This window comes from Columba livia, chromosome 5, assembly GCF_036013475.1.
Source record: "Columba livia isolate bColLiv1 breed racing homer chromosome 5, bColLiv1.pat.W.v2, whole genome shotgun sequence".
NCBI classification, from domain to species: domain Eukaryota; kingdom Metazoa; phylum Chordata; class Aves; order Columbiformes; family Columbidae; genus Columba; species Columba livia.
The window spans coordinates 24295868-24354396 of NC_088606.1; the positions used below are offsets into that span (position 1 = coordinate 24295868).

At 52.9% G+C, this 58529-nt stretch overlaps 2 protein-coding genes across 7 annotated transcripts; one reads left to right on the plus strand and one right to left on the minus strand.

Moving 5' to 3' along the window:
• Positions 1-3411: 3411 nt before the first annotated feature.
• Positions 3412-10324, plus strand: NGB (neuroglobin). Its single transcript, XM_065063820.1, has 4 exons — positions 3412-3781; positions 5190-5301; positions 6836-6955; positions 8097-10324. Exons 1-4 carry the CDS (start codon positions 3675-3677, stop codon positions 8241-8243), a joined length of 486 nt encoding a protein of 161 aa, XP_064919892.1. The 5' UTR covers positions 3412-3674; the 3' UTR covers positions 8244-10324.
• Positions 10325-11477: 1153 nt separating this feature from the next.
• Positions 11478-45443, minus strand: TMEM63C (transmembrane protein 63C). 6 transcript variants are annotated; one of them, XM_065063794.1, is made up of 25 exons: positions 45235-45443; positions 25284-25398; positions 25106-25178; positions 24805-25010; positions 24353-24432; positions 23407-23494; positions 21396-21433; positions 20831-20973; positions 20479-20530; positions 19952-20060; positions 19447-19520; positions 19261-19341; positions 19009-19129; positions 18746-18879; positions 18394-18516; positions 17723-17876; positions 17054-17160; positions 15841-15927; positions 15272-15337; positions 14998-15160; positions 14681-14786; positions 14298-14465; positions 13906-14021; positions 13669-13740; positions 11478-13587 (listed from the first exon to the last, which is right to left on the minus strand). In XM_065063794.1, exons 4-25 carry the CDS (start codon positions 25000-25002, stop codon positions 13375-13377), a joined length of 2493 nt encoding a protein of 830 aa, XP_064919866.1. In that variant the 5' UTR covers positions 25003-25010; positions 25106-25178; positions 25284-25398; positions 45235-45443; the 3' UTR covers positions 11478-13374. The 6 variants fall into 6 exon arrangements, with proteins under 6 accessions (XP_064919866.1, XP_064919865.1, XP_064919864.1 ...); XM_065063793.1 differs by lacking the exon at positions 45235-45443 and adding an exon at positions 44917-45143; XM_065063792.1 differs by lacking the exon at positions 25106-25178.
• Positions 45444-58529: the final 13086 nt, after the last annotated feature.

Below are 58529 nucleotides of genomic sequence, written 5' to 3' on the forward strand. Positions count from 1 at the left end.
ATAAATTTGTGTTTTTCCAATACATGAAAGAGCTTTATTGGCCACTTTGCAGGTCAGTGAGTTTCTCCAGAAATCTGCCTCCCCTTTTTCCAGGTGGCCTATAGATGGTTTTGGAGCAGTCTGTGCTGATGACCTGGTGGTTCTTAGCTCACGAGAGCTCCAGGGACAGTCTTGTAGAAATCAAACATCTCAGAAAGGAGCTGAGCTGCCAGGCTAGGTACATGAAGCCAAGGCAGCTGGGGGCCATCGCAGAAAACCCTCAGACCATGGAAACATTTGCAGTGCTCAACTTCTTGATGCATCCTGAGAATTCCTTATGCTCGAAGGGTCACACTTGAATAAGAAGGGAGGTTTACTTGTTTCTTTTTCTTGTACTTTGGATCCTCTCTGGACTCCACTTGTGCTGTCAGCACCTCAGGAGGAACAACTCTGACAGCCACGTAGCTGTGAGGAAGAGGCTGCTTTGCACACAGGGAAGAGCACCATGTCCCCCGAGCCCTCACTCTTGAGTCATGTGAATGGTGGTTCAGATGTTTCTTACCCCTGAGCTCTCCCTGTCTCCACCTCAAGTCCCTCCTTACAGCTCAGTCCTACTGTTCTGGAAGATCAGGCACAGGGAAAAAAATGCTGATTTTATTAATGGAGAGGGCATATACCAGTGCCAGAAGGCAGCAAAGGGATGGTTTCACTGTTCAGAGGAGCAGGGAGGGTAGGGAAACTGCTCCTGAATGTGGCCATACCCTGGCCAGAAGGAGCTGATGCCTGGGAGGGCAGGTAAGGAATTAACTCTCTTTGGTTCTCAGACCCTGTTGAGTATCGCATCTGTGTGTGGTTTGGGTGTTAACAGGTAAGCAGAGGTATGGCCAGCCTATTGCCACTTTTGTCAGCTGGAGCACCCATATATCCCATGGAAGGAAAAGACACGTCATGCTCTGCACTCTTGTTGCTGCCATTATGTCTGGCTTGTTCTGGCACTTGTGCCTTGTCTCCAAGTGCTCAGCATGCAGGCACCATCTGCAGCACAGAGGGAAGGTGCTGGAGAGAGGACTTTGGACAAGAGCCACCATTTTCCCTTGCCATCATGGCTTCACTGCTATTGTCTGAGATACCCCTGCCATCGGGAACAACAGCTGAACCTGCATTTTGTTGTTGCCATGGGATATGATAGTTGGTATGATGCCTGCATGAACCCAAGGAAAGGTGTCCCACATCCTATTGAAGCTTTAGGAGCTGATCACTCTTAACTACAACTTGCTTTTGTGGTGGTTCTTTTCCTCCTCTACCAGCCAGCTCTGAATATATTCAAAATGTTGCTAGGCAAATATTCTGCTGCTCTGACTGCACATACGTGCTTCAACTCTGCTCCCCAGTATCCTGTAGATTACTCTCTGCTCTCCTTCCCAGCGGAGAACTCTGGGCCTGAGGAGGACTCTCCGCTCTCCTTCCCAGCACCCTGGCAGCACAGCGCTGTCTGCCTGTTCTGCTTCCCCCGCCTGTTCTGCTCCCCCTTCTTGTCACCAGGGTCAGCCTGAACTACCCAGCCAGGCTCTGGTGAAGCTCCGTGGCTGTGTGGTTGTGACAACAGGCTGAAATGTCAGAGTAGTTTATGCAGATGTAGGATGACACTTTGTACCTTTTGCTGGTGCACTTGATCAGCTGCAAGAATGCTAAAGGTTAATGTTTGCCTTGGCACTACTGGGTTTGTGTGAACCGCCCCACTCAGATTAACCTGGTATTTCCCCCTGCTCTCCTAGCTGCTCTTTGAGGCTTCTTGCAGCTTTAGCAGTTATCATCACACTGATTTATCATCAGTCCTCGGTGTGAATGTTTCCTTTGCAATCACATAGCCTAAGATCCTGGTTTTAGCAGGAGCTTGTTGTGGTGACCACCAGCAGGAAGCACCGTGGGCTGGCAGGTTGCATGTGCTGACCACCCAGCCAAGAGATGGCCCTGCAGCTTGTGACTTTTCTTTATCACTGAGTGCTTTCTATTTATCCCCTATTCTCTAAGAATATAGATGTGTAGAAATCATAAGTTTTTTGGGCTTTTCTTAGCTATGTTGTGATTTTAACAGAAGCCATGATTTAACAGAACGTATTTGCATCTTTCCAGGACCTGGGACCTTTGATATTAATTAAATATTTTTCTAGCAATGGCATTCAAAACACAGCAAACCTGGAACATCATTTGTTTTCTGGCTCAGTAGCCAGAGATCTGAAGCATTTGTAAGTCTCCCTAGTCCCATCTGACAGTTTAATTTCTTTGTGAGTTTGTTGAACTCTTCAAGAGGATAAGGTTCTCCAGCTTCCCCTAATGGATGTGGAGTTTTTCCTGGTCTGTGCTGAGAATATGCGGTCTCAAATGCCTGAGAAAACAGGTAATTTATTCTGACACTTGCAGAGATGTCTCGGGTGGCTTCCTGCTGTCACTGCAGTCAGTGCTGTCACTTGGGCTCTTTAGGAGAAAGGCCACTGGGAGAAAAGCTGGGGCTGGGACTGAGGATGTAGCATTGTGTCTTCGAACTTGTCTCCTTCCAGGGATTATTTTCAGTACTGCAACAAGAAGAGCCTCCTTTCTGCCTACACAGAGTCAATGTGCTCCTGGGTTGGGTCAGAGACTGCTGTCTTCTCTCCTGATTGCAACAAATATCTGATGTATAGAACCAGAACTTGTAATAATATCAGCACAATTGTTATTTCAGTGCAGACTGTGGTGGTTTCAGTCATATTTATGTTTTTGTGCTGCTTGCATCCTTCTGCAAAACCTTTTCTTGCATGACTGCTCTGGCTTTCCTGGCTTCTGTTGTGCTGCTTGAGACCTCGCATGCCCCTTCTCACTTTGTTTCCTCCATGCTACCGAAATCCTGGGGCCAAATTAAAAGCAATGTTTCCCTTTGTCTGAACAATTAAGAGAAGCTGGGTGTCCTGAACATGTTTGACAAAGATGACACATCTTCTGATCTGTTATTAAAAACTTTGCCTGGCTGAGCTAATGTAATTAGCCTTAAATGAAACATATATCTTGCAGGGTCTAGACTGCATCGGCCCATGGACATAGCAGGTGGCTATGGCGCATCCTGAGTCTCAGTGGAAGTGGCCGAGGCCAAGAGGATGCTGTAGTGCTGGAGCATCGCTGCGGACCTCCACAGCGAAGTTACGCTTGGAGGGAGCTGGGCCGCACGGCGAGTAAGAAGGCTGAGTCCGGACCCCTCGCTAGCACCGCTTTCCTGTGCTGCTTCCCTTGCAAAATGAGGCGGATTGGAAAATGTCAACCGTGAATGAGATAAACTTTCTACTGTGCCCTGCGGCTGCGAGCCCGAGGGGTGCTTGGAGATTTTTTTTTTTCTTCCTTTCCCTGTGTGGGAAATACAGCGTTGAGCTCTTCCTTACCAGTGCGGCCGTCGGGGAAGCCCCGGGTGGAGGAGGCGGGCAGCGGGGAGCTGCGGTGCGGGCTGCCCGCCGCGGGCAAAGCGAGGCCGGGGGGCGGAGCGCGGATGCCCAGCGCCGCGGCGGGGGCCGGGACCCCCAGGTGAGCGTGGCGCCGTCCGCCCGGGGCTGCGAGGAGGCGGCGGCGCCCCTGGGGGTGCGAGGGGCGGGCGGCTGCCGCTCGGCGGCCCCGCCGCCCGTTCGGAGCCAGCGCCTCGCCTCGGGCGGCGAGGGGCAGGTCCCCCCGCCATGGAGAGCGGGATGCCGCTGTCTGGCAGGGAGCGAGCGCTGATCCGGGAGAGCTGGCAGCGGGTGAGCGGCAGCCCCGTGCAGCACGGCCTCGTCCTCTTCACCAGGTGAGCGGGGCGGCGGGAACGGGATGCGGCCACCGGTACCCCAACCCCGGCCGCCCCCCCGGACAGACCCGCGGCGGGGGGGAGGGACAGGCTCCGCTTCTTCGGGTGAAACGCTTCCCTTGCCTTGGCGATGGTTCCCGGCCGGCTCCCTTATCCCGTCCTCTCTCTCCTCCCCGGGTCTGGCGGTCCGGAGGTTGCAGCCTGGGGCTGAAGCCCCTCGGCCGCGGCTGCCGTGGGGCAGCGCCGTGGGGCCGGCTGGCCGCTCTGTACTGTTTCCCGGCCTTGCCCACCCTCCGCCACTCACAACTTTGTTACGGGGAGATGAGATGGAGGGTGAGGGAGAGAGGCAGCGGGCAGGTTTTGTGCGTGTCTGCCCGCTGATCCCCTGCCTTTTCCCGTTATTTCTGTTGTTTGAAAAGCTGCGTGTCCGCCCAACTCTGCGGAGTGTGTGGAAGGGACCGTCTAATTGTCCCTGACACGACGCTCTGCAGCCCCGGGCACAGACCTGGCCGCGGGGGAGGGATTCAGTCTCAGGGCAAAGGAAATGGTGTGCCGGGGGGAACGCTGAAACCTGACTCCTTGCCTCTCCTAAGCAGATTATTGTCTCGAGTATGGGTAGAGAAAAAGGAAAAATCTATAAAAAGTATTTTTTAAAGGGACGGTCGGAGAGTTTCTGACCAGCTTTCAAAGCAGGGTGTAGCAGGCGGGAGCCAAACCTTGCACAGCAGAGCTGTGAGGAATGATAGGAACATTTGAGGTTTTAGCAGAGGGGCGAGGGATGGAGCAGTTTAATGCAGGACATGGAGAAGAGGGACCATCTTGCCTGAATTTCCTGTGGCTTCCATGGACAGCATCAGCCCATTATGTCTGCCTGTGTGGCTGCTACTAAAACCCATATACGCCTGGCAAACAGTGGCAAGGGAAAATTGGGAGTTGGTGATGGTGTGGGAGAGTGAGGCATTAGCTGAGTTAGTACATACCCTCCTTGCTCAACTAGGAAGCTGGAGCTTGCATGCCTTGGCCAGATTTGGGAGCTTTGGGTCTCAAGGGAATATGAAACAGGAATGGGAAGAGTCAAGACAACAACCAAAACTTTGGGGAGAAGCTCCAGGCTGGGAGTAACTGCAGCAGCCTGGGACTGGTTCTCAGGTACCTTAAACAGGTGTCTGAGAGCTGGGGCTGTGGGCTAGGGAAACAAACTTCTTTGACTATAGGTAACCTGGATTGCCCCAAACTAAGACTTTTCAGAACTTCTGGGTCCTTTACAGCCAGGGAGGGATCAGTATGTGGGAAGGAAGGCAGAAGGGGGCTGGTGGTGTGCTGCTAACGTGGTTGTTCCTGAGGTGAGCAGGACTCTAATAAAAGTTGAGGCAGTGAGAAGATGGGGCTTTCTCTCTTGCTGTTGCAGGTTATTTGACCTGGACCCTGACCTGTTGCCCCTCTTCCAGTACAACTGCAAGCAGTTTGCCAGCCCTCAGGAGTGCCTCTCCGCCCCCGAGTTCCTGGATCACATCAGGAAGGTGAGAGAGGGGCTATGGCACGGCTGGAGCACAGCCTCCCTGGAGGAGGAAGCCCTTGGACAATGGCTTGGGACTGTGGTGTGTCTGAGTGGGGAATGCATGGGAAGACTTCTCTCAGGTGGTAATTGCAGGGTGTTACTCAAGGTACCAGCAGATGCTATTGCCAGGACAAAGTGCCTACAACAGTGGGGAGGGGATGAGAATGTGGATTTAGGTGGGTAAGAAGCACCATTCTGATTCCCACGCCCTCACCTAATAGTGGATTGCCTCTTGTGAAAGGTGGAAGCCTCGTTCTTCTACTGCAGAAGTACCTCAGTGAGCTCGCTTCTGTCCAGACGAGGACTGAAGCCCTCTGCCTGGCCACATGCTGACCAGGCGGTGACAGAGAGCTGGGCAGTGGGCTGGGCTGGTGGAGAGACTGTTAGTGCAGCTGCAGAGCCAGAAGGCCCGTGGCATCGCTTGGCTAGCCTCTGGGGGAGTGCTGGCAATATGCATTTGCCTCCTTCCAAAACAAGGAGAGGAGCAATGTTGATGTCATCTGGAGGAACTCATGCATGGACAGAATTACACCCGATTCAGCACAGACCTTGTGCTGAGCCCCGAGGAGCAGCCGTGCTGGAGCAAAGCACAGCCTTGACTTGCAGATGCCTTCATAAATTGTCTGGCTCCTTCTTTAAATCACTTTTGTGCTTCGTTTGCCTGTCTTTAAACCTTGTAAAAGACTGTTTCAGGACTGTGCTCCTCTGATAGCTGCAGGCTTTTTGTTATTTTCCAGCCTCTGTTTATCGGCAAAGTTAAGTCCATTTTTACTTCTGCTATTATTGCCTTGAGCTGAAATAGCTCTTTGCTCTTGTTAGAAATAATTTCCCTGTTAAAATTATAGAGTACAATTCTATCACCTCTTGGCTTTGCCAAGCTAACCATGCCCTGGTTTTAATCTCTTCTTCTAATTTGATGTGTCTGTACCCTTCATCCCTCATTAACCCCTCTCAGACCTGTTTCTATTTGACTCTTCATGCTGCTGGGAGACCGCAGTAGTACATGCTTTACTAGACCAGATCTCTTGGCTGTACTGTTCACCCCACCGCCTCAAAATACCTTGGCTGATCTTAGAATTGGATTTGCCTTATTCACAACTGCACCATCTTGGCAACTTCTAGTTGGCAACTCTATTCCTGGCAACTTCCAAGGCTCCCTTGCAATTGTCCTGGGGTCCTAAGAGCTATGATGTCTTCATCAGCATTAGATCTTAGCCTGCTACAGGGCTGTTCCTCTGGGGCAAGGAGGTCAGCAGTGCTGCTTGCTGTGGCACCTCTGGCAGTGTCCCATGGAATGATGTGATGTGTGCAGCTGCTGGGATGCATCACTTGCTAGACGTGTTTTGCAGGAGAGCAAAGGAAAGCTCAGAGGGCATCTGCTAGCCTGGGAGTTGGTCAGGCTGAGAAGGACAAGGCAGAGGAGTCAGACTCTTTGCTCCTCCAGGAGGGCAGCAGAGCCTTGCTATTAATGCCATTCTGCCTCTGTGCTCCTGCAGGTGATGCTGGTGATCGATGCTGCTGTGAGCCACCTGGAGAACTTGTCCTGCCTGGAAGAGTATCTCTGCACCCTTGGCAAGAAACACCAGGCAGTTGGTGTGAAGGTCGAGTCTTTTTCGGTGAGGTGTCTTCTCTTGTCCTGCTGCAGCCCTGTCTGCAGCCCTCAGCTGTCCCCATCCCCCTGCACCCACCTGCTGGGTTCAGCTGCATAGAGAGAAAGCTGGTGGCACAGGGCAGCCCCCGAGCTGTGCAATACCTGTGTGGTGATGCTGGCTTGATCAGAAAAACCCTTGAGTTCCCCTCATTTCCTTCCCTCCTCCAGTAAGCCCAGGGAAAGAGGACAGAGGGGAGCAAAGCATTTGCCCTGTTTGAAGAAGTCAACAATCTGGGGCATCACAGTCCCCCCTGTGACATGGGGCTGCAGGCTCAGCCTTTGCCCTGGGCCCTGGATCTCTGCATCAAATGCTCTGGGCAAACCTCCCTGCATCAGGGAAAGGGAGCATCCACCTTTCTCTGTGTCTACACTGGGGTGGGGTTGCTGCACCTCAGCCCCTGTTTCCTCCATGGCAGTAAAACAGGACCATCCTCCATATGAAGCCCTTGCCTACTCCTCTCTTGTCATCAAGCATGGATAGAAATGCTGGACAACATAGTGGGGAAGGGCAGTTTGAAAGAAAGGATTCTAACCAATGCATGGCTCTCTCCTGATACTGCTAGTTTTGATCCTCTTCTGAGGGAGCAGAGTCTGCTTTGCTTGGGGTAGTGATCCCCACCAGCCCTGTGCTCAGCATGTGTGTGCTCCTGGATGGGGCTGCCTGCAGCTCGGTGAGGAGCAGTGCCCCGTGGAGGGGCCCAAGAGGAAGTGAGGCAGCCCCTGAGTACGCAGCCTGGGGTCTGACCCCCTCTCCTGGCATCAGAGCAGTGTTAAGCTCTGCTGATCCACTGCTATGCCAGCACCTGGGAGCCGTGGAGGATGGATGTGTACCTTTCCCCTGGTGTGCAGTGTCAGCCCATGCTCCCTGCTTGCTCTCCCCACACACCCAGGGCATGGGCTGCAGGGTGAGGGCCAGCATAGGGCAGGGAAGGGGTTGGCATGGGCTGGCTCTGGATCTCCTTTGAATATCCAGGGATGGGGGTGGCCTGGCTGCACTGGCAGAGGAGCAGCTGCCCTGAAAATATCCAAAAAGGCGGTGAAGCAAGAGAAACGGCTGCACGTCATCCCCCATTGCTGAGCTTGACGCCTCCCTGTTTGGTTTGCAGACTGTCGGTGAGTCCTTGCTGTACATGCTGGAGAAATGCCTTGGCACTGCCTTCAGCCCTGACGTGCAGGAGGCTTGGAGCAAACTCTATGGTGCTGTGGTAAAAGCCATGGAACGCGGCTGGGAGGCCCTCCCGGAAGGGGACTAGATCCTGCCAGCCTTCCCCATCCCTGACCACACAGCAGTCCTGGGCAGGAGAAATGCTCATGCCACGCTCTCTGCCTCTCTCCACCTCTGTCTTTCTCTGTGCACCAGCCTATTGCTGTCTCCTCCAGTCACACGTGCTTCAGGGCTTTTCCCAGTGATTCTGCCTTGCTTTGACATGACCATGTCTCTGCCTTTGCTGAGGGCTGGCAGGGTATGACTCTGCAGCAAAGCCTAGGAGTGCCGCGGCACAGGCGCGCCATCCTGCCCCACTTCCCTTTGGGCTAGCTGGAGCACCAACACCCATGTACCTACTCGGCTTTTTAGCTTGCTTTTCTTCCCACCTCTTGCTGCCCACCCCAATTAGAGGACAGCTAGTGTAGGCTGCTCAGATTTGTTTGGCAGAGATCCTATTTTCCGTGCTCGAGATCTGCCCAGTCTGACACTGCTGGCTCCTCACTATGCCTGGTTCAGCCTTGTAGGCAATGGCAGGGCAGGGGCAGCCATGCAGCTGTCCTTCCCAAACCTTGTGGGGAGCTTTTCCCTCTCTCCCTTCACGAACACATCACCACCAGATGGTTAATCCTGGTGCTTTCTTCTGCCTTGCCTCTCCCCTGGGTGGGATCCGAGGCTTTTCCTCCTATCAGGTTGGCCACAACTCCGTGTGTTTCCTAGGGATGCTTCAGACAGTGGGGTCACATTAATCCTGAGGTTAGGCTGCTTTTAGCAGATCTGGGCTGCCAGCTGAAAAGCTTTGTGTTGGTCTGGCTGGTTGGTTTAACCTCAGAGCCAGCTTAAATGCAGCAGCAGTGGTGGGTCTTTACTGCTTTGTGTTAAGGAGAATAAAGTAAATACAAGGAAAACATGCCTTAAAATAAAAAAGAAGGTTGCAATCAAGTCATGGCAACAGCTTCCAGAAATCATCCTGGCTCTTGGCCAGTGGAAGCATAGCTGGAATTACTCTGCTGATGCTGTCAAGACCTGGAATGCTTCCCAGCTGCACACAGTGCCCATCTGCAGAGTTTCTCCACCTTTTAGTAGTCTCTTCCAGCCTTACTGGAGACACAGGTGCTTCAGAGCAGAGCAAGGCACCCAGTTAGATGTGTGCAGCAGTGCTGTGCCAGGACAGGAGTGAGAAGACATCATCTGCCAGGAAAAATCCCAGCACTGCGAAGAAGAGTTCACCTTTTTGGGGAAGTTGCTGTGCAACAGTCAAAACCAGCAGAACAGCCATCACTAGCCCCAGGGCAAGGACATGCAGCAAGTGTTCAGTTACATGCAACACCTTTTTTTGCTGCTCCTTCAGGGCAGGAGGGGCCTGACATTGGAGGCTGAGATAGGACTGTTCTAGAGACAAGTTCCTCCTACACCCAGATGTCCTCCACTCTGGGCAGAAGAGGGCTGCCCACTCCTCGCAGCTGTAGCTGAGGACTCCCAGCCCCATGCCATGGAGGGGATGATGGGGTGTCCTGTGAGATGGGGCTCTGCTTCCCTGCCACCAGGCCTGGCGTTATCCCTGGGCTTCCAGCAAGCAAGGGGCCCTCCAGCTGTGTTTGCGAGGCGAGCTGAGAGATGTTTTGGAACAGGCACTGAACATCGCCATGTAAGGTGCTTGCTGTTCTCCCCGTGGTACCAGGCTCTACTCCTGCAGTCTTGCAGCATGGTGTTGTGCATCCTGGCCCATGGCTCACTCCATCAGCTGGGTCAGATGAAGTCCTCCGCATTCTAATGCCAGGCAGTGAAGGGTGAAGGAGCCAGGGCTGGGAGTAGGTGCTGGTTGTGATGGTGTAGTAAAGGGCAGGAGGGTTTGGGAATGGGGACATCCTCTTTGCAATCTTGTTCTGGGACATCAGCCTTCAGTGTCCCAGGGGAAACCTTCTGGCTCTGTGTGACAAGCAGGCACCTGTGCGATGGGTGGGGTGTGGGTGTTACTGCCCCAAACAATCCCCTCTCCCTCTAGCTTTCCCAGCTCCTTGACTTCTTCTCTTCTGTACCACGTTTTGTGTAACTCCTAAGAGAACGTAATAGTCTGTGTGCCTCTTATACCCAGCTCTACTGTTTAATAAAGAACAACAGTGAGTCTCAGCTGTTTCTGCTGTCTTATGTTTATCTTAATATAAAAGATGCAAGCAAGCCAAAAAACAAGGATGAGAGAAAGGGGTTTATTGGTTTCTTGCTGGCTCTAGCTTTGGAGATATTGGTCACAGAGAGTGCTAGTGTAGTCCAGCTTGACTGTCATGAGAACGCATCCAGCACCAAATGTCTGTTGGCAGCTTTTGTGCACTGTAATTGAATGGGTGAACAGCAGAGGGGCTAGCAAAGGCATCCTGCTGCTGATTGCTCATTACTTTCCAAGTTTAACAGTCTCTCATTGAACTGGAGTTTTAAACAATCAGCCTAAAACATCCTTTTATGATTATTCAGCTGCTGCTTCTGTTCTGTGAGATGGTATCAGCTCACCTGCTGCTGGTCACCCAATGTGCTGTAAACCAGGTTTGTCAGCCAAGGATCACCTCATGGGAACCATGGAAAGACCAAATGAAACCAGAGGGAAATAATGCAAGTAGAAATTTGGGTAGAAAGAGTGTTCTATGGGAAGGGAGCAAAAGAATGCTCTCTGCTCAAAACCTGGAGAAAGACTTCCAAAATGGTGTTCAATCCCTTCCCAGGGACTTGCTGGTGGGAAAGCTTTGGGAAGATGTGCTGCATCTCCAGATTGGGATGGGTTTCCTTCACCATCCCCAGTCCTTGCTGTGGTCCCAGAGGAGCTCCAGGCCAGTCTCCCACTACCACCCCCGGCAGTGTGTGCCCCTTTGGTGGTATCCTGAGCCAGTCCTGCCTGTGAGGTGAATGTTGGCAGATGATAGGCAGGGGAGAGACACTCCCATTCCAGGGCTGCACCCTGTCCCCATTGCCAGGGATGGTGCCAAGGGCTGTGCCAGTCTTTTCAGGGGGACAGAGCATGGTTGTCCCCTGCTCCTGCAGCTTTGCTGCTTCTGCCCACTTGTTTGGGTTTGCTTTCATGAGGACTATGTGGGCAGCAAGGTGGTTGGAGGTAGGGAGGTGTTCCAGTGGTCTCCTCACCTCTGGAGCCTCTGCAGGACATCCCCAGAAAGAGCTAAAAGCAGCCTGCAAGTGGGGAAAGAGGCTGGGGTACTTTTGCAGGTTCCAGCAGCAAGGGTCACCCCTCTCCTGGCACCAGGCAGGACATAAAGGAGTGATGACATCAGGCAGCAGCTGGGTGAAGTCATTTTATTCAAGGCACAGTCATAGCAATAAACCACAAGAAGGTACAGACCTCTGGCACATTCCTACAGCAGGTCAGCCGAGGGCAATGGGACCAGCAGCCTGTGCTTCCGAGGATGCGGTGCCACTCGCAGGCACTTGCTTCCACCCAAAGAGAGGCCATCAGCATCCCACCCGCTCCGGCCAGGGCTGCTCCTGGAGCAGGCAGCGAGGGCAGCGGCTTAGCTGTGGGCAGCCGTGGGACACCTGGGTGGGGAGCTATGAGCCCCCACCCAGGGTGCTTTTTGCGGTTGGGAGGGAGCAGCTGAGCTCAAGGTCCCCCCAAGGCAACTGCTCGCTAGCTAGCACACTGCAGCCATCGCCCCAGCAGGCAGGAGCGTGGGTGGGACAGCAGCTGCAGGGCTGCCAGTTGGCTCAGCTGAGACCCAGGAGCCCCCACGGGGAAGTCCCAGAGCCCACACAAGTCCAATGAAGACCTACAGCTCACTGCTGGGCTGCCTTTTAACACCACCCCCCAACTGGCACACCACACCCTCGCCTCCTAGTGGTACCAGTAACACTGAGTGGTGCCATGGCTGAGCATCTGTCTTCAGGCAGCAGCACTCCCTATGCCACCAACCCATGTGCCAGCAGGGCTGTGTCATCGTCCCTTCTCTCTCTGTACAGCCCTAGGGTGGCAGCTGGAATTGCTCTGAAGCCAGCAGGAAAATCAGGAGCAGGCAAATCAACCCCAAGGCCAAAGTGGGGCTGAGTGATGAGTCAGCAGGCCCAGGTGAGCTAGCCTGGTAAGAGAGAAGCTGGGCAGGGCAAGGATCTGCCCTTGACCCCAGGAGCCTCTGCAGCAGCTGCAGCTGAGCTGGAAAACCCTGGGGATGCTGCCCCAGCAGGAGCTGGTGGATTTACACTGCTCACAGCAGGTCTCACACTCCTGAGGAGAGGCAGCTGCTGGGGGAGCATCCCACAGCTGTGGCTTGGGGGCGAGGGCAGGGTATGGTGGACTAGGACCCAGAGGCCAGGGTCTCACCAGCACCTCCTGCCATTTCTTCTGCAATAGGATGGAGCCATGCAGGGTCCCACAGCCAGCCCTAGGGAGTGTGAGCATGAGGATGCTGCTGCTGGGGAGCATGGGACAATGGGAAACTGCTGCCACGGCCATTAAACACACTTGGCCCTTGACCTCCCGCTCCTCCCCGAGGATCCCCAAGCACAGGAATGGTGCAGCAGCAGTGGATGGACAGGGTGGGAGGGCAGGCAAGAGCCAGGCTTGCATTTTGATGCCTGGCTTGAGGAGGAGCCACTGGTGCTCAGGAAGATGTGAGAGCAGCCCTGGGCACTCACCTTCTCCACAAACACACACGAGTCTCAACAGTCCCTGCTTTAATGGGCAAAGCCTCGGGGGTGGCAGTGGGGGGGAGCGGGAGCCTGCACTGAGGCAGTGGGTGGGCAGGGAGGGAAGCAAGGGTTTGGGGTGGCCATCCTGCACTACTAAGGACCTGCAGGACAGCATGGTGGCGGGCACATTTGTCTAAGCTGTCTGGGCTGGTTCCCCCTCATGGAAGGACCAGGGCCCCCCTCCTGCCCCCAGAGCATGGCCTCTCAGAGAGACCCTCTCCCCACAAAGCTGCACCCTGTCTTCCCCACAATGGGCTGGAAGAGGCAGGTGGGGATGAGGGGGGCACAGGGGTACTGAGCCAGTCCAGGCAGCATGAGGGACCAGCAGAGCCTCCCACCACCTCCCATGCAACGGGCTCTCCTCCTCACATCAATCCTGTCATCCCCCTGCCCCCTCAGCAAGATGGCCCCTACCAGTTCTGGGAAGGGTCCTTCCTGTCCCCTGGCATGTCCTCTGCTCTTGGCATGGCCAGTCCTTGTCCTGGTGGCAGGGATGCTCACTGGTAGCGGGCCTGGCTCTCCATCACGGGGCCACTCCTGTACTCGCCCTCCACCGTCTCCAGCTCTGTCTCAAAGCTCTGCAGCCTCCCATCCTCTCCATCCTCTGCTGGCTCCAGGTGGTTGCCCATAGTGCCATAGGACTGGTGTGCCGGGGAGGCTGCCGGCGTCAGGCTCAGCTCAGGCTCCTGCAGGACAGTGGCCACAAAGAGCTGCCCCAGGGGGCAGTGCGGGGTCAGGGCCCACGGGAGAGAGGTGGGGAGGCTGCAGTGGGGCTGGGGAGGGATACTCACATTGGAGTTGGGAGTGGAGGAGACGCTGCTCCGCTCCACATCATTGAAGGTGCCCTCAGACTGGTCAGACATCTGTGGAGAGGGAGGTCAGGAAGAAATGACTGTTTAGGGGTCCCCAGCTGAAGCAGGGGGGCAGCCAGGCACTGCCTCAGACTTCCCATGGCAAACACCCCCCAGAAAGGTGAGGAGGGAATGCAGTGATGTGAGGGAACAGGACAGGCGTATGACCGTGCTCACCTGGTAGCTGGAGGGCTTCCGCGGCTGCAGCTTCTTCAGGCAGAGGCCAAAGAAGGAGAAGACAATGCAGGAGAGGAGGACCACGAAGGTGAAGAGGGTGACAGGACGGGTGGGACCTAGAGCACAGAGACACTGGGGCAGCACATGAGCCTCCAAGGACCTGCTGCACCTCCAGCTGAGACCCAAGCTGGTGCCTGCTTTGGGTCTAACAAGTACCCAACACCCTTCCCAAAACACTAGCTGACCATCTCCTCTGCCAGGTCTCCACCACACCTTCCCCCTTCCCACCCTCCACGCTATGCCTAACTCAGGGGTCACAGCAGCAGCTCATCCCCCCAGGCAGCAGATGTGACCCTCAGCAGCGGTGGGTGGCAGCCCAGAGCTCTCCCTACCAAGGCGCAGGATGGAGAAGAAGAGCAGCCAGAACATGCAGAGGATGGGGGCCACCACCACCTGGCTGATGGCGGCGACATGAAGGCGCTGGTTCAGCTTGGTGGGGATGTACACGTAGTAGATGTTGTACCGATCAACCATGTGCTTGAGCAGCATGTAGAGCAAACCTAGTGGGAGGACAGGGGCCATTTGGAGGGAGGACAATGGAGACAGAGACAGTCAGGTCACAGGGGCACCAGGGCAGGCCCAGGAGATGATGCCCAAGGGTGCTCTCCTGTACCATGCAGGAAGCTCATGCTCCCACGTCTTTGCTGGTGGCTGAGACAGGCTGCTCTTGGCACAGCCAAGGGCAGTGGAATCAGGGGCATAGGATCGTACTCACCGAAGGGGACAATGATGGGGCAGGTGATGCTGTAGGTCATGACGACGGAGAATATGCAGCAGGTCCAGGCGTACTCCAGTCCAAACTGAAACTGGTAGGCTTGGCTCTGGGGCACAACCAACAGCATCATTATTGCCTCTGCCACTGCAAAGGCTGCCCAGCACCGTTAGTCCCATGGGGCCAGGGCCAGCAGCATCCCTTGCATGGTGGCTTGTCCACACAAGCGTCCCCATAGGATGAGGAAAGCCTGAGTTTCCAGCAAGCACATCCCCGCTGTGAGGGGTCGCATAGGTTTAGAAGTGACCAGAGCCACATACCCGCTTGATGTGGAGCCGCTCTGGCTCAGACTTGGCAAAGCAGAGTCGGGCAGTATAGACGAGGAGGCCCGGGATGCGCAGCAGCTCCATGGCCGTCCCAATCAGGCTGGAGGTGACTACGTAGTTGACGAAGAAAGCGCCATTGTCTGGGAGGAAAACGCACCTGCCCCAGGGACAGGGAGGGTGAAAAGATGCTCGGGCAGGTGGCCAGGAGAGCCACTGGGAGGCTGGCATTGGGCACTCCCAGGAGGTTTGGGAGCTCCCTGATACTCACTGGAATTTGATATCAGCCTCATCCAGAAAGTGGGTGTCGAAGAGCCAACGGAAAAAAAGGTCCAGGCTGGAGGTAGGAGAGGAGGAGCAGCTCAGAAAGAGGAGCAATGTGTGGGGCACCCAGTGGGCATGTACTTTCCCCTACCCAGGGCAGACGAGATCCTCTGACCCTACAAGGCCAGAGCAGCCCCTTCTGCTGCATGGAACCACTGTGGCATAGGTGATTGACCCCGTGGCCAGTCAGGCTTGCTGGAGCCAGGACTATGAAGATATCTGACCTGGTCCTTCCAGGATCTGCTGAATGGCTGACCCCAAGCAAAGCAACTTTGCATCCTCTGTGGCAGCCTGGCAAGCTGCACTGCTTCCCTCCTCCATAGGGAAGGAGGGACCATAACCATCTGGGAGCAGCTCAGGAGGGCTAAATAGCAAGTGCTTCCCTCACCTGAGAGCCTGTTTTCAGTGGCAGTGGGGGCCTTAGCCCTTTGGGGCTGAATTGCAGGAGGTGAGGGGCCTGGGTGCGATCGTGGCTGCCAGGGAGCAAGAAGAGCAGCACCGCAGGGACATCCATACCTGCTCAGCCCCAATGAGGGCAGGATGATGACCATGAACACCAGGAAGAAGAAGCACTTGTGCATGGTGAGCTGATTTTCACTTGACCTAGGGAGAGGGGTGGCAAAAGAAGAACATTACACTGTTCCAAAGTAGAGCCGCTGCTGGGGTTGGAGAGGCTGGGCTGGGTCTCACTCTTCAACAGAGAGCTACTCCCAGCCCCAGGAAACCACATGCATTTGGTCTGTGCATCTACTGGGGCCTTGCAAAGCCTCTCCCAGGCTGTGAGTTATCACCATGAGGAAATCTGCTGTAGTCAAAGTTCTTGTCCTCCCAACCTCCCACCTCCTTCATCCCTGCCCTCTCCTACACCTGCTGGTATAGACACCCAACAAGAAGCAGCTGGCTGTCTATAATGGATTCAGGAGCCCCCGTTTCTCCCAGGAGAAGGAAGGGAGGTGGTGACAAAGCTCCTGCAAGGACTCAGTAGACCAGGCATAGGGGCTGGTCAAGGGTCAAGACAGAGTGAGCACATTGCAGGAGCTGGGCAAGCTTCCTCTGCTAGGAGACTGAGCATCCTGAACCTCTACCTCTGCCTTGGAGGGTCGGGAGCACAGCTGGGATGTGCTGTCTGAGTCAGGGCCCTGGCCCTGCTGCTGCCAGTCCACCATCACACCATCCCTGTGGGAGACTATGGGGGGTCCGTGGATTCCATGACAGAGGGTATGGGAACAAAAATTAGCCTTGAAGATATTAAGGCCTACCCGTGAGAAAGATGGGAGTAAAAGAATAACACTGACATTAGCAAAATTAGCCAATGATATGTTACTATTGCAGGCTGTAACCAATAGCAAAAAGACACATGAACTGGTAAAGACTATATAAAAAGGCATTTGTGGCAATAAATGGAGACTGCTGTTTGTACTTAAGAACTTGGTCTATGTCGTTTGCCCGTCTCAACTGCGACATATCCCCTTCACAAACTTCTTCAGATCCATCCTAAAACCAGCTCCAACTGCCTTTGTCAGCAGCCTGGAAGCATTCATGGCTATGGCAAAGAAATGGCTCCTTCAGGCATGGACATGGGGCTCTTCCCATGGAGAGCAACTCATGGGGCTCTGGGGGGACCTGTCACCCCACTGCCTGCCTCCCTGCAGGTCAAGTCCCACGAGTGCTACTGAGATTCCTCCCACCCACCTCAGCCCTGAGGGAGCACAAGGGCCAACCCCATTACCTCGTCCAGTGTGACTCGAAGAATGCTGAGTAGTAGACGAGGAAGGGCAGGAAGACGGAGAAGACCCAGAGCAGCAGTGTGGGGAAGAACTGGGTGATGATGGGGTTCTGCAGAAGAGATGCCAGACACCCCCTCAGGAGACAGCCTGAGCTCAGTCATGCTGTAGGCAGCTCTCTGGGCCTCCTGGCACATGATGGTGTGTGCAACTAGCAGGCTAGGGCATTACCTCACTGAGCAGGGGCATTTGTTTCAGGAGGTAAGAGCCTGAGACCAGCCAAAGGCACCACAGGCACTCTCTGAGCCCTGATGCCTGCCCAACAGCTCACAGGGCAATGAGCAGGAAGGAGGTGTACTCCTGGTGGCTCCTAACATCTCATGAAGCATTTCCCACCCCTCTCCTCTTGCATGGACAACAACCTGCCCTCCCCCATGGACAGCAGGACCAAAGCTCAGGTTTGCACAAGTGCCCCTGGGCTCTGCCACTGGAAGCACACCAAGAAGGGGATGGCTGGCAAGCAGGGCATGACCTCTCTTTGCCTCTCATCAACGCTCATCCCAGTGATGGCTCATCTTCTTGCGCCAGTGTAGAGCTGGTGCCCTCCCACTGTCATGGACAAGCCTGAAAACGGAGACCCTTTGGGAAAGGTGGCATGGAGCCCCAGGGACTACCTTGAGGTACTCCACAGGCTGTGTAACGTTGAACATGTCCATGGTGTTGACAATGATGGCTGGTGTGGTGAGGAAAAAGAGGAGGACGAAGAGGCAGATATTAAGGAGGATGAATCTCACCCACCAAGATGTGCCACGGACCGACAAATTCTCCCTGTGAGAGGAAAGCACAACTCAGACATGGTGTGGAGTAAAAACACACGTCCTGGGTCTCCTAGCCTTGCTCCCCGAAGCTCTGCCCCCCACTGCCCATACCGACCATCCTGGCAGTCCCTGCTTTGAGTTCAACCTCTCCCCCGTCCTGCGCTTCTGGGCTGATACCTGCAGAGCCCCAGGACCAGTGTGGCTGCAGTCCATGCCATCAGGAAGCTTTGGAGTCTGGCTGCAGAAATCAGAGCCTGGCAATCAGCCCAAACCTTGCCTGGCCAAGCCCTGCCACCCACAGGGTGATAACCCCAGTCACCCTGGTGACTTCTACTATGGCCACAGGAGGGATTGTCAGCCCCTGCCACCCTGAGAAGACAGCTTACAGGTATGGGCACATACCTGTAGGTTCCCTACAGCTATATGGGTTTCCTATAACTATGGGTATGGGCTCCCTATAGCTATGGGTATGGGTTCCCCCCAGCTGCTCGCCCGCCCTCCCTCCCTCTCCTGCCATGGGGGTTCACCAGATGATATCGCTGGGTGCAGGAGCATAGCGAACGCCCCAGTGGTGTGACTTGACCACGGTGGTGACAGAAGACTGCTGGGGGTGCTTGCGGCAGTGGATGTGGCTGTAGTCCTTCAAAATCCTGCAGGAGGAAGGAGCCAGGGGTTGGGTCCTGACCGAGGGCTCAGAACCCCGTACCCTTCTCATGAGACCCTTCCCGCAGCCTCAAGAGAGCGGCCATCTCTCCAGGTGGCAGAGGCACAGTGGAGACATTGCCTGACTTTGGCCAGAGGAGCCAGCAGGGTGCCCCAGTGGCGGTGGCCACAAGGCTGAGGGATGTGCATTTGCTGGCACATCCAAGGGGCACTCACACAGCTGTCATCCGCTCATCCTGGAAGGTAACGAAGGCCATGTCAAGCCGCTTAAGCGTGACGCGGTTGCGCTCTGCATTGAACTCATCCGTGAGCTTCTCCTCCAGCTCCCCATAGTACTGCTCGGCGTCCACCTGCGGGAGCAGCCAGGGCTCTGCTGCACTCGCGGGCTGTGGCACGGGCAAGCTGCTGTGCTCTGCCATGCTCACAGCGCAGATGTGCTGCCTGCAGCCCTGCCCACAGCTCTGCTCACACCCATCTACCTGCTCAAAGCCACAGAAGCGGCAGCAGAAGATGCGGGCGCAGGGGTGGGTTTTGATCATGATCTTCCCCTCTTTCTGTGCCTTGGTGGTGAAGTAAAGCCGTCCCTTCATTGCCTTGCGCCTGTCAGGAAGCCAAGAGAGACAAAGGTCATTTGTGCAGCGGCAGACAAACAGTCAGACTGGGTCCCTTGACATGCTGGGCAGGAACAGAACACCCACCCGCAGAGGGAAGGGGGACCTGTATGCACTCACCTCTCCGCATCCAGCTTCATCAGCTTGCGCACATCGAAGCAAAACTGGACATTGGTCACGGTGCAGCTGGGATAAGCCTCACTGCAGGCACAGGGATATGGTGGCACCAGGAGCCAGGGGACGCGGACAGCCCCTGCCACCTGCCTGCCAGCCACCCTGGCAAGGTTGCGGTACACCACTACTCACTGAAAATGCTTTATGATAAGGGAAGGGTCTGTGATCTCCTTGGGGATGTGGGTAACCATCAGTGTCCGGGCAACCTAGGGGAGGAAAAGGGGCAGAAGGGGTGGGTGAGTGGGGGCCTGAGGGCCATTTCACTGCCATCCTGCTCATCCAACCACCGGGAAGGCAGAGGAATGCCAAGGCACCGACTGCCACCTGGAAGGCTGGTCAGCACAGGTGTCCTCAACACCCACTCCCACACCCGAGGGCACAGCCAGACACTGCCACCACTCAGACAGACACAGCAGAGCTTCAATCTCAAAAGACAGGGCAGCAGGAGAGACAGGTTTGCCTCTGGGCTGCCAAGATTTCTCCAGAAGATGGAGAAAATCAGCCGTATCCTTCCCTGCTTGCCCAGTCCCAGGCTGTTACTAAAGCTCTCCCTGCATACAGAGACCACCCTTTCTGCAAAATACAGTTATCCATTAGTGTTGAACAAGGCAGGGCTGGAAGAAGGATGGTTGCTCACCTTCTCGTTCTCTCTGTATTCAAGGTGGACGGAGTGGTGAGCCATGCAGAGGACAGTGAGGATGAAATAGATGAGGGCGAAGATGCTGTGCAGCCACAGGAGATGGTCTCTGGAGGGGAAGAGGGCATCGGCAAGTCTGTGGTGAGCATGTGGCATGTGGACCAGCCTGGTGCTTAGCACCTCACCACAGCCACCTCCACTGCCCAGTGGGACCTCCCCAAACCAGCTGTTGGACCCCTACCCCAGGGATGAGAGGGGCAGCATATAGAGTGTTGGCAGAAATGAGGCTGCCCGGAGTCCCCCAGAGCACCCCTTTCAGCAGCGGGGTGCAGTGAGCAGTGCCAGCAGGCTGCTCACTGCAGCTGTGCTTGTGCACGGTGCAGATACAGGGCTACCACAAGGAGGATGCTGCTCATGTGGACCCATCCCTGTTCTGGGACTGCAATGAGCACCATGTCTGAGCACTCCCAGCAGCATCCGCCACAGCAGCAGCACCCACATCACCCCCAGACATGGGAACCACGTACTGCGTTGGGATGTTGGCAATGGTTGTCCGGCCGAAGTGGGTGGGATTGTGTCCTGCAGGAGAAGAGAAGCAGGAGGTTATTGGAACCCAGTGCAGTGTGTGTGTCCCTGCTGGCAGGGTGAGTAGCTCTGGTCTTTGCTCCCTCCTTTTCCATCTCCCAGGTCCCTGCCAAGCCCCCACGACCCTGACGCTCCCTGCCTCTTGCATTCTTCTGTCCCACAGCTGATGATGGGTTCCTGCTCACATGGGGGCTCCTGATAGAGGGGTCCTTCTGCCCTCTGTTCCCAGGGCAGGGTGCTTGGCACAAGGATGTGCCATGCTCCTGAGACATCCACAACTGGGGAAACACCTACCCAGGAGGTCTCCTGAGAAGTTGACAGGCAGGATGACAGCCACAGAGAGCACACAGACCAGCATCAGCAGGACCAAGAGGTGCCGCTGGAAGGAGAGGTAGGTGGTGGCGTCGATCCCACACTTGCTCTGAATCTCCTCGTCCCTGGGGGAGAGACAGGTGGTGAGTGCTGGTGGTACCTCCCCACCACCTCCTGCCCTGGGGACACTGGCTGCTCTGGCCTCACACAGCCCATGGTAACTCATGGTATCCTGCCTGTAGCACGTGGGATTTGGGTGAGGAGGGAATTGTGGACACAAGCAACTCCCAGGCTGCTACTCAATTACAGGACCAGCTCCTCCCAGAAGAGGTTAAAGCCTGGTTAAAGCCTTTTCCTTTGGACAGGAGTCAGGGGCCAGGAGGAAATGCAAAGGTGAACCTTCTGCTCTTTCTCCCAGGGGGATTCTTCTCATCCATCAGTCCCAGCAGCTCTGAGTGATGCATGGGCACTGGTGACCTATGGGCACTGGCTCCCCAGGGGTGGGCAGCAATGGGGCACAGCTGCAACGCTGAGGCCACACACTTACTTCATCTGGTAGATAGAAATGAGCCAGGAGCAGAATCCCTGGAAGGAAAGAGTCAGGATAAGCCAGGGGCAACCACTCCCACCTCCCCAGAGAGAAGCAGGGGCATGGCCCGTGCTGGGAATGTGTGTGGAGGTGGTGCAGTGCCCAAAGCCGACAGGCTGAGCAAACAAGGCAGCACCAGGAGTCGTGTGCCCAGGATGCCCAGCCCAGTGGCTTGTCTGCAGCGGTGGCCAAAGGCAGCTGCCACGGGAGAGGCGGGAAACACGGAGCGTTTCTATAACACAGGCTCCCACCTACCAGCAGCTCCCTCCTCTGCGCCTTCCCTGACAGTCCCTAACATGCAATGTGCTTTTTTGACCACTAAAGAGCGCTGAGCCGGCACTGCAGTAGAGAGATACAGGACAATGCCAAGATCTTGTGGAATAGCTCATTCCCTGTCACTGCACATGCAATATTAGAGTTTTTCTCCCCTATGTGTTAGGTTATGTTTTACCAGCGCTGGAGTTCATTCAAGTTCAAAGTCTCTCTGCAGTTTTCCCTGTCATGACTGTACTGAATAACACTCAGCCAGTGGAGCCCTCGTCTTTGCCCCCTTTCTGGAGGGTTTGTACTGACCTTGGATGGGAGGGATCCTGGTCAGACCCCTGAGGGGTTCCCTTACTTTGCCCTGGGAGAGCTGGCAGCTTCTTCCTCCTCTCCATTCCCCCACTTTACCCAAGCCAGGCACTTCCCTCCTACCCCACAGCCCAGCTTTGTCTGATCGATCACAGTGGGAGGCTTCGGAGGTGCAGGTGTCTCCACACACCCGACAGCTCCACAGGGGCCAGACATCCCCTTAGCACAGCTGAGCTGACTCCCCTCCTATGCCCCATTCCAAGGTTCTGCTCTGGAGAATCATGTCTGGGAGGTTGTCAGTGCAGACCACAAGCTTCCCGGGCTGTAATTTCTTGGGTTTTCCATAAATCCTACTGAAAAAACAGCATTTATTAGCTGATTCCCATCTCTCTAGGATGCTCACATGCAGGAAAGAGGTTGCATGCTGCAGACAATGGCTTCGCTATTTGTTTTGGGATGAGAAGTCCCATGCCTGCTCCTGGGAATTTGTGACGGCAACAGAAATTAGTCAGGTTGCTTTTATTGCAACCTCCTCCTCCCACCGCACCACTGAAGGAGTGCTTCGATGCTTCCCTGCAGAGAGGGACTGCCAGGCAGGAATTTGGTCAAGTTCTTCCTCACTGAATACAGGCACTAAAATCTTATTTAGCTCTCCCACCACATTCTCGCTTTCTCCAGCAAGTGTTTTCTATCTTCAACATCTATCAGCACTGTTCCTCATGTGTGAAGAAAAACTTCGTACTTGTTTCTGCGCTTTCTACAAATTTCTTCTCAAACCCCTCTTCCCTCCCTCTCTAGCATATTTTACATCTAACTTGGCAGAGTTTAGATTTTCCTCATTTGGGAACAGCTTGACTTTTAAAAGAATGTCTTACTTCTAATAATCTCCCTTAATCTGGTCTTTAGACGTGCTCGCATTCCCTGTGGTCTTCCTCACTTATTTTTTAATAAGCAATATACATTTGCCAGAGCATCCAATACCAAGCCTTTAAACAAGCCCTTTGCCACCTGCAAGAATTTTGCTTCTTTACCTTTCCTGCCTAGTGTTTTCTTCAATAAGTTCTGTCATTTTTTCATAGTCAGACCAGTGACTGATATCTGAACTTTTGTTGCCAAAAAAGAGAAAGAAACAGACAGCAAAATGCTTGTTTCCAGTGAAACCTGGTTTGTACCTGATGCCATAGAGGGAAAGAAAAGAAAGCTCCTGCAGCCCACCACATGAGCAGAGCTGCAGGTGTGACCCAGAGGACTTTGTCCTGCTGGGGTCTGAAAGGCTCTGGGTATGCACCTGACTAGGTCCCTGCAGCCAGCAGGGACAACCACATAGCTGGGAGATGTTTGCCCTGCCAGAAGCATCCCCTCCAAGCTGCCACTCAGGATAGATGCCAGCACTCACCATGTCCTTGTTATCAGCATCCAGGGGGCTGCTCTCCGATGGGGACTTCTCCTTCTCACTCTGCTCTCCGTAGAAAAGTGATGTCAAACTTTGCAGGAAGGAGAGGAGGGGAGAGGTGAGGCAGGAGAGAAGCAACAGATGGGAGAGGATGAGAACACTCGGAGAATTTTCTCCTAGGATAGCAGCCTGGGAAATGTCCCCGCCCCCCCATATACTGCACTGGGGCTGGACCAGAAGCTACTCCCAGACCTGGGGCAGGGGCTGCGCTCATTGCACTGGTGAGTCCCTGTGGCTTTTCTGTGGCCCTGGCCCAAGAGAAGCTGGAAAGGGAAGAAGGTATGAGAGGGGCTTTTACAGCATTTGCTCCTGCAGGCTGCCCAGCTTTGCAGATAAAAAAAAAGATGCTATGCTGCCTGGGGCAAGCCATGTCCTGGCTGGCAGGCAGCTGTGGGTAGCACAGCCCACCTGTAAATCTGGTCTGGGCTCTCCTTTCACTGTGACACCAGTATTTTTCAAGGGATTCTGCACCTAGCCTGAAGCATGGGCTAGGGAAGGTTCCCTACTGAGAGGGAACAGCGTTATTGCTCCCTCTGCCTCCTCCTCTAGCAAGCCCTGCTCATCCTGAGGGAGCAGCAGGGGGAGAGGCAGCGGCTCAGTCCCCACTCCAAAGTAGCTCTTGGGCCTCTCTTCTTCCCAGGACAGTGCCCTCCCTGGCACTGAGACCAGTGTCACCAGATGGTGCCTGCAAGAAGGAACCAAAGCTGGCCTGGGCTTCCCTCTCCTTGCAAAAGACAGTGTCTGTGTCACGATAGGCAAGGACAGCCAGGCCACTCCCAGTGGGAAGGAGCGATGGGGCATCTGCTGAGCTTCTCCATGAGCCACCCCACAGCGCTGGCCCTCTTGGAGAAGCTGGAGCCATCACCCATGGGGTTCCCATCCTGCTTACCTATCATTGTCCATCAGTAGCGCCAGGCGCCCATAGTCCCAAGCTGCTTTCCGAAGGCAGGAGAAGACCAGGAGGAGAAGCTGGAAGAAGAGAGAAGAGGAAAGGTAAAGGGGTTTACTGCAGAGTCTCACCTTGTGGAGTCTCTCCACATGCCTCCTTTACATTTTCCCACTCATGAGCCCAAGCTCATCCAAAATTCTTGCCTCAAGCAAAACTACTCCTGCTCTGTGATCTCACCACCACCTGCTGCCCACCATGATGTGGGCAAAGCTCTTGGTCCCTGGCACTCAAGTCCCTTCACTCAAATAGCTGGGCACACTGATGCACATACTGCATACACATGTGGCTGTCAGCACACCCGTAATGCAGACACTCATGCTTGCAGTCAGTCTTTGACACCACAGCCAGAGGCTGCGGTGCCCATGGACGTGACACCCTCCTGGCCTGCTCACCAGCCAGAGGATGAAGTTGATGGCGAGCACAGTGGGCACGCCGCCGAATGGCAGCCCTTCCAGGACGGTGCTGCGGGAACGGGCACTGAAGCATTGCTCCTCCGTGCTGTTCACAAGGGTGTCCAGGAAGCTGAGCACATCCAGCGACGTGGGGCCAGCACCGTCTGGCGCCGGCTCCACTGAGTACACGCTCTCCATTGTTGTGCCTGCAACACAGGGGCAAGGGGGTGGATGGAGAAGCCTTTGCTTGAAAAGAGACCATGGCTCTTCTAGGTCCTCTAGTGAGGTCTGAGGAACTCACTAAGGGCAGGGAGGGGAGCAGGCTGGCTGGTGACCTTGGAGCTTCCCCAGTCTCAGTTTCTCCCAGGGAGGGCCTGTGGGATGCAGGGCAGGGGATGTTGCTGAAGAAATCTCACAGCTACTTTGTTCCCTTTCCCCACCCCATTAAACTCCATGCTACGTGGTTGTCTCCATCATACCTGAGATAGGTCTCTCACCACCTCCGCCCTTCAGTCCTGGAAGTTGAGTTGAGTCATGACCACCCTGGTGTGGTCAGCAGGTAGGAACAAGGAGCCAAAGCATTTGCTTGAGTTTCTGAGAATAAGAACAATGATGATGCCAACAACTGGGCTGCTGGGTTTGTGCTTGCTTCACTCCCCACACCCAGATATCTACTGCGTGTGGAACCTTCCCCCAGCCCTCTCTTCTCCAGCATCACAGTCTGAGTGACTCAGGAGTTGTGGGATCTCCCTTCCATCGTTTTACCAGAGCAGGATTGCTCTTTCTGTGATATCTTGAAGTCTTCAGAAGAAGCAGCTTCTCAAAACCCTAAAGTCCAAGGTTCCCCCCACTTTCCCAGAAGCTGATATTGCAGGCTACGGCCCTTACTGGCAGGAAACACTTAAAGCCATTAATGGTGAAGACTGTGGCTTGTTTCCAAAACTGTTCCTACCACCATGCTTTAATCAGGAGAGGATCCTCTCTAAACCTGCAGTGTCTGGGACCCATGGGACCCTATAGCAGCCAGCATGAACCAGTGCAGCTGCTGCTCACAGGGATGCACAGACCTGCATGCCAGGACGGTGCTGATCAGCCCCTGCACTCACCAGGAGGGCAGGAGGAGAGGGAACCAGCACAGCAAATACTAACAAACACAGAGTGGGGACAACAGTGTCAGAGTCCTGCTTCCTCGCATCCTTGCCATGTCTCCATCCCTTGGAGCCCTGCCAGCACCATCACCTGGTTGCTCCTGGGCCTGGAGAGCTCTGTGGCCTTCAGAGGAGGACAGCTCTGGCTGCGGTGAGACCAACTGCATCACTGGGGTGAGAGACACCCTGAGACAGTGCGGGGGTCTTCAGGGTGTTCTTGGGATGGTCCAGTAACAGGTCATTGGGGGTGTTTCAAAATGGCAAAAAGGTTGGGTTCCTACTGTCTCTTCTGAAAAGTCTCTGGGTTAGGATGTCTAGTACTTTTTAAGTAGAGAAAAGCAGAGGGCTGAAGATCTTGCTGAGGGGAAGGTTACTGGGGTGTGAAGGGAACAGATAGACAAGAAAACTTTGTCTTTGGAGGCCACGAGCAACCAAATATAGTTTTGAAGCTGTCCCAGTCCTGAACAGGGGCTTTTATCAGGTGCTCTCCAAGGAGTCCCTTCCAGCCTCAGTTATTCTACAACCCTAGTCTCAGGGACCTGTGCTCCTGATCAGATCATTTTCTGGCCTGCCTGAAGTTTACAAGGAGTTACATGCATGCCTCACCCTGCAGACATGCTGAGCACAGTATATTGTGACCAGTGTATCATGGGCAGTGCAAAGGTCACATGAAACCTCATCATGCCCATTGGCATACACTTCCATAAGCTTTGTATTCAAGCCCACTGGGCATTCATTCCTCTCCCTCCTTTTTATCTATGTTCCAGGCACAACTGGGATGCTGCTGCAGCCCCTGCAGTCACCCAACCACAGGTGATCCCTGCTGCAGGATGCTCATAGCCCACATGGACAGGACTGAGGAAGAGAAGCAGGAGCCATGGTGTGATTAAGCAGCGGAGGAGGACGCAAACAAAGACAGCCAGCACCTACGGGGACCTGGAGGTGCAAAGTGTTTATGCTTGTGGGTTTTTTTTTCCCAACAAGACCAAACAGAATCAGCTCTGCTTCAACATCCAAAGAAAACCTGATTGAGAGGCCCTTGGGGAGTACACAAGAAGCATAAACAAAATGCCTCAGCTTAGAAAGGGGATCTTCCTGAGCTCTATATGCATTTGCTTTTGTTGGGAAACATTTACTTCTACTGTGTCGGTGTGACAGATGGGAGACTACAGCAACACGTGGTTTTACGTGCACTGCTGTAGACTCAGCCTCTCTCTCTCAGACCATGCAGCTTCCTGCTTGAGATTAGCCCTGTCCTAAAGTTCCTGAGGAGCCCAGACACCCCCACTCTGCAGGTGAACACAGCGGGAAGGAAAGGGGTGCTGAGACAGGAGCTGACACAGACTACATGCCTGACATACTGACTCTCTACGACCTTCTCATCTGAGAAAGACTGAGAAAGAGCAAGGCTTTCAAACACCGAGTTGACCAAAAAAATCCAAAAGTTAAAAAAAAGAAAAAGACTGGCAGCCTGACAAATGCACTCAGATGGACACCAGGGATTCCCAAGGGATTCTCAACCCAAACTCTCGAGAGAGTTGAAGATCTTAAGAACTAGTTTTGATGCCTGCAGGTTCCAAATTGAACACAGAGAGACGGTGACTTTTTATTTTCTTAACTTCTGAAGCCTACATTCCATCCCAAAGACAAATCTCTACCGGAAACCAAAGAGTGACTGGGATGCTTAGACCAAGGCTATGAGACTAGCAGAGCCTCAGGCTCACCCTGTTCCAGGGTTAGGCTGGCATCTGGCTACCTGCATAGATGCCTTGAAGGGATGTCAGAAGCCACTGAACTACAGGCATCAAGATCCCTAGGACACGCAGTCCCATGACACTTGCCACTACTGTGCATGTGATGCAGTGTCACCTGCAGCATGGGCTTCAGTGTCTGCTGCCAATCTGCCCATGCTGCCTACAGCATCTTCAGTTCTCCTGGGAGATCCCTAGCCACATGCATTTTGGTCTGGCCAATCCATGGTGTCTGGAGACATCACAGCCCAGGCTGGGACAGCTGACCATTAGTGTGGCTCCGCAGAGAACTTCCAGGTCACCTGAGATATGCTGATACTGCTCCAAAGGGCATCCCAGAAGACTTGGGACTAAAGCACCATCCCTGCAGTCAGGTATGAGCTGAGGAATGGGCTGGCAAAGCCTCCCTGTTGTGCCCCCAGTCATGGCCTTCCTCCCAGAATGGGTTAGGAGTCCCATACTTCAAGGCCAAGCACGGCCCCATTGGGATAACAACCCCTGAAGAGGGAACTCCAACAAAAGGAGACCCATGGGAAATGAGTGGGCAACTCTGACAAGTGGCTGCTGTTGGTGCTGGCCCTCCTGCCTCCTGCTTGCTGTCAGGCAGCTGTGAAACCACCGGGGCCACCGGGGCTTCCAGCCAGGGTCAGCCCTTTCCTACAGAGATGCTCTCAATCTGTTCTCCCCATGTGTGCCTCTCCCTCCCTCCTCTCCTCCTGTAAGCAGCAGAGCCATCACCATCTGGCATTTTCAGCTGCTAAATAATTCATCACCTTTTTGTTAACAAGTAGTGTCTCTGACTGAGGGAGCTGTTGGACCCTCAGTAAATAAACAAGGAGATTCTTAGCAACCCCTGAGTCCCTTCTCTGCCACCATGACTGCACAACCCAGTGTTAAGATCCTGCAGCTTGTTTCTAGGCACCATCTTCACACTCATAGAAATGACATCCTCCCAGAAGATGGTGGGGTGAGGGGGATTTTCACAGAGACTGGTAAGGATAATCTTTCCCTGTCAAGCCCTTGTTGCTGTCCCTTTCGCCCAGTAGCAGATATTTCACTCCTGGTGGTCAAAAGCAATGGGTTCCTCCTGGAGATGGTGCTGGTATCTCCTCTTTCAAGCTCTCCTGCCCACAAGCCTCCCAAATGCAAGCCTTCACCCACCCAGCCCAACTGGTCCATGTCTCTCGACCCAGCATTGCTGTTTCAATGCCAGAGTCTTACTGCACAGAGAAATTTCAGGAGCAGAAGACACCTGAAGCTACCAGTCTAGCTCTGTCCCCTCTCTCTTAGGCACCACCAACTCTGCTGCTGAAAGGAGCTGGTACATCATGCTCAGGTCTCTAATGCAGCCCTTGTGGCGTACCACAGCTCCTCTAAAGCTGATCCTTCTGCCTTTTCCCTGGTCTCTTCATCCCCAGATACCCATGGAAACCCACCTCCAAATACCCAAACCAGTACTTTTCTAGACCATTTGTTCCAGTTAATCTCACCTTTTATGGTGCTGCTCTTAGAAAAGCTTATGCAAATTATATAGCTGCAGTGTTACTGTTAAAATAACCATTGGGAACAACCAGCTAAAAGTAAATCATGTAAATGTTCTAGGAACAGCACATGCGGCAGAAGCAGAGTAGAGCTTTCTGTTCACATGTACCAGGAACAGCTTGAACTCAGACCTTCAGGACACATTCGACCCCCCTCCAACTGGAGGAGACACCTTACTTGGTATACAGAGCAAGAGACCACATGAAACTTTAGGTCAGACTTATAGTCACTGTTAAAAGACCCAAGCTAAATTTTCACACCAGATGTGTAAGTCAGCATTTTGCAATACTCCAGTGACAGCACTCTGTAATCATATCTTAAAGGACCAAACAAACCCCACAGCATCACCAGACCAGTTCCTGTTTCCAGCTACACACTGCCATCATGCTTTTCCCAGTCTTTAAGGGTCAGAAGAGGAAATATTATTGTGCATAACTGAGCTGAGTGGATGCCTTTGCCTCCAGAAGGTGTTAGCTGTGTATGAGGCAGTGCCTCCAGATGTTAAACCACAGACAGGTGACCCTCAGAGCAGCTGCTGTCCTAAAGAAGCGACAGTGATGGGCAAATCAAGAAACACAGGAGTGGACAGGGTTGCAGCTGGGAAAATGAAGCAACAACATAGAAGCAGAAATCATGATTTATGGGCTACCCAATCTAGATCTTACTTAGAGAACAGATGGTAAAATAGGTTCAGAAAACATGCAGAGTACTAGAGAAAGGCAGACCTCCTTTCTCCTCTTTGCAGTGGATGTGAATGGACAGTGAATGCACGAGATTTGCCATTGAAAGTGATTTGTTGAATAATTTCTATGAAACATTCCCAGTGTGTAAGGTTTGCCTTGAATATTCAGTGCCCTATTTGTTTTGTTGATACACCAGCATATGCTTCTCCTCTCTGGTTGGGTGGGCACTAATCCAGAGAATCAGATTTCCAATTACAAATAAGGCATTTCTTTTATGTGAATGCAATATTTCAGAATTTGTCTTTCCCTTGAAGCACCCTGCCAGCAAACTCATTTGCTAGGAGATTCACAGACAGCTGGAGCAGCAAAACACCAAAACAAAGTCTTGGGAGCACTCAGATGACTAAGCCAGGCTTCTCAGCATGCCAGCGCTCACTCAGGCTTGGCCTCCCTCTCTGGCAGGGAGGGCATTACTCATTTTGGCTGGTGGATGGGCAGCTGGGGTACAGGGCTGCTGATGGGGCTGACCATGGCCATGCAAAGCTGGCAGAAAAGCCAGGCTGAGGAGCTAGACCATGCCTCCTAGAAAGCAAGTATCACCACTACTTGACTGCCTCTGCATCCTTCTTCCTTCTCAAGGAGACATGGCCAAGCTGCGGGAGGTGAAAACAAGGACCGTCATCACAGGAAGCTCAAGTTCATGCCCTGGTGTGCCCAGGACTAGGTGGAGAGGCAAACCCTTGGTGTCCCACCTTGCAGGACTGCAGTGACCGACCTTGCAGGACTGCAGTGATGGGAAAGCCAGGAAACCCGAGCCACTGCCACTGACTCAGCACAGCTAATGAATGACCTCGGGCTGGTAAAAGGCTCATCAACACCCTGTGCTGAGCTCAGCACACGGCCTGGCAGAGGCAATTCTGGCACCAAAGAGCATGGTGACCTCTCTGTACCTGTAGCTTGCTGCACGGGAGATCAGGCACCCCATGGGCCACATACATCCCTGAGACAGACAAGCACAGAGGGGATGGGACCACAGACACAGCCCTTCAAAACCCCTTGGGGGTCCAAGGCATTTCTCCCCATGTCTCCTTTTGCTCTTCCTTCTTAGAGTCATGTCCTCCGGATCCAAAAAGTAAAGAGAGAGTCAGGCTGCTGGTAGCCTGCACAGCAAGCAGACACGTGGCAGCAGCATCTCTGGGCAGGGCTTTTTGCACCAGTTTCAATATCTTCATGACAGCTACCTGCACAGGAGACCAACCCCACTGTGACAGTGCCTGCCTCCCCAGGGCTGTGACCCACAGACTCACGGAGAGTGGAGCCAGATCCTGCCGGAAGCCAAGGCACTGGATGTGCAGAGACTGGGAGCACAAACACTGGCACTGCTGCGAATGCTCTAATCTCACCCTGCTAAGGCCCTGTGCTCAGGCACAGACAACCCACCAGCAGAAGACCCCCATCCCATCACCAGCAGAACAGCAGCTGCCTTACACAGGACATACACCAGCCCGTCCTGTTAGCCTGCCAGAAACCAGACACATCTTCCAAACCAGAAGAACCACCATGAGTGGCAACCTGGCTGGTAGGATATGGAGGCTGGGGTCAGTAAAGCTTGGGGACAAAGTACCACTCTGCAGCAACTGATGACTCCTAAAAGGTACAAAACACCTGCTCAAAGACTAGTTTTGTCATTGCCAATGAAGATGTGATTACCTAGAGAAGTGAGGAGGACTCAGCAGCTGGTATCCCTTGTCCCCATATCACCCACAAGTGACTCTGCACACATGCACCAGTGTGCTCATGAGGATGGGGGTATGAGTGTGGGAGTGAGTGTGATCCATGAGAAAATGAGCATGAGAACATGGCTAAGTAAAATAAACCTGCTTAAATATGGTGTAAATAAACATCACCTTCCCCGCCCACAAGCTCCGATGCTGCTTTCCCCTCAAGGGGCACAAATGCCCACCAGGCTCACTGCCAGCCAAGGTAGAATAGCAGGAGGAGCAGCTGGCCCATGAGCCCACCCAGGCCTGGGAGATGCAAACCCCATGGTAAGCCCCTTTCCCTCGGTGTTAAGCCCCACTCAGGCACAGCTGCTCCTGTCTCTGATGTTTCATGTCCCCACTGGCCCTTTGGGAGCTTCCTGCAGACAGAGATAGTGAGGAGCTGCAAGGACTCTCAGTGAGGGACCACATGGGCAGCAGGATGTGGGAAGAGTTATCTGTACCTGGGACAGAAAAAGGGTGTCCTCCCTGCTCCCCTCTCCTTACCTGCACTGCCAACACTGACCATCCAAACCATGTAAGCCACCAGGAGGGAGAGACCGACCCCGTTTTTGGGAGCCAAGCAAGTTTTTCTGGTCTCAGGAGTGGTGGGTTGTCACCACCTTCAGGAAACCCTGTGCAGGGTCACACTGCCCCATGGGGGAAAAAAAAAAACCACGAGACTCACCTTAAAGTAACACAGCACTTGAGAGCAAAACCCTCCCCTGCCACGTCCCCCTGCAGCGGCTGCCGCGTCGCATCTGGCTCTCTGCTTCCCCATCTTCTCCAGCACCACTGTGCAGATCCAGGGGTGGCTGTGTTTTGGTGCTGTGACTGACAAAGTCCTGTGTATGAGTTTTTTGGATGAGAAGGCATCACAGCCCCCAGCCTCTAGCAGGGCTCTCCACAGAACGACATTTGTGGCCTTTCTCTGCAGTACAACAGCCACCTGTCCTGGTCCCTTCTCCCTGAGGGATGCTGAGGACCAAGCAGGGCAGCACTGACTGGCTGCAGCGCTCCTCGGCATGAGAAAAAAGCCAAACCTCAGGAAACTGAGAGTGAACAGTGCTCACAGTGAGCTCTGCAGCCAGGGAGGTGTGTTTGGGCTGGTGCGTGGGAGATGCTGTGCACAGAGCAGCTCTTCTCTGCACCTCCTCCACGCATGTGCGAGCCAGCGGCGGCTGGAGCCAGTGCACGGCAACTGGGAAGGAAGAACCACAGTGGACTTTATTAATTCCACCCCTAGTCCTTTTCACCACATTTGACGAAACTGCTGCTGCAGGCTGGCTCTAACCTGTGTTTGTTTTGTATTTCAATATCCTGCTGTGCACACAGCATGTTTATCCCCTCACACCGCCCTTTGTGTGTGCAAAGCACCAAACAAACATGAGCTAATTAGGCCGCAGGCTCTCCAGGGCAGGGGCCCGTCATCCATTCTGTGTTGTGCACCCCTGTCCTTTGATAAGGCTTAAATCAATGCTTTTCAGCACAAAGGATTATCCAGGCCAAGCCCAGCCCAAGAGAGGGAGCAGGAAGCCCCTGGGCTGCTGGTGGGCAATAGCTGGGACCAGAGAGCCACGAAAGAGGGCTTATGAGAAAGATGGGGACAGACTTTTTAATAGGGCATGTAGCAATACGACCAGGGGTAGCAGTTTTAAACTAAAAGAGAGCAGATTCAGACTAGATACGAGGAAGAAATTTTTTACTACAAGGGTGGTGAACCACTGGCACATGTTGCCCAGAGAGGTGATAGATGCCCATCCCTGGAGACATTCAAGGCCAGGCTGGACATGGCTCTGAGTAACATGAACTTGTTGAAGATGACCCTGCTCATTGCATGGGGGTTGGACTAGATGACCTCTAAAGGTCCTATCCAACCCAAACTATTCTATGACTCTATGAAAAAACTGGGGCTGATTGAAGGGAACAGAGGTTGCTCAGAGGTGGGAAAGGGGCAGGGAGTCATCTGAAGGCTCTCAGTTAATATACACACCCATGCACACGCGTATGCACTCACGAAGAGTATTTTGGGAAAACAGCAAAGAGAGCTCCCATCACCACCAGCTCCTCACTTGGAGCTGGAATGCTGAAGGCTGCTTGCAGTCCTCAGAGCAACCCCCATGCTTGCAATTAATTAACGATGATATATGCAGATGAGGACAACTCCCAGCCCTTACTGCCTGCATGACTGAGGGCCATGGCAGCAGCTGGCCCTAGGGAAGGGCTTGAGCAAAGTGTGCCCCTGGGTTGTTTATCACCCACCAGCTCCAGGACCACAGCATGCTGTGCCCACACACAGCCGGCTCGCCAGGAGTAGCTTCCATTTGGCACCAAAGGCCAAGGAAGACACCTCTCAGCAAGGCTGTGATAGTGACAGGATGTTGAACATTTAGAGGCAGATTGCTTCTTCCTCCACCCAAGTAACCATGCTCAGAGGAGGATTTTAAGGTCACCTCCACTGAGAAAAACACTCCCTCATGGAAAGCTATATGGAACTAGCCATGGCACAGTCAGGAGTCAGGCTGAGGCTGTCACTGCAGGTCACAAGCATCTTTCATAGTGCCACAATGTGCCAGAAGCACTGTGGTACCTCGTGATGCAGAAAAAGGCAGGAGTTCCTCCTTGAGTCCCCTCTGCTGTTCGGGCAGTGGGGAGCTGTGGGAGGTGGAGAAGAAAGTGGGAGGTTTATCTGCTGCCATTTATAAAACCACCTCCTGCAGAGACACTGCCAGCCACAGAAGCACCCAGCAAAGCCCTTTCCAGAACAGCTACAGCTGTCCCTGGCGAGCGGAAGGAACCTCACCCCAGGGCAGGGGCAAGGAGAGGACTGTGCTTTGCACACACGTGCATGCAAACACACTTGGGATGTGCAATGAGGGTGATGCAGACTGGGGAGCAGCCCAACACCACACTGCTCTGACTAGGCAACTCTGGTGGCTTTGCACCTGGTGTCCCACCCATACTGGGATGGCGCAGCATGCTTGCGGATGGCAGGGACCTCGCTGCTGAGCTGGTGGAGAAAGTGAGTGCATTTCGAGCCCCTGGAACTGCTGAGCTCCAGCCAGCCCCTCTCGTGGCTGCTGACTGACAGGGACCTGGGGGCACCCTGCCGGTGAGCAACCTCATCACACAGCCTTCCATGGGCCAGTATAAGGTGGGCAGCATCATGCTTGTCCTGTTGAACCCCTTCTCCTCGGGCCATCGGCACACCTCCCTTCACACTGTTCTGGGGGAGACACTGGCGCCCGGCTGCTGCCAGCCTCCCCCACTTCACATCTCCCCAGCTTCCAGCAGACAGAACATCCCCCACAGCTCATTCTGCTGCAGGAGCAAAGAAACACTCCTGCCCCGGCCAGCTCCTCTCTCTGCAAAAACAAAAGCTTCTTCCTGAGAGCAGTGGGTTACAACACTATATATACATACACACACACAAAATATGATTTTAGAGCATCTGCAGAGCTAGAACATTTCTATCGCCTGTGCTCGATGCCAGGAGCAGAGGGAGGTTTGGGCTGCAGCAGGAGCCCATGAGCATACTGTTCACTGATTCTGGCTCCAACAAGGCTTTCCTCCCACCTCTGCCCAGGTTCCAAGCAGATCTGGGTAACACCAGATGACCAGGATGAATCGCACCACCCTGGGAGCGTGAGAGCTGGCAGCTCAGCAAAGGCTCCAGCACCAGCAAGCTGGATGGCCCCAGCAGTGGCTGTGCTAGCCACATCCAACCGTGATGGTGAGATTAGCTCCCAGCACCCTGCTTGGAACCAATAGCGCATCAAAAGGAAGGGAAAGCCTTTGATGGTGGATACAGGGGCCTGCAACAGGAAGACAAGGAGAGAAAGTGCTCCCCAGGGCCTGGCTCCGCCATCTCTGTCCCCTGAAGTTGCATCCCCCCTGGAGTTGCATCCATAGAGGACCCATCTATCCCTCCATGTGCAAGCAAATTTTGTCCTTGAAAAGGAGGAGAAAAGAGGCTGAACCCGTCTCACAGTCTCAACACCAGATTGTGCTGCCTTTGCCCAGGCCATGGGCCAGCCCACTGCCCTCCCACCAAATTCTGTTCCCATGCAGGACAGCCCGGTGCTGGGTTTTGCTGGGGCAGTGGCCGGAGCACGCACTCAGTCTCCGCAGCCCACGCAGCCTTCGGGGGAGACTGGAGGAAAACTGCTGCTGCTGCTGCGGCTGGGAAGGGGGGCGGCTCTCCCAGGCACACATGGAGCTGCAGACATGCGGCTCTGCAAAGCATCGAGTCTTCCAGCTTTCTCCCAGTGCCACGGGTGCTTGTGCACTGACAAGACAGTTCATTCCCACCACTCCCATCATCCTCAGGGAATTCCCCTTGCCCAGGACACTCAAGCGCAGCTTCAGCCATGTACTTACCTCAGAGCAGAGCAGACAGCCATCACGCCCACCAGCCTGCTCTCATCTTCTCTACAGAGAGGACCTGGGGTGTCAAATGGCCCTGAAGCATCAGAGATCACAGGGAAATCACAGGACTGTTAGGATGGGCATGTCGATGCAGGCCAAGCCAGCAGGAGCAGGGACAAATACGTGGCAAGAACTGGGGTTCAGGTCTCCCCCTGATACACACTCACCGCAGGTGATTGGCCAAGCACGCAGTGAAGAACAAGGCACAGACGATCAGCACGCAGCCTCTGCTGTGCCCATGCTGCAGGCTGGCACTGCCTGCACCAACCGTGCTGCCCTTCTGACCCACTCTGGCTGTGCTCACAGGCCAGCAGCTGCCCATGGCCAGTGCAAGGGGCATAGGGAGGGACGGAGGAAAACACAAGAAATGGTTTCCTTCCCTTCAGACAGTGAAGGAAGTATCACATCTGGACATGTACAGCAGACAGGCTGAGAAAGGGACAAGTCATCAGGAGGAGAGAAGCTGTGGGCTCGGAGATGCAGCATCGCCCAGAGGACATGGTGAGACAGATGGGAGATTTGGCAGCAGGGTAGCCACAGATCGACCTGCAAGCTCTTCCCACTGCAAGAGCAGGCGGCACAACACTGCGTAGGGGCTGTCAGCCCAGCCTGGCAGGTTTGTGGGGGGAGACTGCATCCTTTTAAACACGCCATATACAACAGCCAGCATCAGGGGTGCTCTGTGGGCAAGTCACCCCCTGGGATCAGGGGCAAAATGGGAAAAAAATCAGGATGGCAAGTTTTAGGGGCAGGGAGGCAGAGAGATTGTCTCTGGTTTCTCTGCACAAGCCTGCCTTCCCTGCATGCAGGGCCACGCAGCCAGGCTGGTGCTCATGGCAAGGCTGGCAGCCCCTGCGCTGCTCTGACCGCCTTGCCAGCAGTGCGGGGTGTCACCAGGCAGCCGCCTCTCTGCCCTCCACAGCATCACCGCTCATGTGCAAGAGAAAAGGAAAGGAAATTAAACATAAGGCAGTGCAGGAGGGGGTTGCAAAAGGAGCCTCCCCAAGCCCGTGTCCCCTTGTCCTTCCAGCGTGCTTTGGGTTGGCAGCCCCATGCCCCACTCTGCAGCGCCAGCACCAGGAATTCAGCCAGTCAAAGAGATCGGGGAGATCAGGAAGGGAGCAATGCCCCAGTAACAGCCACTGCAAACTTCTCCGCAGCCCAGCAGCTATCTGAGGCCACGCCACATATAGCAGGGATCAGACAGGCTCTGTGTCCACTTGGGAGTGATGCTCAGGAATCCAGCATCGATACTGAGGGGTTTTCACAGTGGCTGGGGATACTGTCCCAGCCCCAGCCAAGGCTCCTGCTTCTGGCTGGCTTCAGCTATGCCATTGTCCCTGCCTGCATTCCTGAGCAGCACACACCAAACCTGCCACCAAGAACTCTGTTCTTCCTTGGCTCAGTTGGCCCTGGTAAGTGCCCTGAGGTCCTGTAGTTGGGCTTTGCAGCACCAGCAAGGCATTTACTAAACAAGTAAGGGTCATCACCTCCTTGTCCACTACGTGGCTAATGTAAGGGGTAGTCTGGCACATGCTGTGCTGCACAGTTGACATCCCTGCTCCAGGAAGCATCTCCCACCTGGAAACAAGAATAGCCTCCAGCCAGTCTGAGAAAACCCAAGGTGAGAGTGCACAAGACTTCTGCCCCCCAACAAAGCCTCCAGTCCCCAGCCTGGCTCCCTGGGGCAAGCAGCACTTCCATTAAAGCATGGGCACGTCCTCTCCTGAAACACCTCTCTGCTTCACCAGTGCCAGCGCCACATCTACTAGAGACAAAAAGCTGGGCAGCCGCAGCTGCTGCAGAAGATACAGCTCATCCCAACACCCCTGTGTGACCGCAGCCCTGGTAGGGTGAGCAGAGCTCTGCATAGGCAGCCAAATCCTCCTCCAGAGCAGCAGGGATCAATATTTAAGTGATGCCAAATCCTGTGCTGTTGCGTATTCCCCGGGGCTAAGACAGCCTGCAGGACACACCGGCCTCCAAATCCTGTCCAGCTGCTTTCCACACTTCCTCCTGGAGGCACAGCTCCATCACAGGGCACACAGATCTCATGCTAGAGAGAGAGGACCAAAAAAATACCAAAAGCCAGGTGTGGAGAGCCACAGGAGAGCACTGGGAAGGTTCTTGCTAATGCTCACCATGGCACACAAAGTTCCTGTGCTACATGAGCTGCAGAACCAGCTGAACATAAGAGTGGGTTCCAGTAGTGGCCCGGTGCTGTGCAGGGCACAGGCTGGCCATACACACGGGCATGGCCACAAAACCCAGCTACCTGGATTAGCTCTGTTCAATGAGGGAGCAAGACACCATCCTGCTGGCACAACCACTCTCCCCGGCCTCCCACCTCTTGACCAAGGTGAGCTCTGGGGACCAGAGAGCTTTCCCCATCATATTCAGGGAGCAGACAGTCACCCACAGCACCAACAGCAGGATCCAACCCAAAGCTCAGCAGGTCCCACCACATGCCTACCCTGCACTCCTCTTCTCCTGCCCTGGCGGGAGGACACAGTGCTGGCAGGGATGGCTCCCACGGGGAGGCAGAGAGACACCCGAGGCACTGCTTCCAGCTGGGACTTTAAAGACTATGGACGTACAGAAAACTGTTCTGCCCACAGGGTATTTTGCGGCACATTCAAATTGCCACAAAAAATCCCAAGCCCAAACAAATGTTGAGTGAAATCCAGTCTCTGCTGAAGCCAACTGCAACACGTCTTCCACGAGGGCCAGAAATTCACCTCCTCATCTAGAAAGAAACCCACAAAGTTTGACTCCTGTCCAAATAAACAGCTGGCCTCTCAGATGTAGCTGCCGGGATGAAGGAATCCTGATACCTAATGATTACCCTGGAACACACGTAAAGCTGTAGTTGTGATAGTTTAAGACAAAGCTTTGGACATGGCCATAGTTTCTGTAAGTCCAACTATCAGAGTTTTGCATAGCTTGGTTTATCCATCTCAGTGTGAAATGTATCAGAGGACTGTATTTGCAGAAAGATCCATCCTCTGACTTTCCTGCAATGACTGAACTAACCTGGAAGTCTCTAAAATGTGTCATTCACAGAAGGTGGCCCAGCCACTGCAGCTTTTTATTAGCAGTATTTGCTTTGTGGTTGTTTTTGTTGTTTTTCCCAAACAAGGAAGCATTTGATGAAATTTCATGAAAGGAAAGACAAGAAATTAAAAACTTGGATGAAAGAAAATTAAATTTGATTAAAACCTACCAACAGAAAAATCCAGTCAAACTGCCTGATGAGAAGATTAGCAGCACTGTAATATGAAAGGAAAAAGCAATAAAGAGGACTTGGAAGCAGAACAAATAAAAGAATTATGACTTTTGGAAACATATACCTGACTTAAAAGTAATCAGACTTTGTCTGAACCAAAAATTTTGAAAATTAAAAGACAGCCGATTTAAAACTGGAAGTTATAACATCCTGCATGATAAGACCTCACATCACTCTCAGCAGTGAAAAATAAGTCAGTAGAAATTCTTGCAGTATGCCCTTGCTGCCAAATCTGCTCACTGGCTGAGCACTTGGAGCTAAAGTCTGATGAACTGCAGAAACAGCTCTTACAGCAACAACCTTTTCGAAAGTACAGGAAAAATATGTTTTAATTAATTTAGTACACTGACTAGTTTAGTCAAAGTTCAGAAAATTACTGCAGGTTAACACAGAAGAGCCTGGTTCCCGTTCCAAGCCCAATGAAGATGAAGTGTGTGAGGATAACCTCTATTAGTTCTGGATTCTTAAAAGACAGAAATAATCAGATTATATCACTGGTTATATTTTATATCTCCTATAATAAAATTCTGTTCATATAACATAGTCTTATAGTAATACAACATAGTATAGTAATATAGTATTGTTAAATTCATTACATATACAATGTTTTCATAAACTTATTTTTTTTTCTGTCATGCATCAATACATTTTAAGTAGTTTTATTTAACCAACTAGAAACTATTTTTAAATGCTTGCTTTCTGCATTTTTAACTGGATTTAATTATCCACTGAAATACAACTGGACCAAATTTAAGATAAAGAAGTGATATCTAATAAAGAAATGTGTCACTCACCATTTTCTAATGCAAGAAATGTAGACATTAAGAATCTAAATAACTGTGTTTTACACTGTAAACCCACTCAAGCACGGTGCAGCCTCCTGCTTGGCCCTAACATACTCATCACTGAGAATCAACTCAGCCTTAGGAAAATAATAGAAGAGTACAAACACAGCAGGACTAAAACTAGGGACTTAGGTTGCGGCTTTCTGATCTTTAATTTAAATCCATCCATCCTACTTAGCAGCAAATCAAGAGCCAAACAAGGCACAGATCAAACTTATTCTGAAGTCTACGAAGTTTGGTTCATTTTTCTGCCATTTTTGCCATCATACTTCCCTTCCATGTAGTTTTGCTGCCTGTGACCGCTCCCTGAGAAAAGAAGCCCAGAAACACAAGGAATGGTGCACGTCCCCCGCCTGGAGTCTGCCAGCCCTGGGAGTCTCTTACTGGTATAAAGACATCCACTGCATTGCTTGCAGGCTCAGACGAGCTAGGCAAACTTCCTAAATTCTGGTTGGTTCACTAATGCTAACTTGGGGATTACTCCATAGTGACCAAATTTGTCAGAAGACAGGACAAATAATCACAGAAGCACTGAGGCTGAAGGGAGATCATCTAGTCCAGCTTCCCTTCTCAAAAGCATTGTCAGCTAGAGGAGGTTGTGCAGGGCCATGTCCAGGCAGGCTTCGAACATCTCCAAGGATGGAGACTTTGCTCGAAGCCAGAGCCATGCTGAGAAGACCATCCCAATGTGCTGTTGCAACCAAGTCCTCCACCCAGGTGGGTCCCAAGCCCCAGGCTACTGGGGGCTGGGATTCCAGCTGCGCTGATGCCCTTTGGCCCATGGTCAGCAACTGCCATGCTTCATGAGTCACCCTCAGCTTGCCAGTCCTCACGTGACATGTCAGCACCGCAGCCTGTGCCACTTCCCTGGCATGTCATCCTAGCATGGGTCATCTTGCTGCATGGGTAACGCAGCAAGGGGACTCCTCCAGCATGGCCACCTGGGCTTTGCCAACACAGGGTCCTCAGGCCTTGTCTCAGAGTACCACCAGCTCACTTTGGGCCACACCTGGTAGACGCTCCCCAGCTATCCATCCAAACCTGAAGTTTGCCTTAAGTCCCCTACCTCTACCTTCTTTGAATTTCAGTCTTCCCTACTCCATCCAATGCAGCAAATCAAGAGGCTCATTGCCTTGATCTCCAACATCTCCTGCCCCAGCCGCCTCCTGCCTCCAACTCCCAGCTAACAATAAAGTGCTCACCAGCAGAGCAAGGCCAGAGTCCCTTCCTCCCTATGTTAGAAGGAACTCAAAATTACATGATGACATACTTTTCCACCTCTCACAACCTGCCTTTTAGCACTTGGGGGTGCAGTGGAGCTTATCTCGTTCATACCCTGCCTTCCTCTTGGCTCACCCACAACATGCAGATGACTAGATGTTGGCACCGAGGGTAGGGGAACCAAGTCACCCAAAGCTTTCCTATACTCCGATTGAACAGGAGCACTGAGCCTCTCTGTTCTGGTACTCCATTTTAAACACATCTTTATTTGAGATCTAACTATGACAGCACAGAAGCCTCTCCTTGGTCAAAATGGTACCCACAGCTTCTCATGGGGACTCTGCTGGGGACTGCACAACTGATCCCAGTGTTGAAATGCTTCCATACTGTGGTATTCGTGCTCCCCAGAGGCTGGGCAACATTACAGTTATTTCAATTAGGAAGGCGATTTCTCAGCTGAAGAGCTTTTCTCTGCAGCCCTTAGCAAGGCTGCAGCTCTTACACCAACACAGCCATCCACTAAGAGACAGCTGTACTGGGACAAGCAAGGCAGGACAGCACCAGGGCTTAGATAACCACCAAGATGAGTCATGAAAAGTGAACCCAGTGAGGAGGTGAGAGATCAAGCAGCGGCTGAACCTCCAGCAAGGTGAGGGTGACACTGGGACCAGGGCAGCGGTCTGGGAGAGGTGAGTCCAAGCCACCGCACCCACCTCCCCCTGCCTTTGCAGAGAGGTCCTGCAGGACCAGCCCTGCCCAGTCTCATCAGCAACAATAGTGGCCTGGGCGAGGGGAAGGGCTGTGCACAGCTACCTGGCCAGGGCCGTCTCATTGTTGTTGTAATGGTGTGAGCAAACTGCTGCCATTGTCCCCACCTAATAACAAGGTGTGATCACAGCCTAATTACCAGTCCCAGCTACAATCAAAGCAATAACTTCAAGCCAGCTTTTAAAAGACGTTCAGGCATCTTAGAGTGCAGGTAGATGCCAAGTGGGATCCTGAAAAGCTCTAAGACCTCATCGTTGAGGGATCTGACACCTGGTTAGGGACTGAAGGTAATCAAGACATAGCTGAAGGAAATTGGGACTGGAGCTTCTCCTGAAATGATCTCAAAACAAACCCACTTTTGTGCTAAGAGCAATGCAATGTTTTCTTCAAACTTAGGGCTAAGTACATGAATTATATTTACAGCAATTAAAGTAGGTAAGAAGAGCTGTTTCACCAAACACATAAGTGACGACCACAGAAGGCTTTGGTGTTTATAGGAGTAATGGAGGAGCCAGCATTTGCACAGCAAACTGATGTTTGCCTCAGAGTTTAGGTGACTGATTAGTTTAATATCAATTGAATTCACTTGTGGGTGTTAGCAACATTTCTCCCTCTCCTTGCTGCTTTGGGAAAGCTCTCACAGTCTGTTAGGATGAAAGTATTTCCTGTGAAGAATATTTTAAAGCAGTGACACTCCTGCTTTTGCAACTCTGCAGATGTAGGCTCTTAAGCTGTGATGAAATCTGCCTTACTTTCCCTTGAGCTAAAAGTCTCTGCATAGATGGAGAACAGTATTTACCTGTGAGGGCCTGTGCACACCGCTGACCAGCATCCCCAGTAACCACCACTATTTCTGTTCCCATTTGCAGGGTTTGCTTACCACGATCGACAGCCACCAAACCGGGGATGAACTAGTTAACCTCAGGGAAAGTTTTGAAGAAGAAGGCAGCTACAGAGGGATGCAGGTGTTACCCTGCAAAAGATTAAAAGAACTGAAAGGCATTCAGACAGGAGGCAGGATTCTGCCATGGCAAGAAGGCAGAGGTTTAAGCTTACAGGGAAGCCGGAAAAGCCCATATGTGCTATGGAGTCAGAGGCTGCAGGGGTGCCGGCAGCCTCCCTGCTTTTATTTATTACTTGTTTGTTTGCCAATGGCTGTTTGCCAGGCTACGAATCCTTCCTGAAAGAGCTGCCTCTGCCTCCCTCTCCATCTGCTGCCCAGCCGTGACCACCACTATCCATGGCAGCAGGGAAGGCAGCAAGGCCAGGGTGCAGGTCTGGTCTCAGGGCAGCCTTCTCCCTTCTGCTTTTTCCACACTTTCTCCACTCTTTCCTCTGAACAAATACTGCAAACCACTTCAACAGCACCTTTTATTCCAAATGGTACACTTTGCCTTCTCTCTACTGCTCAGACATGCAGCCTGACCTGTCACACTGCATCATAAAACGCCAACATGGGGCAAGGTGCTTTCTTGTACTTCTTTTGCCCGCACAGCTTTCCCCTCATACCCTCGCTCTCTGTCCACTCCTCCCTGAACTCTCTGCAAGGAGAGAGGGCAGGAGTGTAGATCAGTGCTGGAGATGGTGGCTAAACAGTTAAAAGGAAAAAGATGTTCATGCAGAAATAACATCTGCCAGCCAGACAAAGGTTTCTCTGTCTTTCTCCTGGATAACACCCATTCTGTTCAGGAGGTTTCTGAATTGCAAACTCACTGTGCAGCATCACCCTGGCACTAGAGAGGACGGGGAAGCAAGTGAGGGAGAAGACAAGTGATCCTTGGATAAATCTGGATGAGGTAATAAACTGGGGGGAAAGTAGCTTGGTCAGAGCATTAGATTACCCTGACCTGACAGCCCTTTCAGAGTCATCAATCTCTCAAAATCTGGAGGGAGAAATAGGGAGAGATTCCCCCTTTTCTCCCCTGCCAGCATGAAGCATTTCTAACACCATCAGGTGTGGCTCCCAGGAGGATTCTGTGGCCAGGATGACGTGGGGACTGAGCACAAGCCATGGCATGACACAGCGGTGGGATGACATTTTATCTCGCATCAGAGGGCAGCAGCACAGGCCAGTGCACGGCCACTGGAAAAGGACACTGAGGGGCTGGGGCTCTACTCTCTGCTTCTGCTGCTGACTTACTCCAGCAGCCCAGGGAAGCCCTTGCACCTCTCCTGGGCCTTAGTCACCCATCACGCAAGTGGAAACAAGCATTACTTAAAACCACTTTGGTAGGTGGTCCAGAATGAGGGCAGGAAACCAGAGCCTAAACAGAGCTAAGTCCCCCAAAATCTCCCACAAGGGTAAAGCAAACCCATCGCTGTATCCTGGACCCACAGAGTCACAAGCTATACCCGGTGTGGCACACCCACCCGAGGTCACACAAGTTGCCGTGAGCATCCTCCAGCGCAGTCCCAAAGCCAGGCCCACCCCGGAGGCGCAGCTAAACACGGGGGGTGGGGCGGGATTAGCCCCACACACGGCGCGGCTTCCTCCCCACCCCAGTCACCCCACCGGCAGGACGCCCCCACCAGTTCTGCACCCCAGGAGCCCCCCCAGCCACCCCTCACTTGAGCCCCGCTGCCCGCTGGGCCTCCCGCCCGCTGCCGCTGCAGTCGCCGGCTGAGCCCCGCACCCGGACCGCGGCTCCCGCCCCGCGGCCGCCCCCCGTCCCGGACTGACCTGCTGGGAGGCTCCCGGCCCCGCTCCGGGCCCTTCGCCCGCCGCCTCCCTCCTCCCCGCGGCGCCTCCGCGCCGCCCGGCCACGGGCTGCCCGGCACCGGCAGGGGAAGGGGCCGCCGCCGCTCCGCCTCCCCGCCCGCCCCGCTGCGGCGGAGAGGACGCGGTCCCCGGGCTTCAATCCCCGCCTCGCTGATGTCCGTGTGCCGGAGCCTGTGCTGCCGGCCACCGGGCCGAAAAACGGCCGGAGCTCCGGGGCCTGCAGGGGAACCGCCTCCTCGCCCAGAGCGGGGGCGGGCAGCCCCCCGCCGCGCTGCCTACCGTGTGCCCGGCGGCATCCGTGCGGGGAGGAGGGGGCAAGGCAGCGGCCGGCGGCTCCGCGGCGGCCCCGGCTGCTCCGGCTCTCGGTATGGGGAGCGGGCGGGGAGCTGCCGGCGGAGCGCCTGGGTGCGGGGTCTGTGCGTCTCAAGCTATTTCTGGGTCTGAAGCTGTGTCCGCCGCACCAGCCTCCCCGAGCAGCTTCTGCGGCGGTCGGGCTCCGCGGGATGGCTGCCCGGGCGTGTGCCACGGGGCGAGCCGGAAACGGGCCTCCAGGGCCGCCAGCCAGCGCAGTGGGGGCACACGGGGGGTCGGCCCCCCAATGCAGCAGCAAGGACAGGTGGATGGGTGCGTTTGAGACCTCAACAGCATTTGCAAAACCTCTTCCATTGATGCAGCATCACTCAGTTGTGTGGCAGGGTTGGTACCTAAGAAATTTACTAGGGGTCTTATTTCTGTAAAGTGGGTTGAGCGGGGCCTGGAGCCACCAAGGTGCAAAGGGGCTTTTTGAGCCTGGTTCTCCTTAAGCATCCCACCCTTATTCTCATCCGTCCAAGCCTTGAGGATGTAGGCACCACACCCTGTGCTGGAGAAACAGCCGACAGCACACCCAATGTTGTGGTACTGGGTGTCTCACATGGCCACAGATATTCCCAACCAATGATCAGGGACACACCTGCTACTGGGCTAGCAGGGAACAGCCTGCTAGCTGTGACCATAGGACTACAACTGGCACCCCAAGTGCCTCATTGCTACTGCCTCATATGAGGGGCCCTGGGGTCCCACATTTGTGGCTTCTCCAGATGCTAAGTAGAGGGTGTTGCTCTGCAACATCATGTGAAGGCTCATTTGATCTCTTTTGGGCTGAAGAAGCACAAGCCAGCGGCTAAGCCCCTGCCATTTAAATGACCTTCCAGTCTGACAAGTGCAGCTATGAAAGTGGCCAGGAGATGCATCAGGGAACCAAAACACGTAATGAACTGTCAGGCAAGAACATCCCTTCATACTGCAAGTGAAAATAGGCTGGCATAGCTCACAGACCATGAGGAACCAAGGGCCAAGGGGTGAAAATAAACCAAGTGTCTTTCCTTTTTTTTGGGGGGGAGGGGGTTCCCCAAGGCTGATTTCTGCTCTGCTGGAGCACAGTGCAGAACACAGGAGGCCTACAACACGATGGCTTTGATAAAACTTTACTGTAAACCAGACCTTTATCCCCAGCTGATGACTTCTAGGAGCTACCGCAGCCCACACAACAAATGCTTAAAACTTTAGGGAACAGCTGAACAAAAAAGAAGATTTCCAAATGTCTTTCACTGCCACCTCCTTCAGCCCTAGCAGTATGTATGATGTGGAGCAGTCATGCAGCTTGCTCCCTCACTCCAGGCAAGCCAGCCCCAGTCCTACAGCATCACAGAGGCTTTGAGACTTTGCTGCCTTTCAGCCGGTGACACTGCTCACCTCAGGAGAGAGCAGAGCACTGTGCTGGCTTAGTACAACGTGTGCTCTGCAAACACTGAGCAACAGGGGCTTGTGGGAGAAACAATTCTGTGGGGATTTTCTGAAATGCCTTGTGATCATGATGTCATTGGGTTCCCAATATTCGTACCCTACTTCTCAGCAAGCGCACACTGCATTTTTCATAAGCCATGGCTTCTCTGACCCACTGAACTGGAAACCAAGACAAACTGGCAAATGGAGCTATAAAATCATCTGAACAGAGCTGGCAACCTTGCTGCTGGTGAGCTGCCCCAGTCCGAAGGAGTGAATGCCAGCTCACCCTCCCTTGCCCTACCAAGACATCGGGGATGACACAAAGCTGGGTGAACCCATCACATGCATGAGCCATTCCCTGGAGACACTTGTTTCTTCCTAACTCTGGCCCAGATTGTACCTGGCTGGAATGGAATGGAATGGAATGGAATGGAATGGAATGGAATAGATTAATAAACCAAGAGGGAAACACAGAGGAGTCCAAACAAGGAGAAAAAATCCTTATTTTCTGTTACATATTGGCCCTCAGTGGCCATGACTTTAGCCCAAAAACAGCCTCACAAGTACGGTCTCACAAGGGTTCAGGCATCCTATGTTTTTTAAGTCCCTGCATGGGCCTGGGAAGCACAAGTACTATGTGGCTGAGCCTCCAGCTCTGCCTGCAGCGGAGCCTGTTACCTCCTTCCCGCAGTGCTTATAACCCTGCAGCAGTGCGGGAGACACACAGCCAGAGACAGTGGGAGGATGAGGCATGGGAAGCTGCTCCACAGCTGGAGCGGTAGCACTGCATCCTGCTGTCTGTGTGATGCTCCCAATTGTAATTCCTCTTTTCCATTGCTTATGGTTTTAATATTTGACCTGAATTTCTCCAGGCAGGCTCAGAGACCCAGAATGAGTTTGTGTAGACACATTTCATGCAAGATGGTGCAACTCTTCCTGAGAACAATGTCTGGAGAAAATTACTATTTTGCTTGTGTTTAAAAAATGCTGCTGGTTTGGGCAGCTCCGGTGTCTCTGAGCTTAGGAGTCAAGGTAAAGGTGTAGCCTTTAGCTGAGGATGTGCCTTTGAATACTCCTGTGAGTCTGGTATATGTCCTTGGAAAACTGCAGTTTGCCCAGGTTGGGGGCAGACTTGAAGGATGCGGTAATGAAAACACCCTTCAGTTCCCCCTCCTTGCTCCTGGAATTGAGGAGACTGTATCTGTGCCCCTGGCTGGCAGCCCAGGCTGGCAGAGCACTACCATGTTGTCCCCATGCTGGCTGCTCCCCAACAGGATGGGCTGGCTGCGTTGCAGCAAGCATGGCCTGCAAGCCCTTTGGCCAGGGCTTCCCTGGAGGCAAATATCGAAGAGAGCCTTCATCTTCCCAGAGCATGGGTGGGAGCCAGGGTGGGGCTTCATGGGGCCATGCAGTACAGATGGGCCTGGACACAGCACCTGGGAATGGGGCTGGGAATGGGCATAGGCACAAAATGGCCTATGCTGGCATAGCACAGCCCTGGATGTGGCCCCAGACTTACTTACCTGCAAACTGCTTTGAGGACACAATTATTTGTTTCCTTGGAGGATTTTTTTCTCATCATTACACTATGCTCATACTTCAAGAGCAGGAATGAATTTATTCTTGTGCTAGTGACAAGTGGGGGATATTCCCCTGGGTAGACATAGAAGCTCACACCTGAGAAGGCTAACCTTGTTCTTGCCCAGCGGTGCTGGGTGGTTTTGTGGGCAGCCAGCCTGGCACAGCATTGCAACCTTTCTGTGCTAACATCAGCCCCAGCCGTGGGCGCTCAGCCTTTGTTCCAGCTGGACTCCAGGGCACTGAGCGGACACCTGGAAAACAAAATCTGGGCAGTTTAGTCACCGTGTAAAGGAAGCGTTGTTGAACCACCCTGCCTGATACAGCCCAGAACAGTGGCAGCAGAGATGCTGCTCCCAGGGCAGTGTTAGCTGCCATCTCCAGAGACCTGCCTGCTTTTCCTAGCACTGCCTGCTTCCTTCCCGAAATACCTCCTGCCTGCCGTAACTAAGGAAACAGGGCTCCTGTAGGCATCAGCTTCTTTCACTGTGCACCAGTGCTGAGGCCCCAGAGTGCAGGGGGGCTGCAGGCGCCATCCCAGGCTGAGGCAGTGCCAGCCCCATCCACGGCCGCCACTGGGCTGCCCCACAGCCCACTCCCATAGCCCAAATGCAGGGCAGCACTTCCCATACACGCTCCTTGAAATCCAGGGCAGAGCCAGCTGCGACAGACTCACATAACCCCGCAGAAGTGAGAGCTCTGCACCCTTCACTGGGTTCTGCCTGGTGGGGACCCCCAGCCCCGAGTGAGACACAGGCCATGGAATCCACACTTTGCAAAAGGACAGGCTGGAAGAGCTGCAGCAGAGGCTGAGCCACCATCACACCAGCCACCTCAATTCCGTTAATTAAAAAAGTTAATTTCTTAATTTTAAAGTGCTCACCCCAGACCTTTGTGTGGCTCTTTAAAGGCAGCTTGCTGTGAGGAGTAGCAGAGAAACTGGGGCCGCAGCTGCTAAGCTGGGAAATTGTTTCTCCCCCATGCTGGCTCCCTCGTGGTTTGGTGTCTGCATGCTTGTAATTTCAAATCTGCTTCAAACATCACCCACCACCCAGGCTGCATGACCAGGCACTAATCAGTTACATTAAAATATGCTAATCGGCTCTTCCCAATTGCCAGTCAGGCAGGACAGTGTGGCTCAGCGCTTGCAGGCATGGGATTTCTCTGTGACTTCTGATCTTAGTTTTTTGGCTGGCCTGGGGAAGCACGTGTTCCCCTGGTGCAGCCCCACTCCAAAAAACACCATGGCTGGGCCCTCAGCACAGGCAGCTCGAGTTGTCCAAGCTGCTGAAGCAGCTCCTCTCAAGAAATACCATCTGCAGCCTTCCCAGCTGCCAGGCGCTGCTGCCTCCAGCGGTGCCTCTGCATGCTCCCATCTACTCCTGTGTCACTACGAGTAACTGGTGTAGCTTCTTGCTCCAGACTTTCCTCTCTTCACCCCAACATCCTGCCACTAATCAAATGTTCCCCCACTGTTGCCTCCCCGGATCCTGCCTTTTGCAGCAGGGAGCACTTCACTCATCCCCTTGAAGAAGGACCCATTGGGCATCTTCTAGGCCTGCAGGCTTGCACTTGGTAGCACCAAGCCAGATTTTGTGCATCAGGCATCGTTGTATTACTCAAGTAGCTAGTCTGCACTTCTCCAGAGGTCAGGCCCACTGCCCACCTGCCCTGTCAACAACAGTCGCTCTGACCTGGCCCCGTGTCTGCTCTGAAAACCCAGGGTGTGCTGTGTTGCTTGCTTGTGGCTCTGAAGATGCACACAGATAGGAACACAGGTCCATTCACTCTGTGGAAAATACATCTCCCTCTCTTATGCACATGTGTACAAAAGAGAAATGGAATAAATATATGGTTATATGGAGCTTGAAGTGGAGGTCATGGATCAGAGTCAAATCTTTCCTGCACATCTCAGGGCAATGACCTTTCTGCATCAGGAGGTGCAACCACTAATTCCTGACAGACCAGAAGAAGATGCAGGCTGAGCACTTGACCTTCTGAAAGCTGGAAATGGCATTTGTGATGATGCTTTGAGCAATGAAAGACTGATTGCAGAGATAGCAGGAAAAAGTGATGGCAATTTTAATGAGAATGTCAGTGGATTATGAGGGAAGGATGAAAGCTGACAGGCTGAGCTGGGAGAGCCAGCGAGGAAGATGCACATCATGTAATGAAGCATATTATTATTCTGGCCAAACACAGGCCTCTGCATGCAGGCTGTGTCTCTGCCCACATGCCCAGTCTTCCCAGAAGCAAACACTCAATGCACTAATGTTCTCCCCGGCTAAAACAGTTGCCAGCAGCACAGCTAGCTAATGCACAGTGGTGTGTTCCTTTATGAAAGTCATTAACTCTAAATAGGCTGTCTCATATACAAAATATTCAAGAAAAAGATCTCTGCTAACTAGCTTGTTGGCCTTTCCTTCATGTACAGAATAACATCAGAATGAAAAAAAAGACCAAAAGGAAAGAAAAGGAAAGGGCTATACTCGTCAGAAAAGGGATTTGTGTAGACTAACATTCTGTTTCTGGAAGCAGCTAGTAAAAAACACCTTGAGAAGAGCATAAGAACAAAGCAGGAGGACGATGATCCTGCAGTGTTCTCTCCCACTCACTAGCATGAAGCTTCCTGCACCAGCAAATCATTCTTGAATGAGATTCAGAAATCATATAAAATGTGTGCATCCACAACACCTTGCAGCAAGGTGTTCTTCAGGTAAGCCACATGTTGTGTGAAGAGCTCAGGGTCTCCTCGCAAGCTCTTCTGACCCACTCACCATCTACTCTCACCCACCTCTCAGCCTGGAACGTATGGTCAGTGATTGAGTCTAGTCATCAACAAATAATTATTAATTTATTTCCTTGCTCATGCTACTGGCTTTACCTATGGTTTTACTGAGTGTATAATTTATTATCTTCAACTTCCTTCATCAAGATCTTTGCACCTCCTTATTCCCTTCCCTCCTTTCCACATGCACTGAAATGAAGCCACCACTCAGCTAGAGGTAATATGGGGTTTATTAGGCTGGACTTAGACGAGGGAGGAGCTGGGAACACTCAACTGAGCTGAAACTAGAAGGGAAAAGCGGGCTAATGAAATGCTATTAATGGCTAATAATGCTATCCCATGACAAAAGCAGAGTCCTGAAACACTGGTGGTCACTGATGATTGCAGCCCTGTTTCTGGTGCCTCACACATCTTCCCAGGTAGCTCAGCGACTGTCAGCTCTGCCACGGCTCTAGCAGACCTCCAAAAGCCCCAGGGAGAGCTCTAGCACACCAAAACAAGGCAGATGCAGCACCTCTTTTGCTCTCCATTGATGACAAATGCAACGTGATATAGCAAACAAGGAGAAAACACTGGGTGGGGGATGCTCCTCTGCAGGTGGATCCTGCTTGGGGGAGCAAGTACTGCCCTCCCAAGGGAGATCACAACTGTGGGGCTGGGGGCTCCCCAAGCTGGAGAGGGAAGCAGGGCAGAGGTTTCTGTTGGGTTGGGGTGGTCAGCTCCCATCCCACATCCACAAAAGCACTTGAGCTGCTTAACTCCTGAACCATGATGGTGACAGCCCCATGCTGTGGGTGATCCAGGGAAGGGATGTCTAAGCTGGTCCCTTGTGCTCTCTGCCCAGCCCCTGCAGCACCACTGCACCCTGCCCTGCCCCCAACCAACTGCAGGGCTCCCACTCTCTTACCCTTCCATATCTTCAGCCTCCACCAAGAACTGTCTTCACTCCACACTGTCTGCCCCCCTGACACCTTTTGTGTGCCGTGAGAGACAGAAAGTTGAGCTCAGAGGAGCTGACTGCCGCAGGATGTACACTCCACGCACATCGCTGGCTGGTGCTTCCCAGCCACCACAGGCAAGGCAGTGTCTGCTGAGCTGAGCACAGGGCTGTGGGCCAGGCAAGCTCCCTGAGCTCTGCAACCCAGTGGGCCAAAAACGTAGGGCTACATGTGGCCCAGGCCTGGCTTATACCCACTGAGCTACATCTCTGGCTCAGCTGATGTGTTCCCCACCACGTGGCTCCTAGCACTTTGCCCAGTTTGTATTATGGTCTGACAAGATGACATTTTGTTAAGAGATGGCTGTTGAGCTCCCCAAGGGCATGTTTTTTGGGTGGGCTGGAGCCAGCTAAACCTCCAGGCTGTCTGTCTTTGACATGCAAGTAGGTACTGTAGGAAAAGTCAGTTGTGCTGGAGTGAGTTTTGTGGCCCGTGCTGATTTTGTTTATGTGCAGCCATTGCATTTGCCCCGCCCCCACTCCCCCATTTTGCCCCAGGAGTACCTGCCCCATGGGCAACATGAGAAAGGTTTTTGGGGAGGTGACTGGATCCCACCCTGGCAGGGAAGGTGGGGTTGCTGCTTCGCTTTACCTTCGTCATTGCTCCACTGCCTTCGGATGCCTCTGATAGAGGTGAACGTAGGAAGGGGCTATGCTTCTCTAAAGACCCTGTTTGTGTCTGCATCTTGCACTGGGAGTTGCCCAACGAGCGGTGAAAGCCTGGCCCCTCTCCCCGCCCCGCAGGGGGATTCATCCGGCGGGGGGCCCTGCTGGCGGGGGCACCACGGCTAACTGGGTAGAGGCGGCCCCTGGCAGCGGCTCGGCGGGGCTTTCCGGGGTGAGACCGAGCGCAGCGGTGCGCTCTCCACCCCTCCCTTCCCTCCCGCCGCTCCCGTGCTCCCGGCGGGCTGCCAGCGCCACCTGCCGGCTGGGCCGGGCATCCCCGCCGCGCCCGGCGCCGGTGCTTTGGGGGCGTGGTCCCCGTGTGCCCGCCCACCCCCAGCACCCCAAGGGGACCGCTCCTCAGGAGGTGACAGGCTCACCTGTCACACGCGAACCTGCAGCTTTTCTTCGGCTGCGAAGGGGCCGGAGAGGGGCCAGCGGCAGCTCTGGAAAACCGGCAGGGGACGGTAGTTGGGTGCCCGGGAAGTTCCCAGGGGACGTGCTGGGGTTGGAAGGGTGCTTGGGAAGCCAATGCCTCCTGCACAGAGACCCTCTCAACCCAGCGCTCATCCCAGACCCTCCTCTGCTCTTTTTAACCCCCAGCCACCCTTATTCTTTCTAGTTTTGATGTCACACCGAAGTCTCTTCCATCCCTGCATCTCGATCTCTTTTGCTCCCGTGTCCCAACTCCTTTCAGTCCTGCTCCCCACACTATGTCAGGGCTCCTCCTGCCCGAGCACTCCTCAGGACTCCTCCCGGCACTGGTCCCCGTGCAGCCCCTGCAGTGATGGTGTCCCCGCTCCCGACGGCTGCTGCCCCTCCAGATCCATGGGGCAGCCCCCTTTCCCCCACTGTGAGTGAAGCAGATCCTGGCTTCTCCTTCTGGCAGGCATTTTGTAAACCTAGGTACTGGCTCTGCTTACCCCAAATCCACTGGTCAGGAATGAGAGAGAATCAGGTGAAGAAAAATCTGGAAAAAGGCCAGGTCTCACTGCTGTGGGACTTCTCCCTTGTATTTATTCCTGATTTTTTCTGTTTCCTCACTGGGTCTTCAGAGGTGAGTGATTCACCTCCTTACTTGTTGTTTACACTGAGGTGCTCTGCAGTCCTCCTCTGTGGAGGTCCTCTGCTCCTCCACTGCAGTCCTCTGTTGGGTTTTCCTCACTCAGTCACTGCTCCTGTGAGGAGGAGGGATGGTGAGACCGAAGGCGCCACCCTCACAGCAGGCACCACACTGGTTCTGTAGGCCCTGGACCAACATCAGCCTTTGGAGATGCCCAGAAGCTTGGGGATAAAGGAAATCACCATCTGACAGGAGCATGCCCTTCATTCAGGCAGCCTGATGTGTGCTTGCCCTTGATATGATACCATCAGCCTAACCTTGGGCTTACTCAAAGCAGTGCTGAGGGTTTTATTTGTTTGATAACAAACGCATCAGGTGTTTGCTGGAATCTGGCAAACAGCTACCCATTACCAAATTGTAGCTTTCTTTTCCTTCAGCCAAGAAAAGGAAGTAGCATCTCAAATATTTTTCCTTGGCTCATTTAGGGAGATTATATTACTGTACCAAGGTCTACCCTTTAGCCCCACTCAGCCCAGAATGGGTATTGGCCTTAGGGGCCTGGTGTTTGATCCCAGCATCTGTAGGGATATCTCTACCCATAGACACAAACAAAGAGGTGTTTTCCCCAGGAGTCCAGGCCATGTGGGGGCTGGAGACAGGTGAATGTGGGGCTGTCTCCAGCCTCCCCAGAGAAGGTTCTGCTGGTTCTGCTTCTCATCCTTTTCCCAAACAGGGCTTTGAATTTCTTGTTTAAGCAAGCCAGATCTTCTCCAGGAACAGGTGCTGTTAGTCACCAGAGGGGACAGAGAGCTGCCCAGAGGACACCTTGGCTGGTGATGGGTCTGAACAGACATCTAGTTAAGGGCTGCAGAGAAAGCAACCTGCTCAGGGACCAGTGTTGGAATCCTTTCCACATGGGCACACAGCCGACAGGGATAACAGCCCTTCTGCACCAAATGCAGGGCCTAAACCTGTGCTCAGAAAACACTCCTAACTCCTAAATCTGCCAGAGATTGAGCCTGATGTTTTTTGTACCGAGCTACCTGATGGATGGGATGAGATACCACAGGCTCCTTCAATGGAGCTGGGCAGCTATGTGTATGGCATGTGGGGGCAGAGAAAGGCAAGAAGTAAGATGGTGTTTGACTTGGCACTGGGTGGCTGGAGGCCTGATTGCTGCTGCCAGTGCTGTTAGTGCATTTTATGTAATGAATCCTAAATGGAAACTGCACCCACTGGGGCGGGTGGAAATGAAGCAAGCAGAATCTGGCCCTCTGTATAGCAAACAAGTAGTCAGTTAAAGTTATTGCCACCTGCAGTGCGGCTGGGGTGGTGGTTGTGTGCTGTGCATCTAGTGTACGAGTTGAGAGCTAGCATTTTTGCAGAGCCAGAATAATTTAGGAATTGATCTTACAGACCCACCGGAGGAGCACCTTGATGGCAGGGGCAGCAGCCATGTGATGGCAGGGAGAGAGATTGTTTCTCCCAGAGCACTGCTGCAGCAAGCAGGAGGATTAATCTGAGTCTATTTTCTGGAATTGATTTAACACTGTGTTCATTTATCTGCAGCTCCTGCTGAAACATTTCATATTTCAGATCTGATTTCACTGTTTCCAAGGCTGAGAGGCTTCCTTCTCTAGGGAGCAGCAGTTCTGCAAGAGAACAACAAGTAGGAGCCCTGGGGAAGTAGTGAAAGGGAAGGAATATTTTATCTTTAGTAACTGGTCATTTCCATTTTGGAGGCAGTGAAAGAAGAACCATCTGGTGAGTGCTGAATATTCAGTATGTAAACAGTGTCTTGGCCATGAATATGTGCATGTGTTATTATTATTATTTATAGGATTCCCTAGGTGTGCATGACTTGTCACAAGCAGAAAAGAAGACCAGGGCTTTTGCGCCTCAATGTGCCCAATACCAATTTGACACAATGCTCAACAGCAATAGAGCATGGCAGATGAGGGTCAGGCAACCAGCTGGGGGTAAGGATGAAGATGTCGCCTCTGTGAAAAACAGTAGTGCACAACTTCTGGAGCAGTAGATGCTCCTGTTGACAGCAGATTGCTTCAGATGACCGCACTCATCTGTTCATGCCCGTTATTTTGGGTTTTAATGCCCCCCTGCAATCAACACAATTTACATTTATTATTTTAATTATCTACTCCTTTAGAGATCTGCTCCTTCAGTGTCATTCCTGAAAATGATGCAGAACAAAAGGAACCTCAGTCCAATACCTTTCCTCACTGTCATGTTCACCTGGGGGTAATGAGACTGCTCACTTGGCTTGAGTTTTATGGCTCAGGAGCTTCAAATCAGTCAGCTGAAATAAAAAGAGATGTTTTATTGTGCACTTCTCCCACTAGTCAAAGTATCATGAAAGCAAGGAGAAGAGTCCTGTCAAGTCCCAGGATGACACCTTGTTGACAAGGCATAATGTCTGATGCTGAAGCCTGATGGAGATGATGAGAAAGCAAGAGCATACAGACACCTGCAGAGGATGTTCAGAGCTCTCCAGGAAGAAATGCTTGTAGCAGTTCCCCCTTCTCTTGTCCTTCCTTTTCTTTTCACCACCTGAGCACTTTTCTTTTTTCTTTTTTTTTTCTTTTTCCTCTTTTTATTTTTCTTTTTCTTTTTCTTTTTCTTTTTTCCTTTTCCTTTTCCTTTTCCTTTTCCTTTTCCTTTTCCTTTTCCTTTTCCTTTTCCTTTTCCTTTTCCTTTTCCTTTTCCTTTTCCTTTTCCTCTTCCTCTTCTTTTTCCTTTTTCCTTTTTCCTTTTTCCTTTTTCCTTTTTCCTTTTTTCTTTTTCCTTTTTTCTTTTTTCTTTTTTCTTTTTGCCACAGCATTCAGCCATTTATTGGGGGCAGGGTTTGATGAAGGGAGCAGTCATAGGCACTTGAAAGAATGTGTCTTGGGTCCTTTTTAGGGGGAGACTCTCCACAGGGGGATGGAGGAATAGGTGCACCACAGACAGGGCCCTTCCCTTCTGCAACACTCCCTTCCCACCTACCATCATCAATTTTTCTTCCTGCTGCTACACTCTGACACACGGAACTTTACTCAACTGCAAAAGTTTGTTTCCCAACACGAGCAGCAAATGAGTCAAATGTTGATTTTTGTGACAGCTTTCCTAACAGAGCAGAGCATGCAGTAAATTGTGATTTAGTGCACCTGTTTCAAACAGGCCTGGTGCTTTGTCACATGGGCCAGCTAAAACAGCCCAGTGCATCATCAACAACACAATATCCCAATTCCTTGGAAACATGTTGGCCATGTGGTCTTTCTCCTGTGCTCCCAGAAAAGAGATGTTTAGATGTTTATATGACTCCAAGAATGAGGGAGATAGGCTAGGAAGGACAGGGAGACACATAAGGACTTTCACACAGGATGAGGCAATATTTGTGACCGCTCTGATTTTTTGTGGCAAGAACTCTGTATTCCTTGTTGAGCACCTGTAAGCAGCTGGTATCCTGCAGTCACAGGACAGGCCTTCCTTGTATCCTAGGCATCAAGTTCTATTTTTTAAAAGTACTGTGATTTAGAAGACCCCTAAGACACACCTTAGAAAGCAACCAGTTTTTTCCCTGTCCTAAATATACCTCTGGTGCTCATGCTACTGGGGCTGCCTGAGCCTTGGACTTTCTGGCAGAAATGACAACAGCCTGGTCTGTATGATGGGTTGCTATTCAGACTTTCAGAAGGTGTTTTTTGTTTGATAGACATAAAACATCTTTTACAGCCTCCTCAACAATTCATTCTTCATTTGGAGGCAATTGACCCTTTGTCAAGAAACATTTCACTCTGTCTTCTGAAGTGCTGTAAACCCATTCACTAAGGAACATTGTCATGGGGAAAGGTGGAGAACAAGTCCTTTTGAAGAGTGGAGTTCTAGGTGTGGGTTTTTCCCCTCAGTCCCATTTCTCCTCTTCATTCACATGGCTTATTGACCTGAAAATGTCTCTCAAATACAAAGATACAATAAGCCATGGATATGTCGTTAGGTGACAGATTATTTACTCGTTTACTTTAGAACTGCCTGGATTAATTTTCAATGTATGCCACTATCTGAATCATAACATGTCCCTGCATAAGTACCTTGTACACCAAGCATTACTTCCTAGCTTGGTCTTACACTGAATAATAAGCTGGGAGGTTTGTAATGAGAAAACAGCAACAGTATCAGCCTGGGGAAGGCCTGGCACGCTGAGGAAGAAGGTAGGGCTGTATAAAACCCCTCTCTTTCTCAACACTGTCCTTGAAGGAAGGAGAAGAGGAGGGCAAGGGAAGATTGGCCAGATGGGAGCTGAAAAAGAGGTTCAGTAACTTAAGTCATAAATTCAGATACAGAATGCACTTGACAGTGTGCTAAAGTTATGATCATCTGTCAACTGTTTAGTTACCACTTCTTCCATTGTTAATAAGTGTCCTCCTCACCGAAACGCCCAACCTAAGTGATGCAGCACAACTGGCAATCTAGGTTGAAATGATTGAAACCTGGCTACTTAAAACTATGTTGTCAGTCTGTCTGACCTCAGTGCTCTGTGCCCCTCAGGTCTCAGGTACTTGAATGACAGACACAATACCCCAGGTCCTTCAGTCTTCCGGAATTTTGCAAAACACAACCCAAAAGGAAAGATTGAGGAAATAGGGTGGCATCATCTAGATATCACACAGTAGTCACTTTAAAGTATGTAAAAGACAGCAGAGATGGAAGGATTTACCTGT

What these genes read in the sequence shown, in the direction of transcription:
- NGB (XM_065063820.1), top strand. Translation starts at nt 3,675, where the DNA reads ATGGAGAGCGGGATGCCGCTGTCTGGCAGGGAGCGAGCGCTGATCCGG. An exon ending in TCCTGGATCACATCAGGAAG is followed by an intron (nt 5,302 to 6,835) that starts GTGAGAGAGGGG and finishes GTGCTCCTGCAG; the next exon opens with GTGATGCTGGTGATCGATGC. An exon ending in TGAAGGTCGAGTCTTTTTCG is followed by an intron (nt 6,956 to 8,096) that starts GTGAGGTGTCTT and finishes TTTGGTTTGCAG; the next exon opens with ACTGTCGGTGAGTCCTTGCT.
- TMEM63C (XM_065063792.1), bottom strand. Translation starts at nt 25,002, where the DNA reads ATGGAGAGCGTGTACTCAGTGGAGCCGGCGCCAGACGGTGCTGGCCCC. An exon ending in CCCTCATTGGGGCTGAGCAG is followed by an intron (nt 15,338 to 15,840) that starts GTATGGATGTCC and finishes TCCTACCTCCAG; the next exon opens with CCTGGACCTTTTTTTCCGTT. An exon ending in CCTCCACTCCCAACTCCAAT is followed by an intron (nt 13,588 to 13,668) that starts GTGAGTATCCCT and finishes CCCCTGGGGCAG; the next exon opens with CTCTTTGTGGCCACTGTCCT.